This window comes from Papaver somniferum, unplaced genomic scaffold (assembly GCF_003573695.1).
Source record: "Papaver somniferum cultivar HN1 unplaced genomic scaffold, ASM357369v1 unplaced-scaffold_99, whole genome shotgun sequence".
NCBI classification, from domain to species: Eukaryota; Viridiplantae; Streptophyta; class Magnoliopsida; order Ranunculales; family Papaveraceae; genus Papaver; species Papaver somniferum.
The window spans coordinates 1,384,396-1,456,484 of NW_020653081.1; the positions used below are offsets into that span (position 1 = coordinate 1,384,396).

At 36.1% G+C, this 72,089-nt stretch overlaps 2 protein-coding genes and 1 non-coding gene across 3 annotated transcripts; 2 read left to right on the forward strand and 1 right to left on the reverse strand.

Annotated features, from left to right (window-relative positions):
* The first annotated feature begins 6,767 nt into the window (after nucleotides 1-6,767).
* LOC113346416 (importin-4-like) lies at nucleotides 6,768-14,782 on the forward strand. Its single transcript, XM_026589949.1, has 21 exons — nucleotides 6,768-7,175; nucleotides 7,263-7,395; nucleotides 7,982-8,118; nucleotides 8,248-8,293; nucleotides 9,187-9,399; nucleotides 9,503-10,006; nucleotides 10,105-10,239; nucleotides 10,360-10,575; nucleotides 10,650-10,739; nucleotides 10,843-11,090; nucleotides 11,185-11,273; nucleotides 11,595-11,635; nucleotides 12,019-12,049; nucleotides 12,139-12,261; nucleotides 12,351-12,565; nucleotides 12,657-12,752; nucleotides 12,877-12,989; nucleotides 13,264-13,399; nucleotides 13,489-13,593; nucleotides 13,953-14,313; nucleotides 14,502-14,782. The coding sequence occupies exons 1-20, from the start codon at nucleotides 6,901-6,903 to the stop codon at nucleotides 14,151-14,153; spliced, it is 3,147 nt and encodes a 1,048-aa protein (XP_026445734.1). The 5' UTR covers nucleotides 6,768-6,900; the 3' UTR covers nucleotides 14,154-14,313; nucleotides 14,502-14,782.
* Nucleotides 14,783-15,678: 896 nt separating this feature from the next.
* On the forward strand, nucleotides 15,679-15,778 carry LOC113346537. The gene has a single exon (XR_003358543.1). It is a non-coding gene; the product is annotated as a small nucleolar RNA snoR98 (small nucleolar RNA).
* A 41,024-nt stretch (nucleotides 15,779-56,802) lies between these two features.
* LOC113346243 lies at nucleotides 56,803-57,600 on the reverse strand. The gene has a single exon (XM_026589801.1). It carries the CDS (start codon nucleotides 57,516-57,518, stop codon nucleotides 56,925-56,927), a length of 594 nt encoding a protein of 197 aa, XP_026445586.1. The 5' UTR covers nucleotides 57,519-57,600; the 3' UTR covers nucleotides 56,803-56,924.
* Between the last annotated feature and the right edge of the window lie 14,489 nt (nucleotides 57,601-72,089).

Sequence of the window (72,089 nt, forward strand, 5' to 3'; positions counted from 1 at the left end):
TGTTGATCTAATACGTCTAACAATAAGATGTCTATCAAAAGATAAACAACACCAAGTCGGATCCCATCCGACAAACTATTGCACTAATTAAATCACAAAGATAAGAAACCAATAAGAAATCTCGTTGTCTTCAAATCTTCAATGTCTTCAATGTACCTGCACAAATAAATTTGATTCCTTATGGTCGATCATACACAAAACGGAGTCTGTTAACAATAGATGATCACAAGTCTACGTTAGAATAAACATAGATCTGAACCACCGTTGATCCCTTGATTCAGTTTGAGTGACCTTACCTCGGAAGAGAAGGATCTCAAGAGTAATCAAACTTGGTGCAATCAAGGTTTAACAGCCGTTAGTCAATCAAATCAATAATCGAAAACTAAAATAACAATGCAAATTTTATTTTCCCACCAATGTATGTAGATGCTTCTTAATACCATAAAAGTATTTTAAACTAGCGGGTGTAAGAGATTTCGCCTAATTGGGTTACTCTACTCTCCTATATATCATTATAAGTAATACTATTAGTCGGCTACAACAATGATTACAAAATGAAGTGCCTTCCACTGGATAAGTTTGTAAAACGATCAAACTCCACTGTTTCTATACCAAGGTAGTTTGGAAACCAGGGAATTTCCATAACCGAAAATATTCTCAAAATATGCAATAAGAAGCAACAACCATTATTCAACTGTTATATCGAAATCCCTCATAGATGACATCAACGTTAGTTGGTCTACAAGTATACTTTACTAGTATATCCATCTGAGATATATTTTACTTGCTAGAAAAATAAAACATATACATTTGAATATCTTAATAGAAGATTCTCAAATATTTCAGTTTGTCATCTTGCGTATCAAATAACATATTTGAACAATGTGACATAATATTTTACACATGTTCAAATTACTCACTATATCGACATCTTGAATTTTCTTATTTAGCAAACCCATAGTACGAAAATCATACAAACCCTAAAGAATATGTGAAACCGGAAATTGGATTTTGCCAAGGGGATCGATTCTTCCAGAGAACCCTAATAGGGATCGGTCCTGCTATAGATCCCCAATTGGTAAGGATCGGTCATGCTATATATCCCTAATAGGAATCAGACCACTAATCCCATTGATTCTTTTCACTACGAAACAAGTTTCACAAGTTTACTTCCTTAAACTCATGTAGTTAAACATAATTTTCTAGGTATAAAATCAATCTTATGTTCAATACACAATCTAGTAACAAGTTACAAAGATAGTGTCTATGTCGTAATTATGAAGTTCAAAATATAAGCCTTATACTTCGTAATTCAATATACCAAAGTTGTGATACAACTTTTATACTCTTCCTTGACACTTTGATCACAATAAGATGATAGAGTCTCTAATACTAGAGTTTCATATATATAACTTCGCATGTTAAATATTCAATTCAAACGACTTGAAAGTAACGTATTACTAACCTCGAGTAGAAGGATGATGTGTTCATTGATGTCGTTACGTCTTCGGATTCTCCAGGTCATCAGATTAATACTTTAATGTATCAACATTTCTAGACTTCCTAGGATAACCTAACGAAGTTGATTATAGTAATCTAATCAAGCGAACTTGAGTTTTGAAACAAAAATATGACAACCAATCTTTACATACCGACGCTTTGGGGTTCAATCGAGCAATGCTCTAACAATCTTCCCCTTTATAAATTTTAGTGACAAAACTCTAATACATATGGAAATACAAAAATTAAAAGATAAAGATATTATATTACATAACAGTCTCTTAATTCATTCTTCATACGCTATATTCCAAGTTTCAACATCACAATAACCTACACATAAATAAATGCCGTTGTTGAAGCAATTGAATAACAAAAAGCGTTACCCCCCACATAAAAAAAAGCTAGGTAGATATTCAATTCAAACATATTTGTTATTTCATTTTGTAGTATGTAATACTATACAACATGATGATATGTCTCCCCCCACCCCCCACCCCGTAGTCAACGCTTTACTCTTTCATTAGATATATACTTTTCATCATATATATCCTTTCTTAGTGATTGTAAATCACTCGTATACTTCATATATCTTCCCCTTTTTGTCACAAAATGACAAAGAAACAAAAACAAAATACATAAGCAAAACCGAAAGGATCTTACAAGTTCATAACAACTCGATACAACTTACAAGAGTTAAGCACAAAGGTTTAACATACCATTTTTCATAAGCATCACTAAAACTATCCCGATAAATTTTTTTTGTCTCTTACAAGGAAAGTATTACCCGAAGAAATTTTCCTTTGATTTGATATGTCGGACTAAGATCAGAATTAACTTAGTTACTTATCAGGATCCAATTGTTCAAAAACAATAGTACCTCATTAGACAAGACAAAACTTAGTTGGATAACTAGTTTTCTTATCAAGGACCAGTTAGACTTGATTAATCGTATCTTGTTTTGATAAGTCTAAAGTAAAATCAAAACTAACTTAGTTTCTCTTATCAGGAATCAATTGGACTAAAGCAATTGAACTTCTTTTGTTAAGAAAAAACAAAAATCAGAATTGACTTAGTTTTTCTTAACATGAACTAATTGTAACAAAAAAAAAACTGTACCTTATTTCGTTAAGCGTCGAAATCAATAAATTTTTAACCGTTAAAATTAAGATTGGTAGATGATGAGGTTTGATGTTTCAAGACGTGCTCATTTTTTATAGGTATTTAGAAAACTGTAAGACGAGTATATCCCCAAATATTAAGTTCAGATATATTACTCCGTTTAAGAAAAATGTCTCCCAAAATATAGGATCATGTGAATTTAAGAGTACTTGAGGATCATCAATCTATATTATAAGGGACAGTGGTGTTTTTCCATATGGACGGTTATCTACATTTTGGACATATAAAGAACGGTCCAAATTAAGCCATCATTAAAGGTTTGAATTTTGTATTCGGTTTTACACGTTGGACGGAGATCTATAGTTTGGACGTATAAAGGATGGTCGAGATTAAGGCACTATTATACCTATGATGAAACATCTAATCAATTCTTAATTTCCTTAGCCCTAAAATTGGAATTTACTTTAGCTTCTTCTCTCTCCGGTATTTCATCTGTAACGGCGAAAAATAAATACCACAATAATTTCTTCTAATCTCGTCGATCAATTAATTTCTTCATGTGTTATGAAAGAATCGATACAAATTGATATCACCATTATTTCAACTATCTGATCCCCTTTCTACTACATTGACCTAAAAAAACATCAATATCTTAAAAAGGTTCTCGGTGAGTTTTTTCTTTTGGTACTTTCACAGATAAAATCTTCTAATCTTGATTTTGTATATTTTTGTGGGTGCACGATATATTTGGAGATTTGTCTAGCATCTATCTGGTATATATTTGTATTAATATTAATGTCGATTGAATTCACCTGACTTGATTTTTTTTTGTGATGTATTAACGTAAAAATTAAAACATTAGAAAAATCTCCAGTAAGTTCTTTAGATTAGTGGGTTCTGTTTCCATCATCATTTGATGTTTGCTTGATTTCTTATCACTGACGCAGGTAGTTTCGATCTCTAATTCAAATGCATACAATGCAGATAACAATCATGCTGATTTTTATTGGGAGCTTTAATCATTTGTACTCAAAATAAAGAGGTTCTTCTTAACTTGTGGCATTGTACCTATGTAATACTTTCTATCCATCATTATTCTACTCTTCAGTTTTATCTAAATTAGAGAAGAATTAAAATATTGTTCACTCTCTAATTTTTCTTATTCTTTAACTAAACATTCTTTACAAATAATTTTAATGAAATAAAGAATTTATTTTTCTAAAATATAACCTGTGTTACAATGTCTAAACTGAAGATTCTCTTTGGGGGTGTTTTCATGCTAATCTGTTCCGCAATAATCGGATCATTCCAGACTCCCACCCATTGCGGATTGTGATTGAAGTTTATAAAGAATTATCAAGGTACCAATCTTATTTTTTGAAATCTTTTGGTTTGAGTTACGCCATTTTGGTAGTTCTCGAAACTCTTATGAAAGTCCCTAGCCGTTTTTACCCCGAATTGATTTTGCAATGTTTTTTTTAAACCTGCGTAAAAAAAAAAAGTAAAAAAAAACATTTTCGTTATGGATTTGCCATTTTTGTGTGGTTTATCTATAATTTGGAGAAAAAGTGGAGAATCTATTATGCATAAGATCAAAGGATGTTTTTCTTGAACTTAAATCTTAATGCGAGCTGGTGAGGCTATACAATAACCAGGGATGTACTGTTTTTATGGGAACATCTAGGAAAGTTTTACTTCATAAGTTAGATACAGGTCATTAGCCCGCCATTTACTGTACAGTATTCCTTTGGACGAAAAGATGGGTCACGACTCTAACATTTAGATAAAAGATCTGTTAGATAATGATATGGAGTATGGACCCTGAATTTGTAAATAGCATATTAGCAGCACATGAATCATAATAGCATATAGCAGTTTTGACTCATTTGGATTTCTATTGTTAGCAGTAACATGCACAACATATACAACCTACAATTGGATAAATTTTGGTACTGTTTGATTCATGAATATTGTTTTTGGTTTTTTTATATGGTTTCTTATTTTAAGTCTTGACTTATTGATAATTCATTCTTTTGTAAGATAAAAACTATCATTTTTGGAGTTTTCCAATAGTGTTTATATAATATTACTCAGTAGATTGCAGAGTAAAAGTACGACTTAATCTTCCATGGGAGATCCCTTAATACTTGATCCACTCATTTATCATCCCTTAATACACGATGAAACAATCTCTACCTTTAGTATAGAGCCTATTCAAAATGTCTCATAAGTTGGTTTTCAATAGTGACATGGAGTTTTTTTCTTATTGAATTCCATGTTCTAATTTCTAGAGTCAGTTATTATTTTAGCTTATTTTTTCCTATTATATCTGCCTTTTTCTTCCTCTAACGAAGTCATCAATTCATAGTTTTTGTCATCAGTGACGGAAATCAGTTTTTATCAAAGATAATATCAATTTTTCCATTTTTTATTGCAGGTGAAGATTTGCGATTTAGGAAAACAGCAGGTCCGCCTTCTCATGGAAGAATTAGAAGAGAAAAGATAGATTATCCGGTGAGTAATTTTTTTAGGCCCTCTTTTTACTTCAGTAGGTCCATCTTCTTTTGATGACAGGGAAAGGTGCATTTTTTTGAACCAAAAATTACCATGGTAGAGTGAAGATTTCCAAGTATGGATTATATATTAAGTTGTAGTTGATCATCTAATGGATGAAGATTTGAGCTTCTTAAATGATTTATGCATGAGGTGGTTGTGTAATCTTTGTTTGATATTTTAGCATAATCCTTTGCTCTGTATAAGTTGTCGATATTTTATAATGTAAGTTTCATTTTCCAGGTTGAACCAGGATATCTACAATTTGCAAATTCATTAAACAATTGAATGATACTACACATGGATAGAATAACATCTCCATAATGCTGGCCAAGGTGAAGGGAGAATACGGTGAAGGATTTGGAAATAAGAATCCCTTCCAGAAGGCTTGATTTTGGAAGTCCATGAAAGTCAATTTTAAGAATTCAAAATAACCCTTCAATTATTATTTCTAGCTAAATCCAATATAAACAATATTGATGAACAAAAATCATTACGGGTTCTTAAATTTTCCGCATGTTTAGAACTCTATTATCAATTGATTAGGGTCTTGGTATCATGGTTTAAAACAAATTTATGTTCTCTACCTGGTTAGAACTCTATTATCGTCAATTGATTAGTGTATCGGTATTATGGTGTAAGCGATTTATGTTCCCGTATACACGTAGCTTCCCTTTTCTCCATATTCTTGCTTTGTTGCAGATTCACAACCACAGTAATGTGAAAAAGAAAAAAATATAAACCTTTAGATTACCCTCTAGTCACATCATTTTGTAGGTTATTAAGATTTTTTCTCAAAATTTTAGCAATTCAATAAGGAGTCGACCTACAGTGTTTAATGAATTACGAACTTTCATAGTTGCTGTTCTAACGGAATGAGAAACCAAGATGTACATTCAGGGGAAACAAATCTACAATACGGCTGGACTATGTTATTGGATTTTTGCTTATCAAATATACCGTGTTTTCACTTTTCCGAAAGTAGTTACAGATACACAATAAATGTGTTTTTGTTTATGGTTATCTATTACCATATTATTCTCCTAACTCTTCTTATCAAGTTATACGAAACTTAATAACCATCAGCATGGAAACGCCATTACTAAATATCAGTTATTTACGATTATTTTTTTAAAAAAAATAATGGAAAAGATAAATGAGCCATTACTAAATATCAGTTATTTACGATTATTTTTTTAAAAAAAATAATGGAAAAGATAAATGACCAGTATTATTACGTCATACACCAAAAGAAAATAATGGAAAAGATAAATGACCAGTATTATTGCGTCATACACCAAAGTGTGGTAATCAAAGCCTAACGGCACGAGTCATACCCTAGTAAAAAGAAAAAGGATTCCCCCTGAGATCCCCAAATGCAGCCCATAACCATTAGGTGGATATCACCTTTCACAAATAATTTTAAAATCGGTTCACATTGAAGTCTACAAGCCAGGAGTCATGTGTTCGAATCCACACTCACACATATTTTACCGAGTAAAAAAAAACCATTAGGTGGATATTCCGTAAACTTCACGAGCCTCCTTTAGTCATTTTAGTTGAGAGTATTCGCAGTCACGCGAGTGTTAAAAAAAACCTGTCTTCTTAGCGCCGCTTCTCCCTTTTTTCACATAAAAAGGAAAACCAAAACCCTGGCCTCCAAACACCAACAGCAAACACAAATTTAGGGTTTTTGTTTTCCTCATCATCCACAGTCTTCGATTGAAGATGTCCCAGTCACTGGAATTGCTGTTGATACAATTCTTGATGCCAGATAATGATGCAAGAAGACAAGCAGAAGATCAAATAAAACGATTAGCAAAAGATCCACAAGTAATACCAGCTTTGATTCATCATCTAAGAACTGCTAAAACACCTAATGTTAGACAACTATCTGCTGTTCTTCTTCGGAAGAAAATTACTGGTCATTGGGCTAAACTTACTCCTCAGTTGCGTCAATTAGCCAAGTCTTCTTTAATCGAAAGCATTACTATTGAACACAGGTTAGTTCCATTGAAAATTATTCAATTAGCTTATTATTTCAATAATTGATTCTTTTTATTAATTCTTTTTATCATTTGTTTTTGTAGTCCCCCAGTAAGACGAGCGAGTGCGAATGTGGTCAGTATCATTGCTAAGTATGCTGTACCAACTGGGGAATGGTCGGATTTGTTACCGTTTTTGTTTCAATGCATTCAAAGTCCTCACGAAGATCACAGAGAAGTAAGTATTTTTATTTATTTTCAAAATTTAATGGGACTGGCTTTAGCTACACTTGTATTTTTCAACTGGAACTAACAATGACATTGTTGTTGAACATTGTTTGACAAGTTAATCAGTGATGGTCAAATTCGTGCATTTACCGAAAATTATAATTGAGATTCCTACATAATAGTCTTTATATCAATACATAAGGTTGAAATGATGTCCACATAATTGATAGTTCAAGTATAGTTTTAGGAGGATGTAATTTAATACTTTAGTAAATAATTTACATGCAGTAATTGTACTTAATACGTTCGTTCGTGCACTTTTATACACCCATGTAAGACATGGATCTGTGCTCACTGTTGTACATAGTAGTGTGCTTGGTTCATTTAGATTCTCAAGTTGATGTTTAATGATAATATCTGAACTCTTCGAAGATGTTATTAGTGTCTTGGCATTTTAAATGATGCCTACCTCTCATTTTTGTTTGTCAGGCATGCGAAGGTATAGTTTGCATTATTTTAGTTTTGTCCTTAGGTATTTTCGTTCAGGTGTAAGTTGACTACTAACAGGTTTATCTTCGATTATGGTATTCTTCCAGGTGGCATTAATCCTATTCAGCTCTTTAACCGAAACGATTGGAAATACATTTCAAGCACATTTTTCAGAACTGCAATCTCTACTATTAAAGCGTCTTCAAGATGAGACCAGCACACGAGTCAGAGTCGCTGCTCTCAAGTAATAACTTCATCCTGTTACATGACAAGTGATAAGTTCTTCTTTTTTATCGGCAAAGAATATCGTGCCTAAGCTTGTTTCTTGTTGATATACCTCTCTCATTGATGTTCTTTTCTTCTTCTTTTTCAGGGCAGTAGGGTCCTTTCTAGAGTTCGTCCATGATGGGAGTGAAGTGGTAAGTTATAAGTGTAACTGCCTCATTGCTACTGGGCAATATCTCTTCTTTCAAATGTATATTTGTTGCCCCAAACTGGATGATTTGGGGTCTCATCTCCATGCCGCAGCTTATCTTACTACCTTTACTATGCAGCCTTATATTCCCCTGTTATTATGGGGTATAATATTTAGCTTATTCTGTTTGTCAAGCAGCACATATATTCAAACTGATGTCTGAAAGTTAGGGGTGCTCGTTGTATAGAATTACTGTTCCTAATCCGTCTACCATGAGAAAATTTGTATTTATGCTTGGTTACCTTGAGGAAGTTGGATGCTGTGCTGGGTTTGCTCTCAGCCAATATGAGGATTTAAGCCTTTGGCATTACTTTAACTAGCTTTATGTTTTCTGTTTTGTTGTGAACTTGATTCATAAAAAGGGTATCTGGTGGTTGATTCATTAAATAAAAGGTTAATGGTGCTGGTACACTTATACGCCATTCACATATGACAAGGTCACACTTCTGTTGTGGTGTTTTTTTTATTTTTTTTTATCATAAAGGGTATGTGGTGGTTGATTCATTAAATAAAAAGGTTTAGTGTTGCTGCTACACTTACACGCCATTCACATATAACAAGGTCACACTTTTGTTGGCACTGCTTTTATATTTTCGATAGATAATGATTTTCTCAATATGTTTGTCTTGATTCCATATGTGGCTAGGCCCAGGTTTTGGTGTAGTGGTCATGGAGTATAGGTAGGAATATGTGTTAGTAGCATTATCTGAATCTTGATTTATAGAGATAGAGTTTTCCTTTGTTTTCAGCCATGGTTGCTGTAATGTGACAAATTAACTTCGTTTTTGACAGAGGATTCTCACTTTCTTTATCTGCTTTGTTATTTTTCCTTTGTAGGTAAAATTTCGAGAATTTATTCCCTGCATCTTGAATGTATCGCGACAATGTCTTGCCAATGGTGAAGAAGATGTTGCATCACTTGCATTTGAAATTTTTGATGAAGTCATTGAATCTCCTGCACCTCTTCTTGGAGAATCTGTAAAATCTATAGTAGAGTTTTCTCTTGAAGTTTGCTCAAGTCAAACTTTGGAACCAAGTATTCGGCATCAGGTAACGACAGAGCATTGAACAAAATGTCATATTCGTCTTTACTCTTTTAACTATAGATTGTAGATCCCTTGACCCAGTTTCTATGTTCTTTTTAATCTTACAGGCTATTCAGATTATTTCATGGCTTGCAAAGTATAAACCGACTTCCCTTAAGAAACACAAGTTAGTTATCCCAATACTGCAAGTCATGTGCCCTTTATTTGCAGAAGCAGGCGAGGGAGATGAAGATGATGATCTTGCAGTGGATCGAGCTGCTGCTGAAGTTATTGATACAATGGCTGTAAACATCCCAAAGCTTGTTTTCCCACCGGTTTTTGAATTTTCTTCACTGAACATTCAAAGCCCAAACCCCAAACATCGGGAAGCATCTGTGACAGCCTTGGGTGTTATTTCAGAGGGTTGTTACGAGTTAATGAAAGATAAGCTGGAACACATTCTTCCTATTGTCTTAAATGCCTTAAAGGATCAAGAACAGATGATCAGAGGTGCTGCATCATTTGCATTGGGTCAATTTGCAGAGCATTTGCAGCCTGAGATTATATCTCATTATGAAAGCGTTCTTCCTTGTATATTAAATGCCCTTGAGGATGCATCTGAGGAAGTGAAGGTAAATATAGGAGAAAAATTAGTGCTTGAATGGATTATTGTTAGATATTTTACGTGTGCACATGTATATCTGTTCTCTTCTTCTCTATCTTTTTACAGGAGAAGTCATACTATGCTTTGGCAGCATTTTGTGAGAACATGGGAGAAGAAATCCTTCCTTTCCTTGAACCCTTGATGGGGAGGTTGCTTCAAGCCCTCCAAAATAGTGCTCGCAATCTTCAAGAGACGTGCATGGTGCGTAGTTATTTTCTTTTTTGATCCAGACGCTTTGTAAAATGGGTTCAGTTCAACTATTAGTTTGATGTTTTTATTGCTAACTTCTTTTTTTCCTGGATATAATAAACGATACTGCAGTCCGCTATTGGCTCAGTAGCAGTTGCGGCAGAGCAAGACTTTGTTCCATATGCCGAGAAGGTTCTGGAGTTGATGAAAATTTTCATGGTGCTTTCCAAAGACGAGGACCTATGTTCCCGTGCAAGGGCTACAGAGCTAGTTGGAATAGTTGCAATGGCAGTTGGAAGACAGAGGATGGAGCCCATCTTACCCCCGTTTATTGAAGCTGCAATTTCTGTAATTTTCTCTAACGCTCTTCTGTTTTGGGTATTACTTAATTGCTTCAGTTGGTTGATTCATTTTCCTTTCAGGGTTTTGCGTTGGAGTTCAGTGAGCTTCGTGAATACACCCATGGATTCTTCAGCAATGTTGCTGAAATTCTGGATGATGGTTTTGTGCAGGTATGCTTTTCTTTGGTATAAGAATACCACTATCTCAATGCTTTAATAGTTGCTTTCCTCCATGTTGAAGGCCACTGAAAATATTATCTGTTAAACTGAACAGTACCTTCCACATGTTGTACCTCTGGCATTTGCGTCGTGTAATCTTGATGATGGGTCTTCAGTGGTTATTGATGAGTCTGATGGTGATGAGAACATTAATGGGTTTGGTGGAGTGTCATCTGATGATGATGCCCATGATGAACCAAGAGTCCGCAATATTAGTGTAAGAACGGGAGTTTTGGATGAAAAGGCAGCAGCAACTCAGGCCATTGGCTTGTTTGCCTTACATACTAAGAGTGCATATGCACCGTATCCTTTTCTTTCTCTCTTTTTGTGTTCATTAATTCATTTTGTCCAGATACTATTATGTGAACAAAATTTTGGCTTCTTTGATTGTTTAAAGATATTTGGAGGAATCTCTGAAGATTGTGGTAAGACATTCTAGTTATTTCCACGAAGATGTTCGTCTACAGGCTATCACGGCTTTGAAATGTAAATTTGGATTCCAGCCTCCTGCTTTTCCTTAATTTCCCTGGCATTTTTTAGGCATCATTTTATTTGGCCTCTTGTATATGATTTGCCTGCTCATAAATAGTACAATGTATGATATGGTCTTTAGGGGTTACCTGAATATATACATTTTATCACTCTTTATCTGAATGTTTTAAATCAAGTTCATTTTACCCTTATTTTCAAATCTTAGTGATTGGCACAGTATTATTTTTTCCTCCAACACTCTTGCATTTCCCTTTTGTTGAGCATATGAATCTATGACTGGTTACTGATTCAAAATTATTTCCACGTCAAATGCAGGTATGTTGACAGCAGCACAGATGGTGTACCAGTCACATAATGTGAGTATAAGTACAAATTCTCAAAACCTTTTCTGTTAAACATCGATCAAGATTGTGTTATTTGCATGCTTTTGCAAGCTTATCATGTTAGTTCTGCTCCATGAGTGGCTTCATTTAGCCAATTTGCATTAGCTGGAAGACCCATATTGTTTGATCCATCGACAAAGCTTTTCATTTGATAGCTTGTAGTGGAAAGTAAAATATTGCCGTCCTTTATCACTACTGGTCATTCCATTTCATTGAAGCTTAGTGCTATGTGATAATTGCTTTTTGGTCGGTTCTTATTTGCCTTCCAACCGTATTAGATAACTTCTTGCTCTCTTGGGTTCTTGGTACAAAATGTTCCTAAAATTTTGTTTCTGGTTTTGCTTTGTTTTGTCCAGGAAGGGCCAGTAAAAGCTAGGGAAGTTCTTGGTAAGAACTGGATATCTAGCTCAGAAATGAATTTCAACACAGTAATTTTATTTTATTTTACCAATTTATTTATGCATCATCATATGCAGATACTGTAATGAATATTTACATCAAGACGATGACCGACGATGATGATAAGGAAGTTGTTGCCCAAGCATGCACAAGTGTAGCTGACATAATCAAGGATTGCGGATACATGGCTATTGAGCCTTGTAAGTATGACGTTAAGTACATGATTTGGGGTATTAGATTAAAATAAGCTTTTCCTGGAGCTGGAGTTTTTATCTGATGTGACCAACAGATATGGCTCAGCTTGTTGATGCAACCGTGGTACTACTTCAAGAAAAATCAGCCTGTCAGCAAGTAGATTCTGATAGTGAAGATGAACTCGACACTGATCATGATGACGTACTTATGGATGCTGTATCTGACCTCTTACCTGCATTTGCAAAGTCCATGGGACCTCATTTTGGACCAATCTTTCCGAAGTTGTTTGAACCTTTAATGAAATTCGCGGTATGTGGGGTGTACTAATTCCAGGGAAATTTTATGACCTATATTAATTCCTCATATCTGGCATTCCTTATCTGTGTATCTTTTTGAGCAGAAATCGGTACGGCCTCCACCAGATCGGACTATGGTGGTTGCTTGCCTTGCAGAAGTTGCTCAGGCAATGGGTGCTCCAATTGCTGCTTACGTTGATGTAAGGATTTCTATGTGCTTTCTGTTTTTCACCCCCCATAACTTGCCCCCACCTCCTAAAAACAAAGAGGGGCACTTGAACCTCTTTCTCTGTTTTCCTTTTTACAAACTGTTTCATTTTTCAGACGCTGATGCCCTTGGTCCTGAAAGAACTAGTATCATCTGAAGCAACTAACAGGAGGAATGCAGCATTTTGTGTGGGGGAGCTTTGCAAAAATGGTGGGGAGCCAGCTTTGAAGTATCCTTTCAAATTAATAACTTGATGATTTGATATCTGGGTTTTTTTTAATATTTAAGGTCTTATAGCAACTTCGCCGTGGAGAAAATATTAGTTTTGGTATGTTCTATTCCTTTGTTTTCTATGTCTCAGGTGTTCCTGTCCTTCGAGGTCACAAGATTACAGGAGACTCAGATCTCTAATATGTGCTTAACAGTTAACAAGTGTGTTCAGGTTTCAACTTCTCTTTAGTCTTCATTATATACATATAGTTGATCCTTCCATCAAATACCAGATATTATGGTGATGTACTTCGTGGGCTATACCCAATGTTTGGAGATTCTGAGCCGGATTATGCTGTCAGAGATAATGCAGCTGGTGCAATTGCAAGGATGATAATGGTCCAACCTGATTGTATACCTTTGAATCAGGTTAAAATTTTGCAGCTTCTGCTATATTCTCGCGGCTGTATCTAATTTTATATTAATAATGTCATCCATAACTTTTTGAGAACTTTCAGGTTCTCCCTGTTTTCCTGAAATCCCTGCCACTGAAAGAGGATCAAGAGGAGTCAATGGCTGTGTATAGCTGCATCTGTAATCTTGTTTTTACAGCAAACCCCCAGGTATGATTGAGATGCTTGCTATATTGGACCAAGTATGGTTTTACCAGTCCCCCCTTGACCACAGTAGCTGTCTTGGGATGCTAATGCGAACCGTAAAGTCCCATTACATTTTTGTTGTGGGTCTTTGACATGCACAATCGTCTGGGTACACACGTGACGTTGGTCAAGAAGAGCCAACCTTTTGAGCAGTGGAGACTTGAATTCCCTTTTAGGTTGGCTCTACAAAATCAAACTTCTCCGATTACATGGAGCGTGTGCCCACCACATCCGTTCAAAAATTTGCACTTCTAGCATTGACTATACTATGATAAAAAAAATTATTAATATTCTTCTGCTCACTAATATCAAAACTTGGTCAGATCCTGCCTCTTGTCCCTGATTTGGTCAATGTTTTTGCGCAAGTTGTGGTGTCTCCTGCTGAGACACCTGAAGTTAAAGCTCTAGTTGGCAGGACTTTCGCTCACTTAATATCCCTCTACGGTCATCAAATGCAACCCATTCTGAGCAATCTTTCACCTACACATGCTAATGCGTTGGCTGCTTTTGCACCAAAAAGTTGACAAATTTCCAGGGCAGCATGCGCAGCTTGTTTTCTTCGATTCTTTCTGGTGGATTTCAGAGATATAGGATTCCCTGCACTTAATAGTGATTTGTTGTGCTCGTAAAGTGGGAGTTAAAATGTGGATCAACCTCAAACCGAGATCGTGGCCCACAAAAAAGGTATATAGATTTTCTTTTAGTTGTTTCGTATCTTCTCGGCTGGGGTCTCGAGATTATAGATTCTTTTCAAAGAAAGAAGGGGCATCAAATTTATAGCATGTAGAAGCCATGATAATTTCTGAGCAAACCAAGCCTTCTTCCTTTCTGTCATTCATTCTGATATTTTCTTCTCTTTTTCATGCTTCCAGGTTTACCATTTACATTGTCTTCATTTTTGCCCCTATGAAGACATGGTTTCATTTTCTTATTACTTTTTTATTTATATTGTTCGCCATTTGTTATTTTCCTTTTTCCTTCAAGTGGTTTGTGTGGTATTCATTTTTATTTCGGCATGACAATGGTTGGCTGTATTCATTTTTATCTCTTAATTTCTTGTTGTGAGAGATAAAAGTGGATGATGTAAATCAGCTTCCTTCCAATTCGTTTGTTATATTATATCAATATTTCATAATTATATCATGTATAAACATATCTGATACGGCCAGTTTTATTTTTATCGAAATTTAAGGAAATTAAGAGAACTAATTATTGAAAGTAGTCCTCATGACACTTGTCAATAAAAGAAGTGAAGTGAAATGGTCTCCATGATATTTGTCGTCAAAAGAAGTTAATAAAAATGGTCCCAAAAAATTAAAATAACATTTGACTTTTCCACTTAGGAGACTGACCTATTTTTTTGAAATTTTTATTTATAGAAACTAGCCTATTAAAAAAGAACGGAGGGAGTAATATTCATGAAATTTGGATTTTGCTGTTTCTAGGCTTACAAAATGCCCTTCCAAAGTACTTTTAAATTTCCATATAATGTATAGACATATCTGATAATATCACGTATAGACTCATCCTCGAATACACTTTTGTTTTGGGCAATTTAAGACTCTACTTTAGCTAATTCTGGAAGAGGTTTGAAATTGAGGAGAAAATGCTTGTTCACAGCTTATTGCCTGTCATATTAGGCCGTCTGTAGCTTTATAGTTTTCGCGTCTATATAGCTAACCAAAAACAACACAAATCTTTGATATTGTGGCATTCCAGACGTGTCTATGGCCCTACCAAGGATGTGCATTGCACTGAGCTCATTTGAAGTTCCTGTTGTGGAGCTAAGCTATCCATTCCCGGTGACAATATGATGGCTTTACTAGGCCGATAAAACTTTGTAGATTGGCGAACTCGTTAAAAGGAAGCTCATATCGGTAGGCTAATGCGCCGCCCCAGCTGAATGCCTAGTATCTAGACGAAGGGCAAATATGGGAAACAGAAACAATCATGTATGTTATAAATAGGGGTTTAGGGTTTACAATCAAAGTAGGGGAGCAAAGACAATGGAAACTTTGGTGGCTGTGCAGGTTTTTACAAACCAATATTGCATAGTGGCCGCACTGTCTCTCCCAAGATTGATCGAAGCAGATATTAATGCTAGCAATCCTCTTCCATGGGTTGTTGGTTTGGCTTTTCTGTGACATTTTCTTATGTTTCTCTTTTGTATTTTGATTTGTTTTTCCTTTATTCTCTTTTTTTATCTATAGTTTGGCTTTCAATGTTGTTATCAGTTTCAAAGTTCTGGATTTGATACAGGAGTTTCTTTTTGCTTTATTTTCATTTAGATACATGTATCTCATGAATTTTGTAGTGTCTGGAAGAAGAATCGGAGAAAGGTTTAGTGGTATCTCTAGACTTTCCAATTTCTTCAAAATCTATGAAGCATGTGTTTTCTTCGGTAAGCTTCACTTCGTTTCTTGACTGCTGAGAACCGACCAAAGTGAGGCTTATAAAAGGAACCACCAGTTTCAGCAGATAAACTTTTTCAAGAGGAAGATCCTTGACCTTGATTAGTTGTATGCTCCACAATCTTGTCACAGCTCACAAGAAAAGTGTGTTCATCTCGTATCCTAATTTTTTATGTGTTTTAAATTTTACTCCAAATTACAATGCAATGATCTAGGTTTATTCCTTCTCGGACTGGTTAGGGTTAATTACTCCCGAATAAACACGGTTTTACTTTGATAGGAATACAGAGGATGACAGTATATCCTTGTTGAATTGAATCCAATGAATACTCCTGTTGGTGCAACGACACATACCCTGGGTATTGCTAAAGATTTCCGTATTGAGAGTAATGTATACTTGTCTGGGACTTTCCCCTACCTTAGGTATTGGGATGGTAATATCGGCAGTGTTTGTTTTTGTTGATAAAAATTTGGTATTTCTTTAGGAAAAAATTGATTGTGTGCTACTCGAATAAATTTTGATCCAGCAGTATTAATGCATCATAGCTAACCATTCGATTATGGATTTCATATGTTTAATAGTTAGTTGTGATGAAAATACTTTACATCTCCTTGGGGGAAAAGAGATGAAAATGACAACTAACATCTTAATTTTTTTAGAGACTCTCTCATGTCTCTCGTATTTCTTCTTTAACAAAACCATCACTGGATTGACCGTATCAGAGCAAAAAAGGGCTGCTAGTGATGGATTTGTTGTAGAAAAAATATGGGTAAAAGAATATCAGAGCAAATTTCTTCATTATTTTTTGCTTTCTAGGTTAGTAGTTTTGGCTTAGTTATCCTCGCGTTTTTAGGGGCCACTCGAAAGGATTTAGGGGCCAACAATAAAACAAAAAAGGTCACCCAAAGGGAAAATGTAGCCAGCCCTTATCTCGCGTAATTCGTAATGGCGAAATTACCCTTATATATTCGGAGGATATGATAACATTGTTATCCTCCGATTGCAATCGGAAGCCAAAATATTTCTCAGACTTCCGATTGTAGTCGGTGCAGTATTAGAATGATATGTGTTCATTAATCGGGAGTGTACACAGCCAGCCATAACCACTTGGTTCGTGTTTTGGATGCAGCGTTAATCGGGAGTTAAATATATTACAAAACCTACCGATTATAAGTTGCCCCAAATTCAAATTTTGAAAGCTACCATAATCGGTAGATATGTTAAATACAATACCTATCGATTATTGGTTTCTCCACATTCAACTTTCGTCAAATTAGCCGTTGGAGTTTTTGGGAAAAACAAAAAGAGTCGTTGGACCCTAAACCTATATGAAGAAACTCATATCTATCACCCCAATTGCACCAAACTCTTTCCTCTCTTCAGTTTTAATTTTCATAACAAAAAACATGGATATTGCTTTTGCCGAAGAAGATTGTGCTATTTATAGAGCGTGGGTTGTGGTAACTGCTCATGATCGTGTTCACAAGCTCCACAAATCGGAATCCGAAGAGCAGATATGGAACCGTATCTTAATGGTATTTGAGGCCTTAGATGGTAATCGAATTCGAAGATCATCCAATGACATTAAGATGAGAAAGAATGCGCTCGATAAGGAGATTGACAAACTTGAAGATGAGGAACGGTTTGTTAGGAACGCTTTTCCTTGGTGGACGTATGAAAACGAGTAAGTATCTCTGTAACTCCAACTCACATTAACAAAAGTTAGTACTAACTTGTTACTCATTCGTAATTTCAGAGAAATCTTGCGGATCGCCGGTATGTGGACCTCTACGGGAAACGATTTGAACATGAAGGATGCTACAAAATCAAGAGGGACAATTTCTATGGTCACTGGAAGTTATGATCTGTTTTAATACTTTTATGGTCAATTAGGAGTATGGATTTAGGTGCTTTTGACGAAATTGTAAGGTTAAGGCCGTTTGAACTTTATGTAATGGATGTAATCGGAGTATTATTAATATAAAAACTAGCCGATTATACGAAATCGGTAGATTATTTTGTTAAACAACCTACCGATTGTAATATTCGGTTATGTTATGAGTCAACTTTCTTTCCGATTATGGTGTTGTTTGGTTCCAGGAAACAATTTTTTTTTGTACTTGTAATATTCGGAGGATAATTTTTTGTAAAGTTCCGAATGTACGATGGCCCAAAAATCAGAATTTGGAAAAACTTATACTTTTCAAATTTTGTCTTTGAAATAATCGGAAGTTAAATTAGTTACCAAAACTTCCGAATATGGGATGTCTAACCTTCAATATTGGCCCTTGGAACCACCTGGAGCCATGGCGTGGTTTGTTTTGAACTTGTAATATTCGAGGATAATTTTTTTAAAGTTCCGAATGTACGATGGCCCAAAAATCAGAATTTGGAAAAACTTATACTTTTCAAATTTTGTCTTTGAAATAATCGGAAGTTAAATTAGTTACCAAAACTTCCGAATATGGGTGTCTAACCTTCAATATTGGCCCTTGGAACCACCTGGAGCCATGGCGTGGTTTGTTTTGAACTTGTAATATTCGGAGGATAATTTTTTTGTAAAGTTCCGAATGTACGATGGCCCAAAAATCAGAATTTGGAAAAACTTATACTTTTCAAATTTTGTCTTTGAAATAATCGGAAGTTAAATTAGTTACCAAAACTTCCGAATATGGGTGTCTAACCTTCAATATTGGCCCTTGGAACCACCTGGAGCCATGGCGTGGTTTGTTTTGAACTTGTATATTCGGAGGATAGGTTTTTGTAAAGTTCCGAATGTACGATGGCCCAAAAATCAGAATTTGGAAAAACTTATACTTTTCAAATTTTGTCTTTGAAATAATCGGAAGTTAAATTAGTTACCAAAACTTCCGAATATGGGCTGTCTAACCTTCAATATTGGCCCTTGGAACCACCTGGAGCCATGGCGTGGTTTGTTTTGAACTTGTAATATTCGGAGGATATTTTTTTAAAGTTCCGAATGTACGATGGCCCAAAAATCAGAATTTGGAAAAACTTATACTTTTCAAATTTTGTCTTTGAAATAATCGGAAGTTAAATTAGTTACCAAAACTTCCGAATATGGGCTGTCTAACCTTCAATATTGGCCCTTGGAACCACCTGGAGCCATGGCGTGGTTTGTTTTGAACTTGTGATATTCGGAGGATAGGTTTTTTGTAAAGTTCCGAATGTACGATGGCCCAAAAATCAGAATTTGGAAAAACTTATACTTTTCAAATTTTGTCTTTGAAATAATCGGAAGTTAAATTAGTTACCAAAACTTCCGAATATACCACACAAATCATTGTCATTTGAACTTGTCTAACTTAGTTACCCAAACAAATTTCCGAATGTACAACAAAAATCATTGTCATTTATCTGCTCTTCTTTACTTTACGACCGTGACTACCTCCCAGTCCTGCACGACCACGGGTTTGAGCACCTTCAGTTGGAGCAGCTTCAGCGCTCGATGAAGCTCGAGTTCTTTTACCCGTCTTTGATACTGCCACCTTGGGCTGATGCCTCTTCGTGACTTTCTCCCCAAACTGGGCAGCATAATCTTCGTTATCCATATTATCAACTAGATCTCTAGCCTCTTTGATCTTCTCAGCTGGCATGGGATCTCCGCTCTTCAGGCATGCAGTTAACATTTTGGAAACACGCTTGAACCTATTCACCTGTTTTTTATACGTAATGACATAACATCAAACGGTAATTACCTAAGATTTATAGGAATAATATAAAATGAACAAAAATATAAAACACGCACCAGTCTATCATAACCAGCTGGTTTGTCTTTGATGATACAATTATAACTTGAACCCGCCGCAGTAGTGTTGGATTTGATTTCACGGATAACCAAAGGATGTGATACCTTGTTATACCAACTCATATAGTCTGGAGAATTTTCATCACCTCGGGTGGTTCGTCTACCAGTGTCGATAATGAAGTCATTCCTCTTATCCCAGTTATCAAGAACAGTAGGTGGGCCTGTGTGAACAATCGTGAGATTATCACCACTAGAAGAGCACAACTCCAACTCCAATTTGTAGTAATCCCCCATTTTCTCCACAGGTTGTGTTGTATATACCCGTGTTGTCGCATCACCCTAGAGGGGTTATACATCACATATCCTGTGGGGTGCCACAATGGTCCAAAATAAAGGGACAAGTCCGACCGAACATTTATATGCCCACTGGATCGATCTTCCTTGTATGGATCAAAGCATACGTCCGAGGCCTTCAATTGGTCCAAAATCTCCCTCATGCGAATCAACTGCTGCTCTTTTCCTAGAACGGTTGTCTTCAAATATATACTTTGTTCCTCTAGGAGTACCTTTGCACCACCCCGGGTTCTCTCCGGCCAACTTCAGGATAGGGAAGTGGTCATAGATCCATGCCTATATACATAAGAAACCAAGTTTTAGTAAATAGATTGTGTATATTCGGTAGTAATTTCCAAACTTTATTTCCGATTATATATAATCGGAAATAAAACTGAGTACCTATCCACCGAATACCAAATTCGGAAATAGAGATGGATCATTTCCTACCGAATATGCGTCATTTGGAGTCAGTAACCTATAGTTTTTCTGGCCTGTATATTCGGTAGTAATTTCCAAATATTAATCGGAATAAAACTGAAGTACCTATCCACCGAATACCAACATTCGGAAATAGGTGGATCATTTCCTAACGAATATGCGTCATTTGGAGTTCAGTAACCTATAGTTTTTCTGGCCTGTATATTCGGTTCTAATATCAAAAGAATATTTCCGATTGTATATAATCGGAAAACAAAGTAAGTACCTACCACCGAATAACCAACATTCGGAAAAGAGATGGATAATTTCCTACCGAATATGCGTCATTTGGAGTTCAGTAACCTATAGTTTTTCTGGCCTGTATATTCGGTTCTAATATCAAAAGAATATTTCCGATTATATAATCGGAAAACAAAAGTAAGTACCTAACCACCGAATAACCAACATTCGGGAAAAGAGATGGATAATTTCCTACCGAATATGCGTCATTTGGAGTTATGGATATGCATCATATGTATTGTCTACGAATAACTATAGAGTGAGTTATAGAGTTAAAGAAAAAACCTGCAATAGAGCCATTCCCGGCAACTTGGCAGGTTCCTAGCCTCGAAGCCTTTCTCAACTCTTCCATCAAGAATGCTAGGCATGCCGTGCCCCAAGAATAGTCACCGACTTCATGGAGAGGATCCAAAAGTTGTATAAGGTTGGCGTCGATCCGGTTGCCAGAAGTATTGGGGAATATGACACATCCCAATACACAAAGGAGATATGCGGTGGCAGCGTGGTTCACTTGCTCATCAGTTAACGTTCCATTCTTTTCCTTCTCCAAGGTGCCTCGAAACATATTCATCAAAGCTGTAATGTTGATCTGTCTTGTTCTGTAACTTGCATGCCTCCTAAACTCTGTTGTTGTCTCTTCATCCCAACCTAAGCACTTTTTAGTTAGAGCATAAAGTTGTGCCCAACTTAACTGCTTTGTGTAGTTAAACTTCACAGCTGTGCCTTGGTCGGGAAGGTTAAGAATCTGCACAACATCATCCGGAGTAATCGTCATCTCCCCAAACGGCATATGGAAAGTATCGGTCTCAGGATACATTCTCTCCACGAACGCCGATATGGCCACACGATCATGTTCCAACAATGAATTCTCGGCGGCATTAGCTAACCCCGAGTTGGCAACAATTGACTTGAACCTTTCACATTCACCGGATAAAGGCCACGCAAGCATTTTTGTTGGTGCGGCGGTAGGTTTGAGTAGACGGACCGCATCTTGATGATCCTATTAAAGTACATAAAAAAAATACTTAATACAAATATTACGATATAACACATAGACAATACATTAATAAAAAATAGTAATTTTACTACCTCGGTTTCGTATATTTCTCTGGCCCATGAGTCTTTGTATCCAAATAGCAATTTTCCTCTATCCGCCGGTAGCCCAAGGATTGAGCCTGCTAGAATACCCTTCTTCTTCAAGTGCTGAGGGACAAGATGTGATGCTTTCTTAGCAATATCCTTCTTTACACCATCTTTTCCTTTTTTGGCTTTTTGGGTACCACTTGGTTGTCCTTCTTCTTCTACTCTTGGCACTGGATCAACTGGTTCAATTTCATGGTGGGGTGTAACTTGTGGAGCAGTTGGTTCTGCACTTTGTTGAGAGGCTTGTTCAACACTTGGTTGCACCCCTTGTTCACTGCCTTGTTGTTCTACACTTTGTTCAGCACTTGGTTGCACTCCTTGTTGACTGCTTTGTTCTTGTAAGCTTTGTTGAGCACTTGAATTATCTTTGGCGCTCCTTTCCCTCCTAGCACTAGCTGTCACTTTCTTCCTCCTTTCTCGACTTTGTCTAAACAACAAAGAAAGGAACAATATTTGCAAACTATACAATCAGAAGACAAAGTATGGAAATATAACCCGAATGAACACATTCGGAAGTAAAAAGACACATATTGTTCCCGAATACAAAACAATCGAAATATAACTAAACATGTTTACAACCGAATATGCGTCAATTGGAGTTCAGAAGCTGTAAATTTTTCATCCTACACAATCGGAAGACAAAGTGCACATCTATAACCCGAATGTACAAATTCGGAAGTAAGAAGACACATATTTTTTCCGAATGAAAAACAATCGGAATATAACTAAACATGTTTACAACTGAATATTCATCAACTGGAGTTCAGAAACTCTAAAATTTTATCCTACACAATCGGAGGTATAAAACATTATATTGTCTTCCGAATAAATACTGGCCCCAAAATGAGATTTTTTCCTATATCAGAAATTTTGAGATTTTTTCAATATATATATATATATATATATATATATATATTCGATAGTGAGTGTACTTCCGAATACTGTGTGTCTACTTAAATATATTCGGGAGCCAAAAAATTCATTAAACTACCGATTATTACTAGTTTGTATCCAGGAAGATATGGCCAATAATATTCGACCGATAACCATCAAATATTTCTCCCGAATACTGTCGATGTTCTTGAGAAATGAAGAACACGACTACATTCGGAAGTAAGTAAGCATGAATATCGCCCGAATCTGGATAAATAACCGAAAATCCTAGAATTTTTTTTCCTCGATTCGTCGAATTAAAGAGAAATAAACACCAAAAATGATAGATTCTTACCTAATTGGGGCCATTTGAAGTTGACGAAGTGTTTGACTATCGGAATCGCCACCACCGACTACATTGCCGGGTACTTGTTCTTCGCGTTCTTCTTCATTTGCAGCAAGAATTTCTTTATTTCTTGCTAAAATCCCAATCTTTGGATCGATACCCCGAGCAACATTTTTGGTTCTTGGTCTGTGGGTTTCATTTCCCTTATCCATTGTTTTATAAACGAATCGACGATGTTTTGATTTTACGATTCGCGGCGATGTTTCGGTTGAACGAGGAAAGTTTTTTTCTTCCACAATCGGAAGATATGAAACTGGAAGAAGAAGAGTTGAAATGAGTAGAATTTTTTTTGATTTAGTTTTTATACGGTTTTACCAGAAGGGCATTTATGTAACTTCAATATCATATAGGGTACCCCTTAACTAGAGTCTTTGGATGGGTATAAATTGATTGCCCCTAAATCCTTTTGAGTGGCCCCTAAAAACGCGAGGTTAGTTATTACTCCCTCCGTTTTGGCTTAGTTGTTACTCCCTTCGTCCCTATTATAAGGCGAAAAAGTAAACAATTGTAGTCCTTGTATATACGCGGAAATCTATTTCCAATGTGATTGAGTACTATGATATTAACAAATTTAGTTAATGCTTTTAGTAATTCTCAAGAACAATTATATTTTTAAATATTTTAGTGGGATGAAAACTCTTGATATATTCATATTGGAATAAATGAGGGTAAATCAGGTACAATTAGGAAAATTTATAAAAACCAAAAACTTTCTTATACTAAGAGAATTTATTTCCCCCCATATATATAGGAGATGAAGGGAGTATTACGTTTTCTACTTATCTACACCACTACGGCGGTTTTATCTACTATTTTGAGGTTTATCTTTGTTTTAATGACGGTTCTTAGCGATGCGCTCCAACAACGACATCTTCATCTTTGTTGTCTCCGACAACGAGATCCGGTGACAAAATCTTCATCATCAATCCGGCGATGAAATCTTCGTCACTAGTGACAAGAGATTTGAGCAAATCAATCCTATTTTGGGAGCACATCTTTTTAAAAAAGAAGAAACAAACTAAATGGTTGGAATTTAATTCTGAGAAAAATCATCCTTCCTCCAATTTAATCGGATTTTATTCATACTTGTATTTGTATTGCTCCGATAATCCTTTTCTTTCTCTTGTCGAATTTATCGGTATTTTAGTTTTACGGTATGTTCTTGTTACTTTGTATTCATTTATTTTCTATCTTAAATTCATTGTAACCTCGAATTTCCATTAATTAAAAGGATTTTTAAGTTTGCAAAGCTCATCAATATCTCCCCAACTCTGGTAGATCCTATGTTTATTTCCTCACCTTCCCCATTGTCTTCTTGAATAGCTGGAGCCAACTTATCGCTAGTTGGTCTCATTACCTGTTTTTTATTTCTGCTTCTTGCTTTTGAGCCTTTTCACTCGCCTTTCCATAAAGAAGTATGGTTTCTAATAGTAAGATGTGTATTTGATTCATCTCAATCGCCTCTTTTCTATGGAAGTTCGAAAATATTAGATGTCCTTCATTTTTATCCCCAATTTATTTCTCCCAGAACTGTTGAATTTGTAGTCTATTTCACCCCTCATAATGAGTGTCCCCTCTCTCCAGGACTAGTAGGGTAGGCAGTTTTTGAGAAACGGGTCTCACCTATAGTAAAAGCCGGAATAGACCTTGACATTGTACCGGCGGTTAATCTAGTATTTCTCCCCAATACGTTTCACTTACCCCTTGGTCACCAACGGCTTACCTAAATGGTTTTTGAGCCTTAGATTTTAGATGGTGCCACATCATGGGAGAAAAATGGAACAATTTTGGGGGACTTGTAACAAGGTCGAAGAAAGTTACAAGATTTATAACTGAATACTTTCCACAAAAGGGTTCATGAAATTCTTGATCATAAATTTTGCATTGTTGCTTCTCTCTTTCGCTGTAATTTATGTCAAATGATTTTAATTTTTGATTGGTGCGATATTGTAATCGTCTCGATGAAAGAATGCACAGTTAAAATTGTACATTATACGAGTCTTGAGATGCATTTTGTTCTAAGAAAGTTGCAAAGAATTTATCATCTGACAATTTCGCGGATTTTTTTTTTTGCTCGCGCATTTCTCGAGCAATTTTGATCTAACATCATCACTAATCAACCATTTTAAGATCTGAAGGACATTTAATCAATCTAGCTAATTTGAGAGTTTTTCATTTAACGGAGATTATTGCAAGTATTATCACAACCAACCATCTGTTAAATGATTGGTTTGTGATTCTGCTAAATCAAAAATGCATCAGCAGTGCGAGAGTATACTTTTTTTCGTTTTCCCGCATGAATATTGGATAAAGAACTTCACATGCTTCTTTACACGTAACACTTTACCAGGCACATATTAAAATCGGTAATTCTACGTTTTTCTTTTAAAATCTTCCCCACCACGGTGCTGACGAGTTCCGAACGCAGATCGCTAGTATCTTCACCCTTCACCCAACAACTTTAGCATTGTACTACAATGACACCAATTTATCTAAGATATTCTCCTGTGAAATGATCCAGCGGTTGAAAGTGCGATCCACCAGCATTGGGATGGTAAAAGAAGGGGATCCTCCACTCTCTTACACCAATTCGTCCCAGATATTTTTCTGAGATGTGTATGACTTTCGAAACTTAATAAGTAAATAAGATCACTTTATCAGACTTATTAAAATTTTATTGTTACCTTTTTAATTCTTTTAGCTCCTGTAACGCAAACTTTAAAGTTTCTTATCATACATTTTAAGGTCTTTTTATTTATAATTTTCGCATACTAATGTAACACATTAACATACATAAAAAAACAAATTTCTTTATTACAAAAATAAATACAATACCTAATAAAAATAACGCGCGATTGGGGATATAGCTACATGACAAAATAGGGATCCAAATATCAAATCTAGGTCACCCTTTATGTAATTATTTTTTAAATTCCTAATCTAACCCTCACTAATCAGGTTTAATGGTTAATAATAATTAGTAAAATCTTAAGTATTTGGTTTATAGATTAGTGTGTATTTTTATTTGAATTTGTGTGAGGGAGGTGAGAGTAGAAGGAGGGAAAAATATTTTTGGGTGGATTTTTTTTTGTGAATATGGAAAATGATTGTGACGAGAGAATTGCAGCTGCTGAATCTTTAACGCAACTACAACAACAATCATATATTCAATCTTCGGTTAATGATAACAACTCACAATTGGAATTATATGATGAACCAACACCCTTGGATCATGATTTTCGTGAGCATCAAGTGTTTTTTGAAGAACCAACCCAAGAAAATAAACATGTTGAACATACAAGCAACCCCAACACACAGGTAATGCTGCTAAGGGTCGAATTTTTTATTTTTCTTTTGAAACCGCCATTTCTTCTCTGAAAAAGCTTGGTGCCGGAACACCCGTAGTATGAATACCACGCCGGCACCACCAGAACCGGCACAATATTCATACTATTTCCATGCCGGCAACAGATTTCCCCAATTCTGAAACAATTTCCGGCGTGGTCTTCAACCAAAAAAATCATGCCGGCATGAAGTTAACTTTTTACCTACCACCGAGTATTCCATGGAATATCCAAACCGGCATGGTTCCCTCCTAACTTTCCATGCCGGTACCACCAATAAAACATCCAGGAGTTGGAGAGTTTTGAACTTAAATACCAGCGTCTTATACAAATTATCGAGCACGCCGGAACCTATTATCGGCGTGGTAAAAAATTACGGACCAAGCCGGCACGAGATACCGTCTTGGAATCTTTCATATCTAGAATGCCGGTACCACTAGAAAAACATCCAAAAGTTAGTCACTTTGGTACCGGCGTTGTTTTAGAAGTATCTGGAATGCCGGCTCCGGTGTCGGACCTTGTGTAAAGAGAATGCCGGTATTACCAATTCCGGCATGATGTTCAATAAAATACAATGCCGGTACTGTTTAAAATTAGGTGCTCTTTTTCAAGTGCATTTCCGGAAAGCCGGAACATTTTTCGAGATTGCCGACACTAATTTCCGGCTTAGGTCGTTTTTGCCGAACTGCCGTCGAGCATGCCGGAAATAGTACCCGGCATAGTACTTTATTTTTTTTTTGAACTAATTCAATTTTCTTTTCATTCATTCCTTAGATTGTGACATACATTGATCCAACAAATTCCAAACCGCTTGGTCCGGATACATCCGAATACTATAAAATGCCTCCGGCATGTTACCAAAAAATACTTTTCACCTAGTTTTTAGAACTTTATGTGGGGACTGGTTGTAATGAACCTTATAATATTCCATTTTTTTTCCTTATGTAGGGAATAAAATCTCCACAGGAAGCGATTGCTTGGGCAAAAGAGACGGCTCTTAAGAACATGTTTGTGTTGGTGAGGAATACCCAACGTTCAGATAATCGTTTTGAGATGGTTTGCGAGAGAAGTGGGCAATACAAGGAGAAGAATAGCCATAAGAGAAAGGGTTATGTATATAAAAAGAAGACCAATAGGGTATACAAGACTCATACGAGGAAGGATAATTGCCCCTTCAAGCTTGTATTCTATTTAAGAGACAAAGAAAAGGAATGGGATTGTGCGGTGTGGTTTGGCCGTCATAACCCGAAAGATTTTGTTGGTCACTCCCTAGTTACGAAGCTAAAACCTCATGAATTCGAGGATGTAAAGATAATGACCAAAGCATGTATCAAACCAAGAGTGATTCTCAGAGGCTTCAAGGAAAAGGATGATCAGAACGTTTCTTCTCTAAGTACAATCTATAGCGCACAAGCAACCATTAGAAGGGTGGAATGGGAAGGGAATACCGTTATGCAAGAATTTGAGAAGATACTTTGGGATCACAACTACACGCGTATTATTAAAAGAGGACCGGACAACAAACCCCTTCAAATATTCATTGCGCATCCTTTGCTTTCACAATTGGCTCATACATGTGGTGGTGTTCTTATGATGGATTGCACCTACAAGAGAAACAAATGCAACATGTCGTTGTTCAATATCGTTGGGCAAACATCGGACAAGGTGTCATTTACATTGGCTTGGTGTTTAATGGAAAACTATAGGGATTACAATTATCATTGGGCATTACGAAAATTGAAATTATTGTCCCCGAAAAATCAATTTCCGAGGGTCATCATAACCGATCAATATGACGCACTATGAGTGCTATATCCGATGTATTTCCGGATGCACAAAATTTCCTATGTACGTATCATATACGTCAAAATGTGACAAAACATTGTCATGATTTGTTTGAACCCTCTAAGGCGGATATTAAGAAGAGAATGGTTGCTCAACTAGAGGAAGATGTTCGCAAGAAGAAACTATCACCCGAAGAAGAAGAAGATGAAATAGGAAAGATTAAAGAGCGAGTGGACAAAGAATACGATGAAAATCATAAAAAGTGGTTGGAATTTCTAAAAGATTGGGAGAAAGTTTATTGGTCTTAACTCTTACTTTTCATTTGCCTTTGCCTTTCCCCTTTCCTTGTGTGGGTTGTTGACTTGGACCATCTTGTTCCACTACTCCTTGGAGTTGGATTGCTAATTGAGTTGGTTCAATCTCATTATCTTCCTCCTCACTTTCCTCTTGCTCATCTTGCTCATCTTTCTCATCTTCTTCCTCAACAACTCCGGTTTTACTACGATCACGACCACTCTCCCAAATTTCCCCTCCTGTATTAGCACCCAAATGCTTTTTGTTTTTCCCTCGAGGAGGCAGAGATTGAGAAGTATCAAGACCATCCTTCCTTCTTTTCTTAGTGACAACATCTTTAGATTTTCCTTTGTTAGCCTCCTTTGCTTTAGCTTCCTTTTCTTTAGATCTATTTCAAAAGAAGCACCAAATAAACATAAGACAACTAACTTTAATTTCTAATACCGGCATAGATAAACCACATTACGACATAGAATCATAAATACCGGCATACTGAAAAAAAGTATCGAACATGCCGGGATACAATACCGGCATAGTATATCAAAACGATTACATGCCGGGAGCAGCTGCCGGAATTGGTAAATAAGTTTCTAGGATGCCGGTTTACTATAGGAAATTCCTGGATAAGAAAACTCAAGTACCGGCAGATACGTAAAATAAAAATAAATTCCAGAACGGAGTACCGCCATTGAAATAAAATTTTCCAGGATGCCGGTAGTAGTTCTAAAGTTTCTGGATACAAAAACTCTAGTATCGGCGTGGAATCTAACATACAATGTACGCCGGAATAACTAAAAAAATCATAGGGTTTTCTGTTGATTAGAAGCTTGCTACCGGCGTACTCGTAAAAGTTTAAGTAAATGCCGGTACTAGGTTCAGAAATGGTGTTCATCCTAAATTCAATGCTGAAAATAAGTTCTGGTGCGGTCTTCAACCTAAATTGAACGCCAGAACGGGATACCGGTGTGGTCTTCATCCTATATTGACTGCCGGTACTAGTTTCCGGTGTGGTCTTCATACTAAAATGAGTGCCGGAATTTCTGAAACTCAACTGTTTCACTTAGGGTTTCGCGATTTCGACCTAAACCCATTGCTACAAATCGATTGAAACACTAATTAAACCGTTTTAAATGACTTGCCTTCTCACAGAAGCCATATTTCTGAGTAGTTGATCGTCCGATAACTCTTGTTATTCGTTTTCTTGCTCTTGAGCAATCAAAGCAAGCCTTTTCTTTAATTTCTCTTAAGCAATCGATTTTGATTTCGATTGGGCATCTGATTTGTTTCGTGGAGGCATTCTTATGGGTTGGTTTTAATCGATGAAGAAATTTTTGTTTCAACGATTAATCGTAGAGTATATGAAGAACGATGAAGAAGAGGAGAGGAAGATGGAAGAATTTTTTTTTTCAAAACCTAACCCTAAGTATCGAGTATGCCGGCACAAATCAAATATGGGATAACTGATTTTGGTTTTTTGGTTTTGATTTTAAGTTTTTAATTTAGTGGGGAGGGTATAACAGTCTTTTCATAATGTTTTTTAATTAATCTAAGGGTGTTTTAGTATTTTCGTCCCAAAACACACCCCTTAGCAGATACCTTTGGTTGGGGAAAGTAATTCATATCCCCCAAGTACGCGTTCAATAAAAAGACGAAAAAACAAAAGAAAATTCACACTCTTCGATGTATTATGCGTTTGAGGTGATAATACTGATATAAAAATATGCAACATTGAAGGGTATGGATGCTATTTTATTGTCTTTTTTTTTTGTCTTTTTTTTATTAATTACTATCGTTATTTATTATTTTTTCTTTTCTTTTTATTTTTTAGGGATGCAGCTTGGTACGTATTTCATTGGCCGTGAAAATGATACTCCTGGTCGTGTACGTATCAAAACAGATTTTATAAAATCTCGTAAACCAAATTTTTTTGTTGGTTTCATAATTATCCATCTATTTTTCCTGTTTTAACCTTTGTCTTATTCCCAAGATAATTAACCATGTGCAGAATAAATAAGGATTTATGCGGAAAAAATTACCTTGGAATCGAAATTCCGCTCATCCAATAGGACAACCGAAATTCTAAACTCCGTCTTTATGCATGGGACAGAGGGAATAAATAAAAACCCCTTGAAATGTGATATAATTTTTTTTTTTTTTGAAATTTGTGTACTGCAGTAGGTAAAATAACTAAAAAAATGATAATGATAAAGTTTTGATACATGTGATAGAATGATTTTACTTATTTATTGAGTTTTGGTATGTCATAAAGTTTCATATTTAAAGAAGCGCGTGAAACCTTTTTACCTAATATTTTCGTTAGAAGAAATGTTAGATAATGATTTTTTTGCCGTCTTTTTAGGATAAAATGTAATTCGTCGAGATGTCCAAAACATACATAAGGTATAATTGTTAATTGTGCATTATTTCATGGAGACCGGTGTGTTATTCACCAACCAGAACCTAAAATCGCCATACATAGACGTTTTATATATTGTAGGAATAAAGAAAGCAATATAAGATTTATAACTAACTATATTTATGACATGTATGATATTTAAATAGCAGAACAATTTGAGAAAAATTGTCAAAAACACTCATTACATGCGAAAAATCATGGTGCACCTAGAATATTTGCGTAGGATAGTCCTGCCAATGTTGTGGGTGAGTATATCAAAATAGGAAAAACAACAACCATTAAATATATGAAAATATTTAGGGTTAACGGCCTATCATTTTGGACCATGTTATTTGCGCAAGCCAACTTATGCGGACATTTAAAGGATTTTGAAAGAAAATGAAGAAAGGGGGTTCTTCGGTATATTAGGATGTGCAAACAGTTCATTAGTTGTGGAGAGTTTTCTGAATCCTCAGCATAGGACACATAGTGGAAATTTTAGAAAGTCTTTTCGCTTGTTGTTGAAGCATCGATTACATTTAATTTGTACATATGGGACTTTTTTGTTTGGTCCTCCAGGCGCATATAGTGATCTAAATATCTCGACGGTTCAACCTTATTTCAAGATATTAAGCACAATAATAACTTACATTTTTAATACACCATCAATGTGTATCAATATAATTTTGAATACTACTCAGTCGATAGGATTTACCCGAATTTGGGTACTTCGTTAAAGCTTTTGCACAACCACTTACGCTTGTTGAAATAATACATAATTTGTTAGAGCACTGCTCGGTCGAACTCGCAAGCGTTGCTATATCAAGCTTGTTTGACAAGTTTAGTTTTCAAAACTATAAGTCTTGATTTCTAGTCTACTTATAGCTAAGTCTCGGATTTGGATAGAAAGTGTAGTTGAGCTTTAGACTTCACGACGTTCATCGATTGAAGACGAAGAACTACTAAGGGGAGCTTATGGAACTTCATCAACAAAAGGTATGTGCAGACTTGGACTCATATATCACTCGAAAGTCTATCTACTCTATCTACTATTTGAGACAAAATTCGTGTAGCTATATAGACTTCGATTATACATATTTGATATTTCGAGATGAGTTTAACTCGCTTACATATTTCTCGAAATATGTGTTGGTAAGATTTCGCTTTAACCAAGTTCATCTTATATTCTTGACGAAAGTCAAAAGATGATCATGTGAAAATCGCCTGGTAACATCTTACGTGATTTGTGTGAGATAGTCATTTGATGTAGACTCAGAATTTTTCGTATTGATCTATCGATCACTTGAAAATTGCTTTGAAGCTAATAGTTTGTGTGAGGAAACTATTGTCTTCTTCCAAGAATGTTTCAATGATTGAATTGGGACTTTAGAATAATTAACCATGATTGGATATATCACAGTATGTGTACTTGTATGATAACTGTTGCAAGTTATTCCAAGTCCGGGAACCATGGTATGCATACCCGTATGCGTACTGGTTGGTTTAATGAAAGTCCGGGAACTTAGTATGCATACATGTATGCGCACTGGCGTAAGTTCATGTCCGGAAATTCAACTGAGTTTGGAAGGTATGCGTACCCGTTCTCATAACGGCGAATCCAAACTAAGTCCGGCCACTTAGGTATGTGTACCGTTTGCATACTTGAGTAGGTTATGTTCTAAAATCGGTTTGTTCATGAACTAAAACATTTATATATAATAAGGAATGCAATCTTTTGCAAACCGTGGCTATAATGTTCATGAATTGATTCGAGTGAATCAAAATCGATTTTTCTTCAATTATGTCTTGTATACTTCTATGAGAATATAAACAATTGAAAAACTCTAAAACTTGTTTCATTTGAGTCGTTCGAACTAGTTGTGTTAAGATGAACAAGGTTGATATGAAAGTATTCATATGGCTAACTTCAGTTAACTATTGTTGAGCCAACAAGGTGTACACGTTTAGGTACGGTTACCCACATCTAAATGAAGTCACTTTTCATTTGTGTATAACAAGCTAAGTTCTATCTAACGGTTGAAATATATTAGCTTAGTCTAATCAGGTTTTCATCTAACGGTGAATATTGAATGCTTTGTTACCAACGTAACATTGATTGCAAACCCTGATTTGAAGACTATATAAGGGATAACTCTAGTAACTGGGAAACCTAATCCCCATACCTCCTGTGTGATACTAGGTGCGACTAGAGTGGATTCTCCTTTAACCTAAGTTTTTCTAAAACCATTATAGGTTAACGACTTAAAGACTTCATTGGGATTCTGAAGCCAGACCCAGCTATTTTCTCTGTAGTTGCGTGTTCTGATCTTGCTGTTCTCTATCGTATTGAGTACTATCTTCTTTAAGACTTGCTCGATATTTAATCTCCGACAGGCAAGATAAAAAGTAGTCACAAACATATCCGTCTCATTGTTTGTGATTCCACAATATATCTTGTTTCGCTACCATACGATTAAGATTATTGTGAGGTGATTGATATTACTAGGCTGTTCTTCGGGAATATAAGTCTGATGTATCAATTGGTTCCTGTTCACCCTGATTTATCAAAAGACGGAACAAAACTTCTAGGTATTTCTGTGGGAGAAAGATTTATCTATTCAATAGACTTTTCTGTGTGAGACAGATTGGTTTATCAAGTCTTTGACTTTGAGTCGTAGCAACTCTTAGTTGTGGGTGAGATCAGCTAAGGGAATCAAGGGCGTAAAGTCCTGCTGGGATTCAGAGACGTAAGGAACGCGACTGTACCTTGATCAGTGTGAGATTGGTTAGCTCTCAACTACATTCCATCCTGAAGTTAACTTGGATTAGGCTAGTGTCTGTAACGACTTAATACAGTGCGGTGTTCAAATATGGACTAGGTCCCGGTGTTTTTCTGCATTTGCCGTTTCCTCGTTAACAAAATTTCTGGTGTGTGTGTTATTTCTTTTCCGAATTATATTTGTTTATATAATTGAAATATCACAGGTTGTGCGTAGTTCAATCAATTAGATAATCCAACCTTTGGTTGTTGATATAAATTGATTGGCACTTGAACATTGGTCTTTAATACAGTTCAAGTTGCTTCACATATTAATCAGGCTCGCGGATTTCGATCTGTTTGATTTGCTGATTATATTGTGAAACATAGATACAACTCTTGGATATGTTTTCATTGATTGAGTCTGACTGTCTAGTTGATTCTCTTGGAATTATATTGGAGTTTTTCCATATAGATTTCCTAAACGAAATATTAGGTGAGGTGTTAGACCCCCACTTTTTCAATTGGTATCAGAGGAGGCAAACACGTTTAAGACCTCTTAAGTATGTGTTTGTAGCAATCTGACTCTATGGACATAAGTGCTATCTCTATAAGCATACCACCAGTCTTCGATGGCTCAAATTACTTATGGTGGAAAACTGTTATGCGTGCTTTTCTACAAGCTCGTAATTTTCAAACATGGGTACGTGTTGTTAGTGGCTATGATCCTCCGGTTTTTGCAGAAGGCGATGTAACTGTTCGAAAAGATATTGGTAGATATGAACCTGACGGGATTCTTGCTGCGAAGCAAAATTCTGACAGGTTAAATTCTATCATACATGCCATTACCCTAGATCTTCAGCACCATGTGACTACGTGCACTAAGTATAAAGAATCCTGGGATATCTTGGAAACTGTATTTGAAGGAAATTCCTTTGAGAAAGAAGCTAGGCTTCAAAACATCTTCTGATTGGGAAAACCTTCGTATGGCTGATGAATATTCATTTGATGAGTTTAATCACAAAGTATCTGAATTTTTTAATGCATATTTTGCATTGGGTAAGACTATTCCCGAAAAGTACATTATGATGAAAATTCTCAGATCGTTGCCAGCCAAATACGATTCTAAGAAACTTTCCATCGTTAAAGGAAATAACCTTGATACGCTTTCCAGAAATACTCTTGTTGGAAAGTTAAAAAATATTTGATCTTGATCAGAACATAGTTTAAAACATTTGCGTTCAATGCTGTGACCAACATAACCGAATCTTCTAACTTGTCTTGGGCTGATGAATGTTGTTCCAATCATGTTGATTTTGATAAATCACTGATTACACAAAATATTAAGGATATTGTAAAACGAAGCAAAATATGTGAGAAACGTTTAGAGCATTTCTCGGTCGAACTCGCATGGTTGCTATCTCAAGCATGTTTGTCAATGTTAGTGATCAAAATTATAAGACTTGATTTCTAGTCTATTATAGCTACGTCTCGGACTAGGATAGAAAGTGTAGTTGAGATCAAGGACTTCATGGAGATTCATCATACAAGAAGAAGAACTACTCAAGGAACCAGTGGAACTTCTCGACAAAAAAGTATGTGAATACTTGAACTTATCTGTCACTCAAAATTCTATCCACTCTATCTCCTACTCTTTGAGACAATAAGTCGTATGCTATATATATAGACTTGGATTATACACATTTGGTATTTCGAGCCGAGTATACCTCGCCTATCTATATCTTGAAATATGTGTTGGTAAGCTTGTCACTTCGATCAAGTTTATCTTTACCTAGTGACGAAAGTCATGATATGTTTCAATCACATTGAAAATTGCTTTGACGAGAAATAGTGTAACAAGTGTATAACGTCCTCTAAGAATGTTTCAATGATTGAAATGAGAGTTTAGATTACATAACCAATGGTGGACATAAGCATTGTTGTGGAAACACATTTATGTATAAGTCCTATTCCTTGAACCAAAGTTTGTGAACTTTGTTGATCAAGAGAACCGGAAGAATGGCGTGAGCCAAGTCCGCGAACTCAGTCCGCGAACTGCCGAAGTTCTCAAACCCGAGAGTTTCTGCTGGAGTTGACAACCTACTTGCGTGAATCTAAGTCCGCGAACCGACGAAGTTCTCAAACCCGAGAATTTCTGCTGGAGTTTGTAAAATCTTCCCGGTAACTTAAGTCCGCGAACCTAGTATGCGAATTTGAGAAGGTTATATATCTGAAGATGATTTCTGAACTTAAACTTTAAAAAGACTAAGGAATGCAGTTTGCAAACCGTGGATATAAAAGTTCATGAACCGATTCAAGTGAATCAAATCATCTTTTCTTCAATTGTGTCTTGTGTAGTACATGAGATTTTCTTGCAATTGAACAACTCTCTAACTAGTTCATTTGAAGTCATTTGAACTAGTTATGGTGAAGAAGAACATGGTTGATATGAAATGCTCATATGGCTAACCTTTTAGTTAACTATTGTTGAACCAAAAAGTGCATATGTTTGGGTACGGTTAACAAACCTAGAAGCGTGCATTGTCTAGTGTGTGCAACAAGCTAAGTTTTCGATCTAATGGTTGAGAAATATTAGCTTGAATCTAAATCAGGTTTTCATCTAATGATGAATATTGAATGCTTTGTTACTAAGCTAACATTGATTGCAAACCCTGATTTGAAAGACTATATAAAGGAGACATCTAGTATTGTGCAAAACTAATCCCCACACCTTACGTGTGATACTAGTTGGCGTGCTAGATTCGATTCTCCTTTAACCTTTGGTTTTCTTCTTCTAAAACCAGGTTAACGACTTAAAGACTTCATTGGGATTGTGAAGCCAGACCGATACTACTTTTATCGTAGTTGTGTGATCTGATCTTGCAGCTTCTATCGTACGAGTACAATCAGATTGATTGGATTGAGATTGATATCTCCGATAGGAAAGATATAAAAAGTAATCACAAACATCTTCGTCTCGTTGTTTGTGACTCCGCAACATCTTGTTTCGCTACCATACGATTAAGATTGTTGTGAGGTGATTGATAACTCTAGGCTATTCTTCGGGAATATAGGACCGGATTATCGATTGGTTCCTGTTCACCTTGATTATTATCAAAAGACGGAACAAAACCTTTAAGGTTTATCTGTGCGAGACAGATAGATCCTTTGATAGACTTGTCTGTGGGAGACAGATTTGTTTATCGTCAAAGCTTGCGATTTTGGGTCGTAGCAACTCTTAGTTTTGGGTGAGATCAGCTAAGGGAATCAAGTGCGTAGTATCCTGCTGGGATCAGAGGCGTAGGAGCATAACTGTACCTTGGATCAGTGGGAGATTGATTGAGGTTCAACTACAGTACAGTCCGAAGTTAGCTTGGAGTCTTCTAGTGTCTGTAGCGGATTAATACAGTGTATGTTCAATCTGGACTAGGTCCCGGGGTTTTCTGCATTTGTGGTTTTCTCGTTAACAAAATTTCTGGTGTCTGTGTTATTTCTATTTCCGCATTATATTGTTTATCTTTATAATTGAAATAATACAGGTTGTGTGTTGTAGATCATCAATTAGAATATCCAACCTTGGTTGTTGATTTGAATTGATTGATCCTTGGATATTGGTCTTTGATACCATCCAAGTTATTCCTTGCGTTTGATTAAAGACTCGCTGATTTCTATTAGCTCGAATAAATCAAAACAAGAGAGAGATATTAACTCCTTGAGATACTTTTACCTATATTAAGTCTGACTGTCAAGTTGATTCTCTAGAAAGTAATTCGGAGTTAGTCCATACAGATTTCCAAGCGAAATATTGGATGGTGTTGTTAGACCCACGCTTTTTCAATTGGTATCAGAGCAGGCAAACACATTTAAGACCTTACAAGTCTGTGTTTGTAGCAATCTGAGTCTGAGGAAAAAATATGTTATGCATACCAAGATGCCTCCTAAATCTTTCAACTATGTCAGCTGTCTCGAGAATACCTCAAAGGATTGTTCCTTAGTTGATTCTTCCAAATCCCGAGGTAGGAAGATTGTCTCATCTTGTGTTGATCACTCTTCCTCCAATGAGACATTGGACACAAGGGCAAAAGCTGAAATGGAGCTCACCAGAATCGCAAAAAATTCTACTGAGTTTGTTGATCTTCATAATCATGATCAACTCATTGATGAATTTTAAAAGTCTATTGATTGAGAACGTGTACTCTATAACGTACCAGTTTAGAAATTACCAGTTTAGAAATTATGTGTTTGTAGCGATCTGATTATGATCAACACGTTAAAGACCTTATAAGTATGTGTTTGTAGCGATCTGATTATGGACGAGTCTATCTCTAATAACGTACCAGTTTAGAAATTACCAGATGATTCTAAAAGCCTGGATTCACCTGAGAGAAATGTCACATCTAAGTCAATATCTAAACATTCTCTTGATGTAAAAAATGTTGATTGGGAAACTCTCCTAGAAGAAAAGTTGGATGAACTTTCTTGATGAAGATGATTCAGATATTGATAGAGATGTTGATGAGGAAGTCTCAGAGTATGTTAAGTTTTTGGATTCATGGAAAATGAAGAAGATTACAACTTCTCATGTCACACCTCTTCTGACTCCTCTCTGTCGAGAAAACAAGAAATTGATAAGATGTTATGCAAGTGTTATCGATCCTCAAGGATTCTGATGAAAACCTACGTATGAAGTCACTTGAATGTGATAATCTTTATCAAAAGTACTTTTTGTTGGAAGAGAAACTTGCAGAATCTGAAGCAAGGTTTAACTCTCAACAAATTAGTTTTGATGACAGAGAAAGTGCTTGTCTCACTCGAGAAAAATGCCTTGAGGCTGATTTAGGTGTTGCTTTTGATAAAATCAAGATGTTGGAAGATGATTTGAAAAAGGTCAATACTAGTTCAAGAAAATTAACCACTACGCGAGGAGCAAGTAAAAATCATCGTGATACACGAGGATTGGGCTATAAGGGAATAAGTGCTCCAAGTATTAACAAAGAGGTAAAATTTGTTAAGGCTAGTGATTCTTCTCAACAAAAGGTTTCCACTGATGGCAAAAGTGAAATACCTTCACCAGAAGTTAAAGTTCGAAAGAGAAAATCATATCAACCTCCCAAGTCAGCGCACACGGATCGAGGTAAAAACATTCCTTATGTTTGCCACTATTGCGGAAATAAAGGTCACCTAGAAAGGAGATGTCGTTTCCGTATAAGGAATGAGAAACTTCATGATGTTCTTGTTTTGGAATCACAAGAAGTTGCGAAACCAAGATCATATGTTAAGACTAATCCCCTTAACGTTACAGGTTGTAACTGTCCAATATTTAGGCAAAGGAATCAGTGATGTGATAATCCTTGTTTTGCCTATAAACGTCATACGAATCCTTTTCACAATCATAATGGTTATCAAAAGGATAACTTCGTAAAGACGAAGACAAGATCCGATGCTCCCAATTGGAGAAAGACTAACTTGCAAAAAAATAGTAAATCCAATTCTCTTACGAGAATTCTAGAAGAGAGTAATGGTAAGAAGGTTCCGGTTTTTCCTAAACGCACTCAGAAGTGGGTGCGAAATAAAGCTAATGATGCTTTGAGTGTGAAAAGGAATGATCTTCCAGAAAATTCCATGACTATGGAGAAGGAAATATCCATGATGTTGGAACTTAACAAGTTTTTTGGAAAAATGGAATTGGATATGAAAGGTTCTAAAAGCGATCTCTTTTATGATAATCCAAAGGTCACTTGTGGTGAGCAAGACTTTTTTCACCCAACACAACTTGATTGTGTTGTAAGTGCATCATCACCAAGGAATGCCCTGTTATGCATAAGGTGAGGGAAGCACGAGAATTGGGGCACACAGATTATGTTCGGTAAGGCTGTAGAATTCAACTGGATTCTTCTAAAAAGGTATGTCTATAAACCTGAGCAAGATTTGTGTTTTTATAATGATCCATGTACCTTGCTTGTTGTTCATTTCCACCTAACTTAAGTTGTGTTTAAGGTTCTTAAACGTTTAGGTTTGAAAACAGTAGTTCGGGATGTTTGGACTTCATGGTACACCTACCAGATATGCATAACATCTTTTAAAAACAAAATCCAGGGGTTTAAGTTCGCGGACTTGAAAATTCGTTTGCAAACCCGTTATGCATATTTGCATGTAGACGTCAATATTCGGTCGACTTGTTTTAGTCGTAACTTCTTCGTCCGAACTCGGAATGAACTCATTATTCTTGCATTCTCTTCCTATTTGAATTCTCTTCAAAATGGAGATGAGAATTATTGATTTTGGATGAGTTAATATTGGTATTTTTCCTGTCTCTTGTTTTTGAGTGTTTTGCCCCGTTTCGTTGCACTTGTTCCACTTCTCTTGGACTTGGGCACTTGTATTCATGGAGTAGTACTCTTCTAAGATCATTTGTAGCTTTTACAAGAATGTTGTTGGTGAATCACAAATAATGAAGTTCAAGAATGGGCAGTAGTACGCATTACTATGGGATTCTTGAATGTCCACAATGACTTTGTATGTTCTTCTTTGAAAATCTTTTTATACGCCTTTGGTAGTTATTCTTGGTATAAATCCGGGGGAAAAAGATTGATTCTACTCTCTAAGGACAAATAATCTTATATGTGCATTATGAGTTTGTCTTGATGCCTATGAAACTTCTTATGAGAATTTATTCTTGTTTTTGAGAAGGATTACTAGAGTTTGGAATAGCAATTATTGTGACTACACATGGCTATGTCCTATGTTTTCATCTTCATGTTTATAGATTTATTTGTTTAAATTATAAAAACTATTTGAGAAATGATTTTTGCAGTATTAATCTTTTTTATTTGTTATATTGCAATTTGTTATGGGATATTGGTGTTTACGTCCGTGAACTATGTTTATCCCATACTTTGTCAAAAGTAAAGTCGTTCGTGATCGATATTCATGTATTGATTAAAGAATGAATGGACTTTTGACAAATACAAAAGTTAAGCCTATATTGTCAATCTTTGAAGGAAGATAGGTTAAAATCTTTTGTGACAAGGATGATGTCTATTGATTGTTGTTATGCAAATAATGATTGAAGATAGAATGAATCCTTGTATATTCCGCAGTGTTGATTATCCCTGATCCATATTTTATGTGTATACTGCATTACTCTATAAGTTTTTTTTGTGTTGAGTATATGAACGGTTAAGCTAATCATTTTCTATGGTTAACTTAGTCGTAGCTCCGTAAGTTCTCTTATGTTGAGCATAATCAATTAAATTCATCACTTTTTGTGTTTAATTTGGTTGCGTATTCCGATTAAATTAATCATGGGTTTACTTGTGATTAATTTGATTGAGTTTTTGGATATAGAAAATCATTATCATGGTTTTTGGTGTCCAATAAAATCCTTTTTTCTTTTGAAATTAAGGTCGCTCTTGTTGTTCTTTCGGGAATGACATCAAATAGGGGAGAATTCTTTTGAACTTGTTCTTAATGGTCATATCTTGAGGGGTGTGCGGCTGTGGAATTTTAGAGGGGTTATCTTGTATCTTTAAACTCCTTGATTAATGCATTTATCTTCGGCTTTATGATTGCATCTAAATTAGTTGGTATATATTTTTTCCTTTTGTCATGAAATCTCTCTCGGAAATTTCATTATGATCCCGTTCTTGTACCTTTGCCAATTTTATTGACAAAAAGGGGGAGAATTAATATGTAGTTCATACTACAAATACATATGGTGTTTGGATCATTATGTAAGGGGGAGTGGTTTCCATGTGAGATGGAGTATTGACTAAGGGGGAGTGATACATATTACCATAGTATTATTAATATTGTTGAAGTTTTGATACAATTAAAATTTGACGCTGTGTAATAATACTATGACACTGTATAACAATGATCGAGAACTATGTTTACTCATTGTTATATCTATGGATCTTCAACAGTGGTGATGCTAAACTTACAACCTTTGGGATCATTGGAGAACTTGGAAGTGACGAAGATTTCGAGGAATGTTGAAGATTAGACATGTGGAATAAGAGTTACTAAAGTTTCTTTATCTTTTTTGTATTCCATATGTATTGATAGTTTTGTCACTAAAATTGACAAAGGGGGAGATTGTTATCGCATTGCTCGGTCGAACTCGCATGCGTTGCTATCTCAAGCATGTTTGTCAATATTAGTGATCAAAACTATAAGTCTTGATTTCTTGTCTATCATAGCTAAGTCTCGGACTAGGATAGAAAAGTGTAGTTGAGCTCCAGGACTTCATGGCGATTCATCATACAAGTAGAAGAACTACTCAAGGAACCGGTGGAACTTCTCGACAAAAAGGTATGTGAAGACTTGAACTTATATATCACTCAAAAGTCTATCTACTCTATCTCATACTCTTTGAGACAAGAAGTCGTATGCTATATATATAGACTTTGATTATACACATTTGCTATTTCGAGCCGAGTATACCTCGCCTATCTATATCTCGAAATATGTGTTGGTAATATTTTTGCTTCGATCAAGTTAATCTTTACCATGTGACGAAAGTCATGATATGTTTCAATCATCTTGAAAATTGCTTTGACGAGAAATGGTGTAACAACTGTATAACGTACTCTAAGAATGTTTCAATGATTGAAATGAGAGTTTAGATTACATAACCAATGGTGGACATAAGCATTGTTGTGGAAACACATTTATGTATAAGTCCTATTCATTTAACCAAAGTTTGCGAACTTTGTTGATTAAGAGAACCGAAAGAATGGCGTGAGCCAAGTCCGCGAACTGCCGAAGTTCTCAAACCCGAGAATTTCTGCTGGAGTTGACAAACTACTTGCGTGAAGCTAAGTCCACGAACCGGCGAAGTTCTCATACCCGAGAATTTCTGCTGGAGTTTGTAAACTTTTCCCGGTAACTTAAGTCCGTGAACCTAGTATGCGACCTTGAGAAGGTTATATATCTGAATATGATTTTTGAACTTAAACTTAAAAAGACTAAGTAATGCAGTCTGCAAACCGTGGCTATAAAATTTCATGAACCGATTCAAGTGAATCAAATCATCTTTGCTTTAATTGTGTCTTGCATAGTACATAAGATTTCCTTGCAATTGAACAACTCTCTAACTAGTTCATTTGAAGTCATTTGAACTAGTTATGGTGAATAAGAACATGGTTGATATGAAATGCTGATATGGATAACCTTTTGGTTAACTATTGTTGAACCAACAAGTGCATACGTTTGGGTACTGTTAACAAACCTAGAAACGTGCATTTTCAATTGTGTGCAACAAGCTAAGTTTTCGATCTAACGGTTGAGAAATATTATCTTGAATCTAAATCAGGTTTTCATCTAATGGTGAATATTGAATGCTTTGTTACTAAGATAACATTGATTGCAAACCCTGATTTGAAAGACTATATAAAGGAGACATCTAGTATTGTGCAAAACTAATCCCCACACCATACGTGTGATACTAGTTTGCGTTCTAGAGTCGATTCTCCTTTAAGATTTGGTTTTCTTCTTCTAAAACCATGTTAACGACTTAAAGACTTCATTGGGATTGTGAAGCCAGACCGATACTACTTTTATCGTAGTTGTGTGATCTGATCTTGCATCTTCTATCGTACGAGTACAATCAGATTGATATCTCCGATAGGCAAGATGTAAAAAGTAATCACAAATATCTTCGTCTCATTGTTTGCGATTCCACAACATCTTGTGTCGCTACCATACGATTAAGATTGTTGTGAGGTGATTGATAACTCTAGGCTGTTCTTCGGGAATATAAGACCAGATTATCAATTGGTTCCTGTTCACCTTGATTATTATCAAAAGACGGAACAAAACCTTTAGGGTTTATCTGTGGGATACAGATTGATCCTTTAATAGAATTGTCTGTGTGAGACAGATTTGTTTATTATCAAAGCTTGCGATTTTGGGTCGTAGCAACTCTTAGTTGTGGGTGAGATCAACTAAGGGAATCAAGTGCGTAGTATCCTGCTAGGATCAAAGGCGTAGGAGAATAACTGTACCTTGGATCAGTGGGAGATTGATTGGGGTTCAACTACAGTCCAGTCCGAAGTTAGCTTGGAGTAGGCTAGTGTCTGTAGCAGCTTAATACAGTGTGTATTCAATCTGGACTAGGTCTCGGGGTTTTTCTGCATTTGTAGTTTCCTCGTTAACAAAATTCTGGTGTCTGTGTTATTTATATTTCCGCATTATATTGTTTATCTTTATAATTGAAATAATACAAGTTCTGCGTCGTAGATCATCAATTAGAATATCCAAACTTTGGTTGTTGATTTAAATTGATTGATCCTTGGATATTGGTCTTTGGTACCATCCAAGTTATTCCATGTGTTTGATTAAAGACTCGCTAATTTCTATTAACTCGAGTAAATCAAAACAAGAGAGAGATATTAACTCCTTGAGATACTTTCACCTAGATTGAGTCTGACTGTCTAGTTGATTCTCTAGAAAGTATTTCTGAGTTAATCCATACAGATTGCTAAGAAAAATATTGGGTGTTAGACCCCCGCTTTTTCATGTTGTGATAAACAGGACGCAAATAAGCAAGATAATAAATCTTCCTTGATTTGTTCATTTTGTGGAAATGAAAATCATGTCCAAAATAAGTTCTGGAAGTTCAAGAGGAACAACAAAAGGATTTCCAAACTTCAAAATGACATACAAAGAATGAATATGGCTTTGGCTAATCAACCGGGTACTCCTGAAGACAAGAAGAAATCTGAAAGAACCAGATTTAGACGAGGTAAGAAGTCTTTTTATACAACAAACCTTGATAAGTCACTATATGATAAAAATATGTGAGCATTCGGCTCACTCCGTCACTATCTAATACTAGTGACATCTGCATCCTCATCTTTAACTTCAGAGAATGAGGATTGCATCAAGGTTGCTCAAGTTTTGTATAATTGTTAAAATCTTCTTATATTACGAAAATATCTTCTTTGTTAAAGTAGATAATGGATTTTGAACCGTAAAATACTTTTTCAAAGTTCTTCTAGGGTTTGGCTGTCCATTGGTCTATTTATATTCATTTGTGATCAAAATGCCCTTCACTTCTTTTATCTTTGAAAGATACAGTTTCATGGCTCCTGTAACTAGAGGTACCACAAAAAGGGATGAAGTTGAAGCAGTTAATGTGTATCTTTGTGAAGGAAGCAAATTCCCAAGGAAGAAGAAGGAGAGATCTACAAATGATGAAGAAGGTTCTTCCTCTAACTGCCTCTTGTCTGTTTGTCATTTTGAGCGGATCTCCCTACTGTGATACCATGTTAGATTTTGATATGTAGATCAAAATTGACATGGATATCATTGATTTGACAAACAATAAAACTAAATCAATGATAAAATAACAAAATAAATAAATTTACATTCCAAAATGGAATTTGAGACAAACGATATGACGTGGTTCGGTCATCTCGACCTACGTTCACGGAGAATCTATAAGGATGAATTAGATTGATCATCAGAACTTTTTAATATGAATTTACATTTATATTCATACTCTTATTTATAGAGTGACATAACTAAAACCTAGGAAGATAACACCAAAACTTGAATATGTTGACTAAGTAAATATTTAGGGAAATATAAAGATTACATTGACTATTTTGATCTTGTAATTATCTGATAATATCTTCTCTTCATGTACATTGCACGAACACCTCGGTGATCTTCTCTTCACGGTCACTTGGACTTCATACATATACGTGTTACAGGGCCTACGACCCATATATGTACGGTCCAACTAGATTCCTAGGTTTGTATTTAAAGGAAACTATTTAATGCTTCTACCTTAATCTCCTAATAAGATTATTCTTCTCCTTCCTCTTATCTTTCCATGTTTCATCTGTAATTCTCCTTAAACACGTTATCATGCACGAAGCTATACCGTAGAGCTAGATTGGATCGGTTGATTTTTTTTCGCTGGAATCAAATCAGCTAAGTTGAATCTACTTTCTCATATATATTTTTTTTATTGCCTTTTTTTCCCTATTTTTGATTTTGGCATATCCATTATAAGAAAATTGATTTGATCGTACCTTGTGATCAATCAATCCATCCGTCCTATACCATAATCAATCAATCAATCAAGTGATTGCATTTTATAATATATTTGTATTTGTAATGTTTGTGCTGTGGTTGATGTTCTCTGGGAAAAGAGGAGTTCGGAAAATCTCCTGTTCGGAAAGAGGAGAAAGGAAATCCGTGAAAGAAAGATACTTTGTTCAACTCGGTACGATCAGTCAACTCGAACCAGTCCAACCCGAAGACCCGAACCTGTCCAGTCCAAAGACCCGAACGCTCCTGTCCAACCCGAACCAGTCCAACCCAAACACCGGAACCAGTCATGTTCTCACTATCCTGCTCCGACCCTGTTATTCAGGTGTTGTGTCCTGTTCTGTTCCGACCTGGTTTTTGGGGTGTGCGCGACCAAAGCCGTTCTGGTTTTGTGTATATACAGCGGAAACCAAAATCTGAGGTATGTAACTAATGCGAGGTCTTTACATTGAATATTTGTTGGGATTATTTATCTGGTTTTTAGAACATGCGTAGTTCTATTTTTCCCTTAAGATAAGTTCATATCATATCAACGGTTCACTTAAATTATGACTGTTGATCTCGTTAATTAAGAATTTTTGGTCTTAATGTTATTTTGTTCTCTTGAAAATGATATTACTATAGTTGAGAAGTGTCTTTTGTTCAATTGGTTGTACAAACTCGATTCCAATGTATTCATTTGAAATTTAGAAGTACTTGAGCATTATTGCGTACTTGATATTTTCTCCCCAAATTTGAATGTTCTGTGGGATGTAATCCATTTGCTCGACGTCGGTATTTTCAAAAGATACGTTGCAAATAAAATTACATGTATTCAAATTTTTGTGGAAGAACTCACATAAGGTGATATGAGTCAGAAAATTTCCATTTCTCTACTTCATCCATGATACTAACGAACTAGTATATGTTGAAGTATAACAACAAGAGAACTATATTTAGTAATCTATTCAACCTAAAGTAAGTGGTTGACATGTGTAGTGAGATTCTCTTGGCCTGTTGAGATAAAGAAATTTCTCAAATTAAGCTAAATGTAGCAAAGTTGAAAATGGAAAGAACCCCAAAGTAATGAGGGTTAGACGCACAGACTCATATAAAGCATGTGAAAAGGGACATATATATCATGAGACAAAGATGTATTTTTTTCCCCAGCGGTAATGACACCAAAGTACAGGTATCAATTGAACATGATTTGAAGCTAATATGTAATTCTAGCTCTCACCAAAGAGTTGGGAATGAATCTTCTTACCGGTATTGGTACAAGCAATGTAATGCGGGTACCACAATAGCAACCAATTTCCATAGGAAGGTCATAATTTAAACATCAACTTTAATGACAAGAAGAACTTTGCCTGGCTAATTGACTATTTAATTGAACTAAATCCAATATCTGCGCTTATGGAATGATAAGTACACCATTCCCAAGAAACATAAATTCTCTAAAGAACTTGAGATATATCTGGATGAAAACGTAGCATATATTCACTCTAAAGTAATGGAGTTAAATCTCACTTTTATTTAACATCTCAAAACTCAATGTCTAGCAGATATTGGTTTCCCTCTCACCATCTTAAGGAATTTAAACTAGTTGTTGAACTATTTCCTTATAATATGACTATGAGGATTGGATCATCGAGCGCAACACTGCTCAAAAATTTGTTGCCAAGATGGAACAAAGACTAAAAGTCACATAAGCTCTGTATGTATTAAGGGGGAATCACACCTTGTTAAGTGCAAAGGGTGTTCATGCGTGAACTATTACCTACCTTTTTGGAAACTTACAGTGAGAATGGAGTTGATTGCATGCATAAATTATTTCTAATGAATGTAGAAGGAAGCATATTCTTAGAAAATTAATATGTCAATCTAGCGAATTGTAAATCACTGGAAATTGAATTACCGAATCCACATTAACCCCAACAATGAACTGATTGGGATGTTTGTAAAGACTTTGACATGACCATAAGACACATTGGTTGTGACACGATGTTCCGTTTTGAAAGTACTAACACGGGCATCACTTCATTTGAGTGTACAAGACAATGAACTAATAGAATGCGAAGTTACGACATCTATCACAATTAGTGATTTCTAAAGTTACTAGATTTGCAGTGCCTCTCCCCATTATGCTTTAGAGTAAGAAAGCACATCACTCATCTTACAAAGTCTTTATTTAGTAAAACATGATTGAGACCATCCTATTTTACTTAGATGCAAATGGTGAATAACCCATTCTTCAAAGAAATAAAGTGTTGTTAGTGAACATATACCCATGTAGAATGCAGACCATTCAAGTGATTTACGGATTTGGTAGATGATTCGACGCATTGAATCAGTTATTGCTCACAACGAATGATGCGTTTAATTTTTTGTAGAACTTCTAACACATATTACACAATGCAAAGTGCAAACGCTCACCACCCTTGTCACTTCTAGAGAATTTACATCAAAAGGACTTTATGAATATTGCATGTTTATAGGATCAATATAGAGCATCTTATACCCAATGGTCTCGCAGAGGCTACCATCAAAGGTTACAGATGGTGTCTAAGGAATAGGTTATACGTGCCAACCTACCTTTTTTTTGCTTTAGGGATATGCAATATTATATGCATCTTTACTTAATTCGTTTTATAACCCAATATTAGTCAACCTTTTCTGCGTACCAGTTGGTAACTGGATTTAAGCCTGAAATTCGTGTTCTTACGCATTTTTGGTTGCATTATACATGTGCCATTACGACTCAACATCATACTGTGATGGTTCTTCAAAACTGTTAAGTAGCTATGTTGGAAATGAGTACCGATCAATTATCCGCATTTTAAAACTTTTGGCTGGAGATCTCTTACCGCTAGATTTGCGGGTTATCACTTTAATGAGACAGTCTTCCCGTCGTTTGAGGGAGAGAAGAAAAAGTATTTTCTAAGGGAACGACATGAATTGTCGTGGTGTTACCACTGTGTCTTATATTGATTCTTGTACTCCACAAAATGTAAATGTGATGTGACAAAGAATAATCGATTTTCAGAATGTACGTTGATGTCGCTAAAGTGATGAGATCACACATACCAGCTGCAAGCCTACCTACAAGGTTACAAATCGTCAATAAAGGATATACACCATAGACTAAGGTGTTGCAACTACACTTGGTGGAAGTGTAGTTAAGGCCTTGGATACACAAAAGAAGATGAAGAGACCACCAGGTTCGATCAATACTCACCTAGAAAGGAAGTAGATGAGTAAGGCACAACCTAATTTGTATCATTAATGAAATCATCTCATTTGATTATCTCTGACTATGTCCATGAATCAATACTGGAGGACGCTCCGAAGTTTAATGATTCCAGAGAACAATGAAATCCTAAAGGATTATGAGAACACGTAAGAGTCAATGGAAAGATCGTGCGAGCATATTAATGATTATTTTTATATATATTTGCTCAAAAATAGAGCACGATGAGATCGAACCATGCTTCTTTTTTTCAATGTCAATAAAGAGCATATTTGGCCTACACAATCCAGGTAGAACTTGGTTCTTTGACAAATATACAGGTATTTGGTGTGGTAGTGCTAACCAACCAAGTGTAAAGCCTATGGGATATACATGATTATTTGTCATAGAGCACAGTGGGAAGAATGAACACTCAAAGTATCAAGACTCGCCTTGTGGCGCGAGGTTCTCACAAAGCCTTGGAATTTTCCTCTTGTAATGAACGTTATAGCATTTTGCTACTTAGTTAGCATGGTAATTTCAAAAGGACTTGAAATGCAACATATGTATGTGGTTATTACGTATCTCTGAAAGACTCAAGAGATAGAAGATATTTACAAAAGGTCCTGATAACCTTTTGTTACCCAAATCAAGTGACTTTATACCACAAAGTGCGTTTACAATTAGACCGGACGTTCACTTACAGAATGAAATAATCATGTGAATGTGGTATAACCGTCTAAGTGGGTATTTGATTTGGAGGGGATAGACATGTAAGGTATTCCTTGCGTATTCATAAGAAAGCTGATTTGGAATTGTAGCTACCTATGTCGATAATACACACATGATGGGTGCTCTTGATGAAATAAGAGATCCTACAAGCTACTCTAAATCCAAATTTGATATGAGAAATCTAGGGAAAGCTCGATCAAAAATTGAGCTTGTGGTATATTATTCTACCGGTTTGCAAAGGTCTAAAGTTGTCAGGCAATTTAACAATGACATGCATCCTACTAGTACTCCCATGGTTAGTCGAGGTTCCAATGTAAGTAAATGACAAATTCGTCTAAAGGAAGATGACAAAGATGTGTCGGGAGATGAATTTCCCTTATCTAAGTACAGTAGACACATTATTGTACTTAGCATAATATACTCGACCAAGTGTTACATCATCCGTGAACTTGTTAGCTAGATCTAGCTCAGCGCCAACGCAACGTCATTGGAATGGTATAGTGAACGTAATCATATACTTAAAAGTAACCATTGACATGAGTTTGTTTTATCCCTGCAAAGACATAAAAAAGAATGTTGAAGGAACTGCAATCCAAAGATTGTTGATTATAAAGGAACAATAATATCTTCTCCAACGAAAGTAATCAGTGGGAGATACAGTAGACTATTTTCTAAGTCATTACCGATATTCAGTTTCAAAAAGTACATGACTAAAGGAACTGTCTGGAACAACTTTGAAAGTAATCAGGGGGAGATGCCGATATCAGGGGGAGGATCCAAGGATATGATGTCGACATACTTTATTTCGAAATTGAAGTTGTATTGTACTCTTTTTCCCTTCAATCGAAAATAGTTTTTCCCACATGGTTTTGTTACTCAGCAAGGTTTTTAATGATACAACAACAAATACCGGGAAGTAATTTCCTATCTAAGGTTATTGTCTTTCCCACGAGCATTTTCTGCCGTAGGAGTTGTGAAGAAACTAGTCAATTTCAATGGAGCAAAGTGATCATCTGGAACGGATCACTTTTACTTGCATCTGTCACGTTGTACTATTTTCTCTTTGTCAAGGCTCTGTCCCACTGGGTTTTCCTTGTCAAGGTTTTAATGAGGCAACATATTCGAGTCCAATTATGTTTAAAGTTTTCTTAATATTGTACTCGTTTTCTTTAGTTCAGGTTTTGTCCCCCTGGGTTTTCCTGACTAAGTTTTAACGAGGCAATTCACTTAGACTCGTCGATCTTTGAAGATCGTATTGTATGTGATGAACTACATGTAAAGTACGAGACAACATGTGAATAGTTGTACCAAGGTTTTGTCCCACTAGATTTTTCCTTGTCAAAGTTTTAATGGGGCAATGGACTTCGGCACAAGTTATCAAGGAGAACGACATTTGAAAAACTATATGTGAAGCACTATGTATAAAGTTTTGTTATTGAACTGCACAAGGGGGGTGTTACAGGGCCTACGACCCATGGATGTGCGGTCCAACTAGATTCCTAGAGTTGTATATAAAGGAAACTATGTAATGCTTCTACCCTAATCTCCTAATAAGATTATTCTTCTCCTTCCTCTTATCTTTCCTTGTTTCATCTGTAATTCTCGCTAAACAATACGTGTAATATTCTAATAATGACTGGCCACATGGAGTGAACAGGTGAACAAGTGTTTGACTACTGGTGACAAGTAGTCCATTAATGGACTACTAATGGTAGTCCCTTCCAACTTGTCTTGTTTTTCTTAGCTTTACTTTTTGCAGAAATGGGTGCAGGTGTTTGACTACTGGTGAATGTAGCACCATCTACTTGATTTCTTGGCCTCTTTTCCTTAGGATTCTGACCAATATCACCACCTTCACATGTTGATCTGTTATGACCATTTGAACCACAAATGCCACAAGAATAAGTTGTGCTCTGTGTTTTAGGTTCATCCCATGCTCTTCTTCTCTTAACTCTAGGTCTTCCTGTTTTCCTGATCTTGAGAGCAGTCTGCAACTCTATCTTTTCATGTTCCTCCAACTAAAGAACAACAAAGTATCATATAAAAAGAGAACCCTAAAGTAAACAATGCAAATTAATTTCAAATATTGCACAAATAACTGGTTAAAATGCATCATTCAAATTTGTACCTCAGGCCAGTCATCTTTTCCAATAAATGGAGCAATAGCTAGTGCATATGTGGCCCTGTATGCAACAACAGTATAATACTTAGAGCAGTACCTACCAACACATAAGCACATAAATGGTTAGGTAAAGAAATAACTTAAATGTTAAAGTTTACAAACAATAAATATTAAAGTTAACTTACTTTGTCCAATAATCTGGTCTTAATGACTTCAAACAACGAACTGCATGCTGGCAAACAAAACCTCTTATTTTCCATTGAAGACAACTACATTGTTTTGTTTCTAAGTTAACAACAAAAACTTCTTTGCTACCTACATTTGTAACCTCATATAATTTTCCCAAAACAGATGGTAGAACATCAAATGCACCAACTTTAACATCTTCCCAATCAATTTCATTGCTTTTGGAACCAATTTTTTAGGATTCCATGTTGCACTCTCTGTTCTTCTCTTGTGAAAAAAACCCCATAACCAACTGATTGTAAAGGTCTAATAGTTTACAGATTGGTTTGTCCCTAAGATTTTTTTCCATGGAATTTAAGGACTCACTAAAGTTATTGTTTAGGTGTTCACATTTACTAGTGTCATCAAAGAAACCCTAGACCAAGACTCAACACCAACATCTTCTAGGTACTTCACAACCAAGGGATTTTCCTTCCTTATCTCTTCCATGTATTTCTACATATAAGATACAAATATAAGATACATAACAAAAGAACATACAATATAACATGATATATAAGTAACATATTTACCTGGAAGTGCTTGATTTTGTAACATTTTGCTGCATTCCATAGTGAGGTATACAGTTTTTGTCCCGTGTAGTGTTTCTTGAAATTCGAATATAAGTGCCTGAAATCAGAAACAAGAATTAAGTCAGATCTCACACCAAAATATTTCAGTTCAAAGTAGTTATAATGTATAAGAAATGTAAACAAACCTCCAACAATATCTGTGATGTGCTTCTGGGAACACAGCTTGAACACCTTCAAGTATTCCTTTCTGCCTGTCTGAAATGAAGGTCAGAGGCATTGGATGTGCATTAAGTTTATCTCTCAAGTCAGTGAGAAACATTGTACAATTCTCAATTGTCTCAGAGTTGTAAACCCCTATTCCTAATGTTACCAATCCATTTTGACCATCTAACCCTGTTGCAGCCATCAACACACCACCACATTTACCATTCAGATGGCAAACATCAAGCCCAACAACTAATCTACACCCTCCCTGCCATCCTTTTATAGCTTCAGCAAAACTGATGGTCACTGAATCAAACCTCATGTCAGTATATCAATATGAGAAGTTTGCAACTGAACCAGGGTTGGTATGAGTCGCCATCTTACAAAACTGTGGAATATCTTTGAAACTGTCTTCATAACTCCCATGTAGTTTTTCTAATACTAAATTCCTAGCCTTCCATGCAGTTTGGTAAGAAATTTTAATGAGGTGAGACTTTCCGAAATCATTACAAATTTGTGTAGGTTTTGGTATTACTTTCATTGAGCTATTCTTCATCTTATCCATTACAATGTCATCTACAAATAAAGGGTCTGCAGTTCTATTTCGACTATCCTTACTTCCATTACACTTGTGCTTCAACTTCATCTGCCTAACCTTAAATGTAAACTGTTTTGGTAGTTTAGAAGCAAAAACAAACCATTTACATACAACAATTCCTCTATGGTTGAACCTATTGGCACACCAAACCCTAAGTCTTTACCTTATACTCACATTCATTCAATACATAGAAATGCTTAAGATGATTTTTGTATGATAACTTATCAGGAAATGTTGTACCTACAACCATCGGTAAATGATCCACTGGTTCAACTTCATCTCCATCATCAAAAAACTCACAAGTTTCATCATCACCATTATCTACATCTGGATTATCTTCTCTCCGTTTTTTGTACCACTCAGGGTCTTTATCATCATCACCTAAACAATAACAAAAAAAACAGTGTGTTATTAATACTACAAATACAACAAAACAAATACATTAAAAATGTACCAACAATAATAGTATTTGAAAGTACCTTGGTCATTAATTTGTGTACCATTATGACTTGAATCATCACTATCTGCAGCATTGAAGTGTTAGTACAACAATAATTATTGGGGTACAAAAGTACAAAACCAGAAAATAAAGGTACAAATATTAATACCTTCATCTGTGTCGGTATCATCTTCGTCATCTTCAGTGTCTTCATCAGTAATATAAGCAGCTGCAGCTTTTGGGTCATCTACAGGATGACACTCATCTACTTCAAGGTTCTCAAGTTGAAATACAAAATCATCATTTTCTTTACATTTGTTAATCCAATATTCTGGATCGAACATATCATCTTCTCCTACTGGTGGTTCCACATCTTCCACAAATGGTTCATCATCAACTACAACTGGTTTACTACTTGAGCCTCCTCATGAATTGTCACCAACAACACTTAGCTGAGCACTTTGTGAACATTCCATCCCAAACAACTTCTTAGCAGTATGAACAACAACACTTTTGTTTTTCTCAGCATCTGCAAATCTTGGGCTTCTTCTCACTGCAGGTGACATTGATACAACTGTTTTCTTTGGTGTGCTCATCACTGGCTGCTTATTATCCATACCCTATTGCATATCAATCCTAATAACCAACTCTATACAACTTTCGCCATTTACTTTAACTTTCTCCCAAAACCAGAAAAAGGAATGACCATTCTTTAATTTCCAAGGATTTCCATTCTCTGACACCCATAATAAGCTAACCATATCTGTATCTTCAAGACACAACCTTCGGTGAACCATTTGCTCAAATACCTTTAGACTGACTTTGTCTATATCTATATGTTTCAACACAAATTCAGTTTTACTCTCAATACAGTAGCAGCTAATGTCTCTAAACTTCACTTTCCCCTTATCAATGTTGCCACTGAAACATACAACACACAAGGTCAGTTCTCAACGCACATATTAAAACATACCATCATGGTGCAACAAAAACTCACATTACAAGCAAAATCTCACCATAAAAATTTCATTTCATCTCATAACTAAGCAAGAACATCATCTATGTCAACTCAGTTCTAACTATTAACAACCACAACTCACTTAAACTTCATAATTCATATACAACTACTAAATTAGCTTACCTGCAACTATCACAGTTCATCACCAATTCAATTCACAACACCAAAAATCTCACTATACAAATTTCATTTCATCTCATAACTAAACAATCACATCATCTATGTCAACTCAGTTCTAATTATTAACAACCACAATTCACTTAAACTTCATAATTCGTATACAACTGCTAAATTAGCTTACCTGCCTACAATTCAGTTCTCACTATACATCCACCCACCATCCCAAACCAACAACACCACTAAACTGCAACCGTTCATAAACTTCCTACAATTCTTATCACCCCCACAGGCTTCTCTTGAGAGTCTCATTCATCCAGATCTCTAATACATGTATCCTACAAGCATACAACATTAATCACCCAAACTTTAACATCCACTGAATTACCCATTTCACCAAAGCAATTCTAGTTAAACCTAATTTGTGTCAACCCATCTTCTATTATCCTCAAACATCATCTTTTTCATCTTCAATTTCATCTTCTCAGTTTACATCAAAACCCTAGCTTCTCAGATTACATCAAAACCACTTCAGATTATCAATTGAATGGATACCCTTATTTCAATCAACTAAACCCGACTCCAATTTTTTCCTTAATCATCACCTAAATCTAATTTTTAATTCAACTCAGGAAACCCTAATTCTACTTCTCCCTGACCCTTTCGGTTGAATTCTAAATCAACTACTCAAACACTACCACCAACACCGACTGTTCCATGAACTTTCCCTTCATATCTCGATCTCAGAATCCTCACAGAATCGCCAGAGGCGAAGAAAAGAGAAGAAAATAAGAGAAGAAGATAGAAGAAAAAGAACAGAAAAGAGGTCGATAAAATACAATAATACATTAAAAAATAAAGGGAATCATGGACAAAAAGGTTTTTATGGGGATTAATTTTTATGTAATGTCTTTTTATGGGTACTAATATTTATTTATTTTGAATACCCTAACTTTTGAGATTCGATTCTTCATGGACAACAGAGAAAAAACATAAATAATCATGGAAAAGGTGATATTCTTATCATATCAAAGCACTTTATAAAAGAAAAAGCATTGAAAACACTTTAGCATAGCATGCAAGTACAGATCTAAACAAAAAACAAATTTAGAGTTTCTAAAATGTTACCTAGACATGACCTTCTGTTTTGCCTCCATCGAGAAGATGAGTTTTGGTGAGTCTTTAATAAACAAAATCAAAAACTAAAAGGAAACAACTGATTTCTATTGATTGAAGATTGAAAAGCTTTTGCAGAGTCAATTTCAGTAAAAGAGAGATTTTTCTCTCTATCTCTTTAGGTTTAAGATAAGGATCGTTTGGTAACTTTGCAACATTTTTTTGACCGGGTAAAACGGTTTTGACTAACTAGTGTGAGGCCTTCTCGTTTTTATCACTTTGGGGTACTTTTGAAAACTTGTAAATAACGGGGGCATGAAAAAAATGACCCCAAAAAGCCGGGGGTACTTTACAAAATTTGAGCCAGTTACCTACAAATATCAGATGTTTGAGTTTGCATTAGCCTTATACATAATGCGATGGATTGGTTAATAAATTTGATGTTCCAATATACCAAGGGCAAGACACTCTCTTCTCTTATCCAATTTAATGGAAAATGCTAAATATGAATTCATTCAAGTGTAATATAACATAACCATACATAAATCAAATACAATCGAAAAGCAGCCCCTCTGAAAAGAAAATAGATCAAATTTTGCCTCCGTACAAAAAATAAGCAGCAAGCAGAACAAAGTATTCTGCAGAATATTTATGCTTCCCCCAAAAAAACAATTTGCAGAATCCAAATTTAAGCATTACACAACACAACCCTTATAAGCCCCAAAATGAAACAAGAAACAACGACAAAGAAAAGTGTAACGAAATCTCTTGCGGACCATTTAGATACGGCTTTCGCTTCAACTCGGAGACTCTTTGCTCTTCTTAATGCATCAACTTCTTTCAACAAATCGAATTCAATCCCTTTGAATTTCAGTTCTTGGACACATTTTGATAAAAGCTTTGAATCTTCTTTCTCTCTATCTAAAAGCTTCCCAATATGAGTTTCAACATCAGTTTTGTATCGAATAGCCCAGATTATCACTAATGAAGATAGGAGAGAACATACAGATGGTATCCAAGATCTATGACATGATATGGTACCAGTACTAGTATTTGATGTGAAGAGAAGAAGGAGGGAAGTTGAATGAAATAGAAAAAAGAAACAGTAGAGTTGTGTTATCTCTTTCCTGACTGTATCAATTTGAGTTTCTTTGAGAGAGATACGACCTAGGATTAGTTCTTCTTCTTTGAACCATTGTTTTAGGAGGAGTTTGTGAGTTGGACTCTCAGCGATTTGATTCAGTGGGTGGTTAACAGATTTGCTTTCTTGATCTGCCATCATTTTTCTTCTCTTGGATAACTGGAATTCTATTTTTTCTCTGATCACAGTTGCAGAGTTAGAGAAAGAGATTTCAGTGAGTGAGAGAGTGGAGACTATTGGAGAAGATAAAGCAGAGGAAATTTGATTTTTAGAGATGAAAATTCCAGATCTTAAACGCAACGGATCTATTTCAAATTTGCTAACGGTCAGATCGGCAAATTCTAGAATTGCGATATGTTTCTAGATTGACCGTCAAATTCCCCGAAATTACCAAAGAACCAATACCGTTTAATCTAGGATCTACCAATGCTATACAGCCTATACTACACTACATCTTTTTACACTGAGCTCATTTCTGCTCCGTATAATCTAGGATCTAGGAATGCTATACAGCCTAGCAACTGGATCCATATAGACAAACAGTGGTTCTTCATGAACGGAGGTTTTGAACAACGTCAAAACTACGGCACACATAAAGTGTGGGCTCCGCCAGCTGGAGAAATATAGGGGGTCCCATTTATAATTTTAATGTGAGGGTGCGGTTTTTATGGAGTCTAAAAACACGGTCTGTTAAGACTTTTTGATAAACAAATGGGGGAGCTACACCGGTGACGGTCAGTTGGCTTATACGCGGTCAATAAAACCTTGTTGGCTTGATTAGGATGCCGACTATGACTACAAGGTATAAAATTTCACTAAACTGTGATCTATGCCTTTCACTTCAGGCTAATGCTTTTCTACCACTATATTAAAACCGTTAAGTATTTTTCTGTTCGATTTAATTTTTATCGATCGGTAGAAAAAACATTAATTTAAAGGTTCCCTTAACCCTAAGTGCGAAGTTCTCCAAAGGGATAAGGCCCAGTTTAATGTCGTCGCGTATATTTTATGTATAAAAACGTTTTTCTACGCCTGATCCCCGGACGAAGGGCATATGTGGGAACACAAAATTTGTATTTTTTTCTTTTGTTGTTGAAGGAGTAAATTTATTATTTTCATAGAATCTGGATCAAATACATCAAAGATGAAAAACATGAAAAAAATACATACATTAAGTATTACAAAAATAGGAACTTTGTAATACAATAAAGGTATAAAAAACATGGTTTTCATATAAGAAACTGGTGATATTGAGGGGATGGCATTTGAATACATACAATAAGTATTACAAAAACTGGAACTTTGTAATACAATAAAGGTACCAAAAAAACATGGTTTTCATATAAGAAACTGAAGATATTGAGGGGATGACATTTGAATTCTGATTCTACCATTTGAACTTGTTTTTTTTTCTTCTTCTTTGATAAAATTGAAATCTCCCATAAAGGGAGAGAAATATGCCCAATACTGGTACATCATCATCACGATTAGAACCCGTAACCATTGATCTTCATATAAACGCAGACCCATGCCATGCCGTCAATGATCCAATTGAAACGATTGTAGAAATCAATATAAACGCCCTTCAGGCTATGATAAATCACTCTAAGAGTGCATAAAAAAGAGAGATAACAATAACTTACCATATCAATTGAAACTAACAGAAATAAAAAACAACAAACAGTGGATTGCTATAATGCAATTTCATTTTATTTAACCTAAAATCACACATATATATATATATTGTGATTTTACTGAAAATAAGAAATACTAATTACACGAACCCAAATATACTTGGTAAATCTGATACCTCAGATTAAATCCAAGGAGACTTAGGTTTGCAGATGGAAAAAATGGAAGAAGAGAAGTTTTTGGATAATTGTTTGGAAAATACAGTTATGCAAAGAGGAAAGAGAGAGATAGAGAGATATTAGATCATAGACAACCAATATCAACCACTCCTTACATATCCAACCATCAGAAATATGCAGATACCATTTACGTGAACATGACAAAAACTTTGTATTATAAACAAAGATTTAGGGTTAGTAATCAAAATTAGGGAAAGAAAGACAATTAAGACTTTGGTGTCTGTGCAGGGTTCTTATTGCATAGTAACCGCACTGTCTCCTAAAGAATGATTGAAGCAGATATTAATCCCAGCAATCCTTTTCCATGGGTTGTTGGTTTGGATTTTCTGTTACATTATTTTTCTTGTTCAATTTCAATTCGTAGAATTTTGTTAATATACAAGGGATTTAAATAGAGTGAAGGATACATTAATCGATAACTGGTAATAATTGATTTGTTTTTCCTTTATTCTCGTTTAGTCTTCTTCAAGTTGTTTTCAGTTTCTTTTTAGATTTATAGGCTTGCCTCTCCACAATCTTGTTATACTATTGTCCAGTTGTGTAAGTCATCATCCTTAAACTGATTACAGATCACTTCAGTAGGACGTAATCCCCGTAATATATTCACTCACTCACTATTTGTTAGAGCACTGCTCGGTCGAACTCGCAAACGTTGTTACATCAAGCTTTTTTTATCAAGTTTAGTTGATCAAAACTATATACTTGATTTCTAGTCTACTTATATCTATGTCTCAGATTAGGATAGAAGTGTGTAGTTGAGCTTTAGACTTCACAACGTTCACCAATTGAAGAAGAAGATCTATTGAAGAGCTTGGAGGAATTTCATCAACAAAAGGTATGTGGAGACTAAAACTTATCTATCACTCAGAAGTCTATTATATTCTATCTTCTAAAGAGATTAAGTCGTATAACTATATAGACTTTTACATTATACACATTTGGTATTTCGATCGAGTTTATCTATTTCTCGAAATACGTGTTGGAAGCTTTTAGCTTTAGCTAAAGTTCATCATCTACTTGACGAGTTTAGTTTTAGAAAATTCAATTATTGGAAATTAAATATTAAGTCAAGATGATTATGTGAAAATTATCTTGAACATCTTACATGAAATGTGTTTTGATGGTGGATTTTGACAAAGGCTAAAATCGTAAAATCATGATACTGCATGTTTCTGACCCGACTTCAGAAATGTATGTGAAACTCATATTTTATGATCCGTATCTAACTGAGCGAGCATCCTCTCCGAGCTATGATGAATATATGTCCCTCGAAAAGCCTCTCAGCTGAGCTTTAGACACTTTGCACATTTCATCAGCACCTCTATGTAGAATCAAAATGATTAGACGGCTCCTAGACATATTACATGCTAGTATAGAGCGTTAACGTCTTCAGGACGTCACACTGTTTTTTGTTCCTGACTATGTAGAGAGAACGTGTATATAATCTCTTAATGATTGGACGGCTCCTAGACATATTGCATGCTAGTATAGAGCGCTGACTGATAAACACATTTTTGTGTCCAATTTGTTCTCAATACTATATATTGTTGGCACTCGATTTTGTACTAATTTTGTTATTTTATGTATTTGTAGGTATTTTTTGGAAATAAATATTTTAAGAAAATTCGGCTCGAAAAGTTGATTTTGGCACCCGGAGGACACGTGTTATTCGGACTCCGAAGTTTGGATAAGGGGTAACCTAATTACTAAGGGGCACCCCCAGGTCACCCCCAAGGCATCTGCTATTCGCACCCCAGTCCAGGATAAGGGGCACCTTCTTCAACAATTCAAATTCTCAAAATTGGCGGGAAAAATGTTCACACACAAGAGAATTTTCGATCGAAGAAATGAAGTAGTGGTAGGTCGATTCAATGGCTGAATTTTGGTAGAAAGATGTGATTTAGCCTAAGGAAGATAGTTTGGGTGTCGAATTTGATCGTAATTGGCTGGAAATATCGATTTGATTCTCGAGCTCAAAACAGAGCTACACGGAGTGAACACGGCCTGTACACGGTGTTGTGTGTGTTTTGGTTTTGCATGGAAGTGTTTTGGAGGGGTTGGATGACTTATGAGGCATGTATAAGGCTTAATAGAGCGTGCAGGATCAAAGTTTACGTGTGACAAAGTTATAATTGGAAATTATCGTTAACTAAGGGAAGCGAGCAATGACGGATTAAATGGAGAATATACGCAAGTAATGGTCGGATATTTTGGTCCTAAAACACTATAAATACAAGGCAAAAGAGTTTGGAAGGGTTAGCAAGTCATTGGGAGAGAATTAGAGCCGAGAGAATCGAAGGAAAGGGTCGACAGCAAGAAGAGTTCTGCTGCTGCTGCTCAGCTAAGAACACGAAGAACCAAGACCAACCAGGAAAGTCGTAGAGGAGTGTCGCTGAACTGCGACAATTCCCTATTCCTTTCCGTGATTTCACGACAGCGTCAACTGCACTTCTCATGTGCCGTTCTTTTCAGACGTTTCTTGTGTGTTGCAAAGGACGGTCATAAATTGATTTTTTGTTATTTCATCATTTGTAATCAACTTGTGAGCATTAATAAAATCTTTTGAGATGTATTATACCATGATGAGCTAAACTTATTCTCTGGGCGACGGAGGAGCAATTCCACCAATGAAAAAATTGGTAAATTCTATTTTTATTATTTATGCAATTAAATTTATTTAATTATTTGCCTTGAGTATATAGGATTTTTTCCAAAGATTTTTATTAAATAATTGTTATTTTGATTGATGGATTATGCTTGACTTAGAGTTTTTGATATTCCATGCTTTTAACTTACAGTTATTATTTTTAAAAAATCAGTTTTAGCAATAATTAAAATTATTTTAAAGGAAAAATTTGCATAATAAATATTAGAAATATCAATTTAAATGGTAGAAAAGTGAAATCCTTAGCCCCAGTTTCCTCCAAAATATTTCAATCACTTTGTTATTTTTCTTTACAATTTAATTAAATCTAAAAAAAAGGTTACCTTCACAAGTTCGAAAGAACCTAGTTTTTACCACTATCTACAACAACATTTGAAAATACATCAAGTTTTGGCGCCGCCGACGCGGACCTGTGCTTAGGTAGAATTTTTTTTAGGTTTATTTTTTTTTTCCTTTTTACTTTTCTTTTGTCTTTGATTTGCAGGTTCGAAGTGGAGTACTAAGGACCTTGGAAGGAAAATCTCAAAGCGAAAGGAGCGAAAGAGAATTTTTTTTTTTTTTTTTTTTGCACTTTACTTTATTTGGACTTTGGACTGGACTCTTGGACTTTATTATTTTTTTTAAACCCTACGGAAGGGTAGTTAAATACAAACTGTGTGCAGGGAAGGACGGTGATTACAATATCACCTCGGCCCCTCGGGTTCGCACACGGCATAGGAGTCGTGGCCCGAGTCGACGACAACGGTTCATCGCCCGTCTGGTACGGGAGGTAAGTCCAATCGAAACACTCGCGAATCTCCTGCAAGCGGGTTACTGTATTCCTTAAGGTGATCATTGATTGAGGACGAATTTGGACTGTCTTTATTTTCCTAGTAAAGGGCAAGGCCTGGCCTAAACAAGATAAGGGTTCGGATTTCATCACCGCTCCCTTCTTGCCCGCTTTAGGAGAACAAAACCTAACGCGAACCCAAGCTTTAAAATATGATTAGAAAGAGACCTATAGGGTATCGAGCTTGTTAGGAAAATTTTTCAAAGGATATTGGTTATTCTTTTAGCATACTTCGAAGTTCATGACGGTTTCTGTGAGTTGAATGCGTGACTGCGCCGCCTTGTACTGCGGTGAGGCCTTGGGTATCAAAGCTCCACTAAGCTTCCCTCGCCTCGATTCAACTTACTTTGACTCGGATTGATTCTAGAGGGGTTTGCTTAAATTGTAAAGAATTCCCCTTCGAAAGATAGAAGCTGGTCTAGAAACAATCTAAGTGAGCCATCATGCTTGTTGTTTGCTAGAAATCTCTAGGTTTGCTGTGGTAAAGTCGAGTCAGCCTGCTGTGTGATTGCTAGAACCTTCCTGTTAGGATTTTTTATTTCTTTTTGATTTTTTTTTAGTGTATGCCCGATTTTGTTTATAGGGCTTGGAAAAGAAATACTCTAGGTCGATTGATTAGCGAAAAACCTAGTAGTTCTTCTGATTTAAGCAGGGAGCTCGAAGACTGTTCTTTTGAGAGCCCTGTTTTTGGAAACTTCAGTTTTGAGAATCTGTCTCTTCGTGAAAATCTCATAACCCCTAGTACTTCTGTTGTGCCAGCGATGGCAACTTTGAAAGATTACATGTTCCCAACTAGGACCAACCGAGCTTCGTGCATTAAATTGCCAGCCACTACGGCTAATTTCGAGATAAAACCTAGTATTCTCCAAATGATCCCTATATTCTTAGGAAAAGATGATGAGAACCCTTATTTCCATATTAAGGACTTTGAGGAAATTTGTGGGACAATTAGAATAAAAGACCTTACTGATGAAGTCTTGAAACTTAAGATGTTTCCCTTTTCATTGAGAGATAAAGCCAAGACCTGGCTGAACAACCTACCATCTGAATCCATTGAAACATGGCAAGAACTTATTGCCGCTTTCTATATGAAATTCTACCCTAAGCATAAAACTGCAGCTGTTAGGCAGACAATTAGTGCTAGTGCGCAACAAGAGGGAGAGTCTCTTTATAGATTTTTAGAGAGATTCAATGATCTCCTATCTCAGTGTCCTCACCATGGATTTGATAAGATGAAACTCGTACAAATTATTTATGATGGTTTAGACTATTCGACCAAAGCCATGGTTGAGTCTATGTGCGCTGGTGAGTTCACTAGTAAAAGTGCTGATGATGCTTTTACCTTCTTAGAAGTTATCGCTGAAAAATCCCAACAGTGGGAATCTTGTGTTGAACCCCCTAAAAGACTCTTGGTCAATAGAAGTAGCACCAATGTGGTAGATACGAGTTTTGCGTCTGATGCTAAGTTTGCTGCTTTGTCTAGAAGGTTAGAAGCGTTAGAAATGGGTCAACCTAAAAATAAGTCCCTTGTTGAACCTAATAGAGCCTCTCAAATCTCTAGTTATGGAATAGAGCCCGATAACTCATTTTGGGAAGGTCAGGTTAGTGAAGAGAAAGCTCATGCTGTCTATAACAATGCTAGGTTTGAGAACCGTCAGAAGTTTGACCCCTACTCAGAGACCTACAACCCTGGTTGGAGAAACCATCCTAATTTCTCTTGGTCTAAGGGCCAGAATCAAGGCCAGTCTAGTAATTCTCAGCCTCCCCCAGGTTTTGGTTATACTAAGAACCCTTCAGGACAGACCCAGAACCCATCTGAGAATAGAATAACTAGCTTAGAGGAAACCCTTAGTATATTAAGGAAGAGCCAGGAAATGCTATCGCAAAGCCAGGAAATGTTAGTAAAAAGCCAGGGTAATTTTCAAGAGGAAACCAAACAGAATTTTAAGAATAGTGCCCAGTCTTTTGCTAAATTAGAACTTCAAGTCGGCCAAATAGCTAAGTATATTAATGAGAGAGAGGAAGGAAGGTTCCCTAGTAATACTGATCCTAACCCTAGAGGAGAGAAATCGTACAGTCATGTTAACTCTGTTACGACCCTTAGGAGTGGAAGGAAAGTTGATAATAAGGTCGGCATACCTGAAAGTGAACATGCTGTAGTTCACCCTTATGAGCCAGAAAATGAGGAGACTGATAGAGTCTCCAAAGAGACCAATGAGGGTCCTGATGAGCCCGGCTTTGTTCCCAGAGCCCCGTTCCCCCAGCTGTTAGTTCCGACTAAGAGGGAATCCAACTTTAATGATATATTGGAGGTTTTTAAGCAGGTTAATATCAACCTTCCATTATTAGATGCAATTAGGCAGATTCCCTCTTATGCCAAGTTCCTTAAGGACTTGTGTACGCGAAAGCGTAAGCTCAGTGTCCAGAAGAAAGCCTTCATAGCTAGTCACGTGAGTTCTATTATTCAGAATACCACTACTCCTAAGTATAAAGACCCAGGGTCCCCTACCATTGCTTGTACAATAGGTAAGTACCGTGTTGAGAAAGCATTGCTTGACTTAGGAGCCAGTGTGAACTTACTTCCATACCATGTGTACCTTAAGCTAGGACTTGGTGAGATGAAACCTACACAGATGACACTTCAGTTAGCTGATAGGTCCGTTAAAATTCCTCGTGGTGTGATCGAGGATGTTCTCATAGAGGTAGACAAGTTTATATATCCGGTGGATTTTGTTATCCTAGATACCCAACCTGTACCTGACCCAGAGAACCAAATACCAGTGATTTTAGGTCGCCCGTTTTTAGCTACATCCAATGCGATCATTAACTGTCGAAATGGTATTATGAATTTGTCTTTTGGTAATATGACTATTGAGCTGAACATTTTTAATATTAGTAAGCTACCCTCTGAACTAGATGACTCGAATATAGAAGAGGTGAACATGATAGGAACATTAGTCGAGGAGTCATTACCAAACACTTTGTTAGAAGATCCATTAGAAAAATGCCTAGCTCACTTTGGGATTGATTTTGATGATGATAAGGTGATTAATGAGGTGAATGCTTTGTTAGATTCAACCCCTTTGTTAGATACTAGTAATGAATGGAAACCTAAGTTCGAACCACTACCAGTTTCTAAGTCTACCCTAGTTCCTTCTTTAAAAGAGCCTCCTAAGTTGGATCTAAAACCATTGCCAGATACCCTGAAGTATGTGTTTTTAGGCCCGTCTGAGACTTTACCTGTGATTGTTTCTTCCGACTTGGATAGAGATCAGGAAAGTAGGCTAGTAACCGTCATTCAAAACAACAAGGAAGCTTTAGGGTGGACCATAGCAGACATTAAGGGTATAAGTCCTACTGTTTGTATGCATCAGATCTATTTAGAGGAAGACACCAAACCTTCTAGGGAGATGCAACGTCGACTAAACCCAAATATGAAAGAAGTAGTTCGAACTGAGGTTCTTAAGCTATTAGATGCAGGCATTATCTACCCTATTTCAGACAGTAAGTGGGTCAGCCCCGTTCAGGTTGTTCCCAAGAAATCTGGTATTACTGTAGTCCATAATGATAACAATGAGTTAATCCCGACCCGAGTGACCACGGGTTGGCGTGTTTGTATTGACTATAGGAAATTGAACAAGGTCACTAGGAAGGACCACTTTCCCCTTCCCTTCATCGACCAGATGCTAGAGAGATTAGCTGGACATAGTCACTATTGCTTTTTAGATGGCTACTCTGGATATAATCAGATCGTTATTGCCCCAGAAGACCAGGAGAAAACCACTTTTACCTGTCCATTTGGTACCTTTGCGTATAGACGCATGCCTTTCGGGCTATGTAATGCCCCTGCGACTTTTCAGCGTTGCATTTTCTGACATGGTAGAACGGTTCTTAGAGGTCTTTATGGATGATTTTTCAGTGTTTGGTTCATCTTTCGATGAGTGCTTGCATCATTTGTCATTAGTTTTGACTAGGTGTAAGGAAAAGAATTTAGTGCTTAATTGGGAGAAATGTCACTTTATGGTTCGTTCAGGAATTGTTCTAGGGCATATTGTATCTTCAAAGGGTATAGAGGTAGATAGAGCCAAAGTTGATCTTATTAAAACTTTACCGGTCCCAAAAACCGTAAGAGATATTAGGTCATTCTTAGGGCATGCTGGTTTTTATCGTCGTTTCATTAATGATTTTAGCTTGATGTCTAGACCTCTTTGCAATTTGCTTGCAAAAGATGTTAAGTTTGTCTTTGATGATGCTTGTTTAGAGGCTTCTGAGAAGCTTAAGTCATTACTCACTACCGCCCCCATAGTCCAGGCACCCAACTGGAACCTACCCTTTGAGATCATGTGTGATGCTTCAGATTATGCTATTGGTGTTGTGCTAGGTCAGCGAGAAAATAAGTTACTTCATGTGATTTACTATGCTAGCAAAACTCTGAATGATGCCCAGTTGAACTATACCACTACCGAGAAGGAACTATTATCCATTGTGTTTGCCTTAAACAAGTTTAGACCCTATCTCTTAGGTTCTAAGATCATCATATGTACTGATCATGCTGCTTTAAAATATCTTTTGTCTAAGAAGGATACTAAACCTAGATTAATTAGGTGGATTCTGTTGTTGCAAGAGTTTTCTCCAGACATTAGAGACAAAAAGGGTGCCGAAAATGTTGTAGCAGATCACTTGTCTAGGCTAGTTGTTAGTTCCCCAGATGATTCCCTTCCTATAAGGGATAGCTTTCCTGATGAACAATTGTTCTTTGTTACCCAATTACCTTGGTATGCGAATATAGTGAACTATCTTGTTACTGGTCGAATGCCCCAACATTGGGGTAAACAAGATCGTTCTAGATTTTTAGCTGAGGTTAAGCACTTCTTTTGGGATGATCCTTATTTGTTTAAGTATTGTCCAGACCAGATTATTAGGAGATGTATACCTGAGAGTGACCAGTCCAGTATTATTTCCTTTTGTCATGACCATGCTTGTGGGGGTCACTTTAGTGCTAAGAAGACTGCTGCTAAGATATTGAAGTGTGGATTCTATTGGCCTTCGTTGTTTAAAGACTCCCATAGTTACTGTGTTACTTGTGAACGTTGCCAGAAATTAGGAACCATTTCCCGTAGGAACATGATGCCCTTGAACCCGATTTTGATTGTTGAGGTCTTTGATGTGTGGGGTATTGACTTTATGGGTCCGTTCCCTAATTCTTTTGGTAGCCTATACATCCTTGTCGCTGTAGACTATGTCTCTAAGTGGATTGAAGCGGTTGCGTGTAAAACCAATGACCATAGGGTTGTGATAGAGTTCTTGAAAGAAAATATACTTACACGTTTTGGTACACCGCGAGCTATAATTAGTGATGGAGGGTCGCACTTTTGTAATGGACCTTTTAGGCTTTTAATGAAGAAATATGGTATTACTCATAAGGTAGCTACCCCGTATCATCCACAGACTAGTGGTCAAGTTGAGGTTTCTAATAGGGAGATAAAACGTATATTAGAGAAAACAGTTAATCCTAATCGGAAAGACTGGTCGTCTAGGCTTACTGATGCCTTATGGGCTTACCGTACTGCGTTTAAGACCCCTATTGGAATGTCGCCTTATCGGCTTATTTATGGCAAGGCATGTCATTTACCTGTTGAGTTAGAACATAGAGCTTATTGGGCTGTTAAGCAGCTAAATTTTTCACTCGACAAGGCAGGAGCCCATAGGAAACTCCAGCTCAATGAGTTGGAAGAGATTCGTAGAGATGTGTATGATAGTGCGAAGGAGTATAAGAACAAAATGAAACTTGTGCACGATAGGAATATTCTAAGAAAGACATTTTCTCCAGGTCAAAAAGTTCTTCTGTATGATACCCGCTTACATCTTTTCCCTGGGAAGTTGCGTTCTCGGTGGACGGGTCCTTTTATCGTTCGCACTGTTTTTCCTCATGGAGCTGTTGAAATTAAGTCACCGGATGGTAGTAGTTCTTCGAAGGTTAATGGTCAGAGATTGAAACCCTTTTTAGAGCCCTTGCCTACAGGTGATGTTGAGGAGGTCCCTCTGGAGGACCCTGTTTACCCTTGATTGACCATCGAGGCGGATTGTATGTTGTATATTAGTTTTTGATTTTCTTCACCCAGGTACTATATTTCCAACTTCTCCTCGTGTTTTGTTACTTTTGGTACTGCTCTTTCATTAAAAACATTGAGGACAATGTTAGATTTAAGTTTGGGGGTGGGGAAGAAACTTTTTGTTAGTTTTAAGTTGCAATAAATAAACTCCAGAGCCTAGAAATTTACGCCTATTAAGAATAGCACTAACCAATCTAAGTGGATGGAAACATTTTTGTTTTAGGAGTTGAGGAACCAATCTGACTAGATGGAAACATCTATAGAGTCTATTCATAAAAGCACAGAGCTCAGGTGTTAGAAATAACATGATAGTTTCGCCATATCTTGTCGAGTCCTTTTCACTTTCTATTTTTAGTTTTCTTTTGTTTCAAGTGATTTGGTGGGGCACACGATTCAAGTTGTTACCTTTGCTAGGGTGAAATAGAGTGACTGAGTTACTTTTCCAAAAAAAAAAAAAAAAAAAAAAAGACCGGACCAGTTAGACCAATCGGAATAAGTATTAACACTTGGATAGCAATATGCGTGTGTTCTCCCTGTTTCCGTCGCCTAAGCAAGCGTGGAATGCAGGACCCGTGGGAACTATCGTGTAATCTGCTGACAAGAAGCATGCGCTTGGATCAAAAAGATCTATTCATGCCGTTAAGTTAAAAAAAAAATGGTTATGTGTAGTCAACTGCTGGTTCCCTTGTATTTGCCAGTTTGTTGATCTAGATTTAAGTTATTGACCACTGGTTCCCTTGTATATGCCAGTGTGTTAATATTAGTCAGACCGGTATCTCAGTCATTTAGGTTAGGTTCATCTTGGCAGAGGCCTTCAGACAGATATGGGAAACACCGTTCACTTTTCAACCATCTACATTTTTCTTTTTCCATCTTCTTAATCTTTTCATGTGATTAGTCTGACTCCGAGTATGATGTCCATCGTGAAACTATCTTAGTAGAGCTCTGTCACTTATATGAATTTTAGTATGCTTGAGTGCAAACTCGTGTACAGCAATTGGAATTTCGCATCAGGGTTCTTCCTCTTAGAGTCAATAATTGTATGCCAACCAAGGAGGTTCTTTAGTGCTTTCCAAGGTTCTGCGTAGATAGCTAGGGTCTGGAGTATTGGTTTTTTGGGTACACCTATGATAAACCCACCCGAGATTATCTCGGTCACTTTTCAAGAATAAATTTTGCTCGAGGACTAGCAAATAATAAGTTTGGGGGTATTTGATAGACACATTTTTGTGTCCAATTTGTTCTCAATACTATATTGTTGGCACTCGATTTTGTACTAATTTTTTATTTTATGTATTTGTAGGTATTTTTTGGAAATAAATATTTTAAGAAAATTCGGCTCGAAAAGTTGATTTTGGCACCCGGAGGACACGTGTTATTCGGACTCCGAAGTTTGGATAAGGGGTAACTAATTACTAAGGGGCACCCCCAGGTCACCCCCAAGGCATCTGCTATTCGCACCCCAGTCCAGGATAAGGGGCACCTTCTTCAACAATTCAAATTCTCAAAATTGGCGGGAAAAATGTTCACACACAGGAGAATTTTCGATCGAAGAAATGAAGTAGTGGTAGGTCGATTCAATGGCTGAATTTTGGTAGAAAGATGTGATTTAGCCTAAGGAAGATAGTTTGGGTGTCGAATTTGATCGTAATTGGCTGGAAATATCGATTTGATTCTCGAGCTCAAAACAGAGCTACACGGAGTGAACACGGCCTGTACACGGTGTTGTGTGTGTTTTGGTTTTGCATGGAAGTGTTTTGGAGGGGTTGGATGACTTATGAGGCATGTATAAGGCTTAATAGAGCGTGCATGATCAAAGTTTACGTGTGACAAAGTTATAATTGGAAATTATCGTTAACTAAGGGAAGCGAGCAATGACGGATTAAATGGAGAATATACGCAAGTAATGGTCGGATATTTTGGTCCTAAAACACTATAAATACAAGGCAAAAGAGTTTGGAAGGGTTAGCAAGTCATTGGGAGAGAGTTAGAGCCGAGAGAATCGAAGGAAAGGGTCGACAGCAAGAAGAGTTCTGCTGCTGCTCAGCTAAGAACACGAAGAACCAAGACCAACCAGGAAAGTCGTAGAGGAGTGTCGCTGAACTGCGACAATTCCCTATTCCTTTCCCGTGATTTCACGACAGCGTCAACTGCACTTCTCATGTGCCGTTCTTTTCAGACGTTTCTTGTGTGTTGCAAAGGACGGTCATAAATTGATTTTCTTGTTATTTCATCATTTGTAATCAACTTGTGAGCATTAATAAAATCTTTTGAGATGTATTATACCATGATGAGCTAAACTTATTCTCTGGGGCGACGGAGGAAGCAATTCCACCAATGAAAAAATTGGTAAATTCTATTTTTATTATTTATGCAATTAAATTTATTTAATTATTTGCCTTGAGTATATAGGATTTTTTCCAAAGATTTTTATTAAATAATTGTTATTTTGATTGATGGATTATGCTTGACTTAGAGTTTTTGATATTCCATGCTTTTAACTTACAGTTATTATTTTAAAAAATCAGTTTTAGCAATAATTAAAATTATTTTAAAGGAAAAATTTGCATAATAAATATTAGAAATATCAATTTAAATGGTAGAAAAGTGAAATCCTTAGCCCCAGTTTCCTCCAAAAATATTTCAATCACTTTGTTATTTTGTTTACAATTTAATTAAATCTAAAAAAAAGATTACCTTCACAAGTTCGAAAGAACCTAGTTTTTACCACTATCTACAACAACATTTGAAAATACATCACTGACATCTTCAGGACGTCACACTATTTGTTGTTCCCTGACTATACACCCCCAATATTCAGAACGAGTATGATGCTTCCATTATCTCATACCTCGATTCTCGAATAAACCCGCTCCTAGACATATCACATGCTAGTGTAGAGCAATTCATAGATTAATTATAGCGTGTCATTCATCAACTGAATTCCTAGAAACAACCTATTTATCTCATTACTCTCTTTCTCTCAGTGATTGATGTACATATTCTCATCAATTGATCAACAATCGATCAAAATTAAGGTTTTGAATTGAGCGGTCTGCAAATCATAGTTCTGAGCAAGTTCAAGCACTAATAATTTTATGTTGATCCAGCAATCAACATATTGATTAATTATAAAATTCGGTCCAACTGTCAATATCTTAAATAAATATTTTATCTGGTCATGCTACCAATAATTGTTCAAGTGATCAATATTTGCTCAGCCGAGCAATATTG

Bases quoted from the DNA above. Each gene is read 5' to 3' on its own strand.
- LOC113346416 (XM_026589949.1), top strand. From the start codon at position 6,901: ATGTCCCAGTCACTGGAATTGCTGTTGATACAATTCTTGATGCCAGAT. The intron at 8,119-8,247 runs GTAATAACTTCA...CTTCTTTTTCAG, and splicing joins GTCAGAGTCGCTGCTCTCAA to GGCAGTAGGGTCCTTTCTAG. The intron at 8,294-9,186 runs GTAAGTTATAAG...TTTCCTTTGTAG, and splicing joins TCCATGATGGGAGTGAAGTG to GTAAAATTTCGAGAATTTAT.
- LOC113346243 (XM_026589801.1), bottom strand. From the start codon at position 57,518: ATGATGGCAGATCAAGAAAGCAAATCTGTTAACCACCCACTGAATCAA.